At 38.1% G+C, this 72,089-nt stretch overlaps 2 protein-coding genes across 2 annotated transcripts; both read right to left on the bottom strand.

Annotated features, from left to right (window-relative positions):
• Positions 1 to 36,940: 36,940 nt before the first annotated feature.
• LOC149236659 (nascent polypeptide-associated complex subunit alpha-like protein 1) lies at positions 36,941 to 67,025 on the bottom strand. The gene is made up of 4 exons (XM_089372447.1): positions 66,834 to 67,025; positions 38,119 to 38,212; positions 37,851 to 37,981; positions 36,941 to 37,722 (listed from the first exon to the last, which is right to left on the bottom strand). The coding sequence occupies exons 1-4, from the start codon at positions 66,891 to 66,893 to the stop codon at positions 37,387 to 37,389; spliced, it is 621 nt and encodes a 206-aa protein (XP_089228573.1). The 5' UTR covers positions 66,894 to 67,025; the 3' UTR covers positions 36,941 to 37,386.
• On the bottom strand, positions 46,157 to 48,930 carry LOC149236660 (uncharacterized). The gene is made up of 2 exons (XM_089461595.1): positions 47,142 to 48,930; positions 46,157 to 46,981 (listed from the first exon to the last, which is right to left on the bottom strand). The coding sequence occupies exons 1-2, from the start codon at positions 48,904 to 48,906 to the stop codon at positions 46,329 to 46,331; spliced, it is 2,418 nt and encodes an 805-aa protein (XP_089317721.1). The 5' UTR covers positions 48,907 to 48,930; the 3' UTR covers positions 46,157 to 46,328.
• Positions 67,026 to 72,089: the final 5,064 nt, after the last annotated feature.

Genomic DNA, 72,089 nt, shown 5'->3' with positions numbered 1-72,089 from the left:
AACCATACCGATCCCATCACACTTGATACCAAGCATGCGACCAACGAAAAATCAAGCTCAAACTTCGAGGCTAAGGCCTCTCCTGCTGCAGATCCAGCAGCTTGCTTATTTTTCTTCTTCTGTGGACAATTTGTGGCATAGTGTCCATGCTGGTGACAGTGAAAGCACTTCACCTTGGACATGTCCTGCTTCTTTCCTTTCGCACCGGAATGAGAAGCTTTCTTGTTCTTCCCCTTCTTTGCTTTGGCAGCCAAAGCGCAATTTTCTTCATCAGTTGCCTTTGATGAAGATCCGTCCCTGGTATTCCGCCTGATCTCCTCCTACACAAGATCTGACCAAAGTCTCTCCCATCCTGGCAATTTCTCCCGACCATTGACAGAGTCCTAATAGGAATTCCAAATCTTCGGAAGACCAAGAAGAGCCAAGCTCACCAAGTCCTCATCATCGACAGTCACCCCCACACTTCCCAGCTCATCCCTGCACTGAGTGAACTTCGTGAGATACTTGGGCATACTGTCTCCTTTCTCACACTTAATGTTTCTAAGTTTATCCTTGAGCACCAAATTCCTCTGGTCGCTCTTGCTTTGGAATAAATCTGTCAACGCTTTCCACATCAAGTATGGAGAAGCCTTTCCATGCAGGCTGGACACAATGTGATCCTTCACGCCCTCCAACAGAATCCTTTGACACTTTGTTGTCTTCTTTTTCCAAGCATCAACTTGAGCAGTATCAGTAGGCTTTGGGACCTCAACCTCTATGAACTCCTTCAGCCCATTATCATCTAACACCGCCTCCATCCTGTCTTTCCATGCAATATAATTCGAGCTGCCCTCAAGAGCATACTCCAATCGCAAACCGTTGAAAGACATTTCAACTTTGACACCAAGAAAACACTGCTGCAAATTCGAATTCCACCAGCTCAAAACTCAACCACTTCTGATCTAAAATTCGTGCGAACAAAGTATTTCTCGTTCAGAGATTGACTGTATGGGATTTTACCGGATATCTCACCTTCCAAAGGAAGGATGAATCCAGAGGCTACCTGGCCCGATTACAGACTCTTCCTGAAGAAATAAAATGTAAACACTTTCTGAATAATAGATCTGATGATCAACAGCTCCGATACCATGTAGAAATTTTGAATAATATGACACTTATTCACAGAGATTATTCCGATTATACACTATTGCGGAATACATGCATAATACATAACCTCCTCTACGTTCATCATCAATTTTGCGGAATTAAAAACAATGAAACATCAATCGCATGCGCACATTAACATAGTATGTAACCCAGGGAAAGCATGCAGATGAAAACCCCACACTATTTGTATAGTATAATGATTGAGAACATGTAACAATACATAGTACAATACTCCTCACAAGTACTCAGTACTATCTCCACCTGTTACACACAAAACTAGCTCAGATCTGAATCAATCACAGGTTCAAATCTCCTCCACTGCGCAATCCTGCATGAGAATAGATGATTATGGCTGATCCAAACTCGTATTTCCCTTGGTTGAACCACACAATCCTCATTGGAAATAATCAACCCATTGATTGTGAAAATCTCATGCACAACTATAGTCACAACTGATAGCAATCTCAACCTCTAACACCTGTCTCCACTGAACTGTCCATGCACTGAGTTAATTGATGTATTCTTTAGTTGCTTTATGAGTTAATAATTAGTGAATTAATTCACATCACTCATCACTAGTGTATTTGCAGTTAAACTAAATACAACTAGTTCAACCAAATCAAACTGAACACAACTCCATCAACTCCTCAATCAACTCCACCAAACTCAACCACGTGAGTTCTAACTGAAGTCCATCATGCAATAGCTCAACTGACTCATAAGAAAAGTGTATTTCCTTCTGACAGCTGCATGTGCCACATCTGTAGCTCAAACTGAAGTGCTCCAAGAGGATAAGATAATGTTTATAGTCCAAATATTATTATGAGCTAATAATATTCGACTGTTCTATTTTTAGCCTGGCAATCTAAAAATAGAAACCGCCCATATGTCTAAAAATAGAAGTCCATCTATTTTTACCAACATGACCAATCATCCACAAATAGTTTCTTGCAACTCATAGACCATGATCCATATGTCTAAAAATAGACTTTGCGTCAAAAATAACCTGCGGGCCCACTTAGTGAAGGCGACTCCTTTCCACTAATCTCCATCATCTTGTTGCATTCTCAACAGAATTGTCATGAATTAAAAAAAATCGGGATGATAGACTACAAGCGGTCTGGGCGCTCACGTTGATGGATTTGTCTATGAAAATCTTCCCTTTGTTCTCCAACTCAATGTCTAGGGAGATAATGGCCCACTTCCTTGCACACTCCTCATTAGAGGTTGAATTTTGAGAATGAAATCAAGTAAGGAATGGGTGATGTTTGTTTGATCACGAATCCAAAATTCAAGATTGGGTTGTTCCAGAGATTGAATAGCCGTAGATTAATCAAGATTTGAAAGAGGTTGAAGGAATGAATCTTTCCCCAGTATGGTCACCAAAATATGTTGATGATTGTTTAAGTTTGTTAAAAGCTCTAACAATTCAACTCCTCCAATCTCATTATCACAACGAGATAATGAGACAAGGTGTTCAGAATTTATAACTACAGGTTGATGGTTTTCTTTGATTTTGTGCTTTATAATCCAAAAATATAGATAAAGAATTTACATTGGAAAATAAACAAAAATGTATACATCATAAATTCACCATTTACAGTAGGTTCATGATAAACAAGAAGAAAAGGAAACAAAAAATATAAATCAGATTTTGTTGGAGCAACGGGCTAGTCAAAATTTTGGCTTGGAGGCCCTAAATTTTGCAGAGCATAAGTTGTGATAGATAACAGGAAACGATTAATATTATAAAATGTATAATAAGCAAAGATACGCGATATAACAAAGTTGTAGAAAATGGTTTATTCTATTAATGATGAAAGGTAAATCCAAATACTGAAAAGTCAAGCTTTTGCGAAAGCTTTTGATCTTTCTTATCGCAAACTACTAAAATGTAAATTGAATCATATACAATAGCTTAGGAAATAAACAAGAATGGAAGTAGATCGAAATCCTTGATACAAGTGTAAATATGGATAGCTTGTTTCTGCAAAAAGATAGTTGTTACCACTGGTAAAGGGTTACCATATCTTCAAACAACAATGAATAAATCAGAAAGACAAAATTTGGAAATATTAATGGACTGGCTCTTATCTGTCTCCCCTTGGAGAAATAGGATTGTGCTCACCATTAGGATTAGTTTCTAACTTATAAGAAATTAAAATCAGAGGAAAAACGACAACCAAAAATTCTATAGCATACCTCTCTTCACAGTTCTCTTTGTCTACCTTCACATATCCTTCCTCCTTTTAAAGGAATCCAAAATAGTTTGGGAAGCTTCTTTACTTAAAATATTGTATTTAACATCATTTCTAATCTTTGTTATTATAAAGAATGAGGAGGGACGTTACAAAGGCTCTAAGTTTATAAAATATTTTTAATTTTGACTCTAGTAGGTGGGACCCTTGGTCTTCTATGATTTGATTTTATAATTTATTTTTCTTCAAATACATAAATAAAGAAGCTAAGTGACCAAGAATTTTACTTCATACAATTCCCAATCGAAACCATAGTAGTAAAACACATCATATAAAATAACATATCTATGTTTAATCAATCAAAACATGTGCCACATCACCAAGATTTTCTCCACATATAATATTAAAAACAAATCAGCACATAAAAAATTAAACCCTTGTGCCTCCCATTACCCCTTGTTCATCCATAATCACAATTGTCACCATAATAAATAAAGTGTAGTGTATAAACAGAGTTTTCTATGTATAGCCATGAGTCATTCCCTCCAAACAAAACCAACACCAAAATAGATCATCATAAATATCTATAAGTATATGCAATGTAAAGTATCTAACCAAAACGGAAGAAATCATCATCATCATGAATAAGTATGTCAACATTCATGACTTAGAAAGACCCAAAAACATACCAAAATATGTGTTAAATACCATAACTGATGTCCCTACCTGTGAGATGAAGTAGATTCTGCCTGATGTTCTTCTTCGCGAGGATGAGACATGACAGAACGTTATGAGCCATGCGAAGAATCGAAAAGAGTTACCTATGCTTTCTACCTTTTGTTACTCACAACAGGTTGGGGAATGATCGCTTGTTTGGAAGACTAACCAATGGGACCAGGAAGCAGAGTGAGTTGTTTAGAAACTTGTTGAATAGAATAAGGATGTTGACTAGCATGTGTAGAAGGTTGTGGTGTTGCAGGAGGGGAGTGGACTATACGTGAAGCAGCAGAATTTAAATGAGAAACATGTGTTGTGGTACAAGAAGGCATTGATACAGTGGGCCAACCTTGGGCTGAACGAAGTGGTTGTGCAGGGATGGAAAATTCCCAACCATCATTATTTGGGACAATGAGAGGAGCAAATGCATGTGGTAGGACAGGAATACCAATTCTAGGTGGATGTGGAATGGGGGGAGCTATGGTTGAGGTTGCACCATAGGCTGAGGCTTTCGTTGACCTAAATTTTCACCGCACCAATGCATACCAATTGTCTCAACTCCTGTGAATCAGCATCAAAATGTACTAAGACTCTTGTTCTTTTGTACCTTCTCACACCCAATTTCATATCTCTATTTCCTCCTTCTCTACCTCTGCCCCTGCCCCTATTTCTAATGAAAAACTCATACTAGAAATAAATTCACATAAGTTATTAACAAGTAAATGAAAGCATGGAATTCATTGCTAACCAGATTAGTAAATCGTCTAAGAATACAACAAAAGAGAATACATGTAAGAGGGGAAGGGTAGCGTATATGCAGGTTGCTAAGCATGTGAAAACACCCAAAGGAAAATTAAATACTATTTGACCTTTCATAATTCGATAAAGGACGTACATGAATAGTTTAGAGGTAAGGTAAGTCCATGAAGATTGATTTCCCTTTAAAATTTACAGAGGAAGTGTCGATTTATTCGTGTTATAGACAAACAGTTCATTTCTGGAAGCAGACATTAACAAAGAAATGAAAACATTTGATATAATCTTCCAGTATATCGAATATAAGAATGTGGACGATGTATACTAGGGACTGCAATGCCAAAATCATAATATATAACTAGAGGCCTGATTGTTAAATTGTGAACCAATGGAACAGATTTATGTGCATTCATAGGAGACTTTGATGAAGGTTTCTATTTTATTTAAAACAAAGACAAATTTCTTGGTTAGACCGAGCAAGTGAATGAAATGCCTTGCACACAAAAACAACCAAAGTTTTTTTTCCCAAGACTTAGTTGTCTCGTAGGCTCCAATGGGTGGGAAGGTTACAGTAACTGAACAATAGATTAGGGTTTTAGTTAATGAATTATGTTTTTGATCATAAAATTTCACAACACTCAAAATCGTTCAATATTAAAAGGAACTAACGAACTAAAACAATATCCGTACAGATTTAATTAACTCTCAATGAATTTGTCATTGGAAACCATGCACATTATGAGACATGGTTTTGAACATGAGTAATGTCGACCTTAGAATGTACAAAGTTTGAGACTTGTAATGCAAGCTTAAAAGACTCATATGTAAGGCATATTCACTTGGACGAAAAAGCATAGATTTCTAGGTGCAATGTGCCCAAGGAAATTCTTAAGGGAGATGCACCTAAAGTGTGCAAGGCTTAAAGCCAAAGCCAATCAAAAAATGACTCATGCAGAGCAATCAAAGAGAAACAAACTTGTAATCAATAACATAAAATTTTCTTTCTTTACGTAAACCATCCAAGAGTTTTAAAACAAATGAGCATTCAAGGTTGAAAAGTAATTGTGTTGGACTATTATAACCAAGAAATGGGGAACGGGTTAGAAAACAGAAGACTCGGGATGATTCCTACTCTGATAAAACAAGAAAACCAGTGGAATCAAAATACCTATCAATCTGGCGAGCTTGAAACCAAAATCTCTAGTTACTGCCCACTATGATCACCTTTGTTCTGCTGAAAATATAGCAAGGAATGGCTTCTTTGACTTGTGCCTTAGTCAAATATGCTAGTTCGAATTCAGTCTCATAGATATTTGAGTTAGTTGTAAGTTAACGTGTGCGATGTTGCCTATCACTGAGTCATTGTCATTTAATTCGAGTTAGATGAATTTCATTGAGTTATGTACTAGTTGATAGCTAAAATCTAGCTATCTAGTGGAGTTAAATGTAGTGTTTGTCAGATAACTGATCTCTAGTTCTAGAATAGAGATAGACTTGAGTTCTTGAGCTTAGTTGAATAGTCTGACTTTTGTTAACTCAACTTACTCTCAGTTAACTAGCTGCAGCTACTAAATTTAGACCTAGTAGGTCATGCAATTCGAATTGCCTATTGAGATTGAATGAAGACACGGAGCTATTTATTCATTTAAAACAAGTTTTTGTGCTAAGATATTGAGGATCAAGAACAAAAATTTACCTTGGGAATTGCATAAAGAAATAGGATAAATTCTTGTTTTTTAGGGGCATAATTGCACTAGAAAACAAGAGCTCCTAACAAGCCATATTTGCCTAAGTGTTGGGCAAGTCTTGTGTAGAGTTGATCAGTATTGCAAGGAGCTTCAGGCTTGAAGCAAATTCTACGTAATAGATCATATTGTTAAGTTGATTTAATACAAGAAAGAGAGGGTTTTCCTAGTAAGGTTCCCTGATAAATTTTGTGTTCTATGTGTGATTTTGTTTCTATTCATTGTTTTCTTTCCGCTGAATTTTGGTAGAAAGATCTTGTATCTTTTGCAGATCAATTTGCTCTCATTAGAAGTTACAAACTTTCAAGGATTTTCTACATGTTCGTCTCCTAGTTCAGAACTAGGTTTTGTTCACTTTTTTTTTTACATAGTGATAAAATTGCATAAATGAGAAATGATAGACTCTCTGAAAGTTTCATAGAAGAGCGTAAATGGAGGCGAAAGTCGAGGTAGGAATAGTAGTGGAAACTAAATGCAGCAATAAAAGTTGAAATGGAAGGTGGTACAGCATATAACGAGTCAACATATAGAACGTCAGGTTTTGCATGCCATGTCGTTAAACCAATTAAGTATGAGCCAGTAACAATATGCAAAGGTGATAAAAATTAGTGTGGAGGGAGGATGAGTTGGCATTACGAAGGGTGAACAATGCATAGCACCATCAAGGAGGACGAGCATATTTAAGAGGAATTTATGTTATGACCAGTACAAGATGTGGATGATGAATCATTGCAAAACGACATGTAATGAATTGCAATCAAACCAATCATGTTATTCAACAGAGCTATGTGTATCCCCAAGTCATTCGACCGCTCAGATTAATCCCATTATCAATCGAAATCAATGTTAAATTAAATAGTGTGTTGAATCTTGTTATTAATGTCAACCTGAGAACATATCATCGGTAATCATATCATGTAACTATTATCAAAGTTTTTCATTCAATCACTTTGACACGTAGCAGTGGCGTTATCAATATATATGTTTAAAATGAACTTTGTAAATATAGCATATCGAACTGAAAACCCCCATACTTTGAACCATATATGTTAGAAAGTATTGTTTATGACCATGATTCCCATACTTCCCAATAGCACTAATATATCGGATCGTTCATATCTGTATATATATAGATATCTTTTATTTTGGCCCATATAGTTTGTGAATCATTTCGATAATTTTTGTCACTAAGTTATACCCTTGATATTTCCAAGGGCGTTAATATGTTTTCTCTTTTACATATAGTTCTCGTGTACCATATGAAACCACCGATAATCATTTTATAAATATATAATTCTTCAATTCTGTGAGTATACATGGAGTGCTTCATCATCAATTTATAAAATTTCCCCATTGTCACTTATTGTATATACATGTATATATATTTCCTCATGACCTAGATAATTATGAAATGAAAGAAGTCTCTTAAATCATATTGGTGCATGAAGTATTTACACAATTAATTCACTATGTTCTCATTAAAAAAAAAAATCAAGTTCACCAGGATGCAAATTGACTTTATGCTTGACAAAGGCTTTTCTCTTTATGAGGGGTCCCACCTACTAGGTCAATTTCATTAAAATTTTGAGTCATTAGTGGAGTATTTGTCAAGGATAATCGTAATGGTTTGTGGAATTTAACTAACGTTGACAAGTTTCAACACAAACCACAAAAGGAAGTCATATTTTAAGGGTATGAACCCTCATTATTATGCACAAAAATTAGGTTGCATAGGGATAGATGTTTGGTGGATGATCATGTGAAGAAGAATGCCTAAAATAGGGCACAAACAATGTTAATTTTCCACTATTCTATGTTGTTACAATCACTTTAGCCAAATTATTCTCTTTTAATTAGCAATCTCTCAACACAATTTAATATTTGAATGATCAATAGAAATTGTAGATATAATATTAAATGCAATAGACAGTAGAAGGAAATCAAGACCAATAAGAGACACGAGGATTTGGTTAAAGACCAGGGAAAAACCCACAACAATGAAAACCCTTTCAAAATCGTTTTCTTATTAGATTGTCCTAAAATGTTCAGCAAAGAGAGAGTACAGTGTTTCAGTTCACCAATCAAATGACAATACAGCAAATCCAACCAAACAATATCCAAGATATGAGCCAAATAGATAGATCTGATTCAAATCAATGTGTCCAAGCCTGCGGTCAACTTTTAAAAGTATCTTAGGTCACAGTTGCACGGAGCTATTAACCATCGGTGTGTTGTATCTTTCTAGCTGTAGGGAGCACCCTATCGAGAGAGTAGCTACAATCAAGAATTCTTTATTCCGACCCTGTGGCTCCAAATCAATTTCTTCTTTTCGCCCGTGTGAGCTCGAACTGTGCGATTTCGGACATGTACAAGCCAATCTCAAACATATGCGAACCAATCCAAATAAAGGGAGAAGAATATGCTTGATGATGATGTCCAAATTAGGTCAAATTTTATTGTATTTATATGCTTCTAAGGGTATCCAATTTCTCTTTGAAGTTGACATGTCCCTTTGTGCACATGTGGGTTTCCTCCTTAAAAATACAATTTTCCTTAACCAAATTAAATTATTCCAAGGGCTAGGAGGGGTCTTTCTTGATGAGGAAGATTTTCCAAAGGAGGTAATTTGTCCTTGAGCTACCAAATTAACACTCCCTCTCAGTTAGAGAGAAATGACTGACTACAATATATGTCCCATCTCAAATATCTCGTTATCATGAAATCAAATGTCATCATTGCTCATCTTTTCTCATCTCTGCTCATCTCTACTTAACACTCACGAATCTAAAAGAATAAGAATTTGAAATCATAGGGGATCTCAAGCTACCACCCTTTATCCATTTGGGATCCTTTTCTACCACCCGGAAACGTCATGAGGGAGCCTATGCACCACCCAGAATCGTCATCATCGAGGAGCTTATGCTACCACCCGGAATCGTCATCATCAAGGATCCTATGCTACCACCCGGAATCCATAGACAATAAGAGTGATTACACTTACCTAATGAGGTAAGGATGATGCCTATTCCATTGTTTGGTGATAATAGGAAGGATACCACTTACCATAAATGGTAAAGATCGCACATATCATATTGTTTATTGATCTTCCCAACTTGACCCTCAAGAGTTAGTGGTAGAATGCTTACATATCTACCTTGATCGGGATGCCACTTACCATAAATGGTAAAGATCGTGCCTAACTCAAGCAGCCAACACCCATTGGCCAGATGGGTGGGAAACCAGATGCCAACTGGGATATACTCGGCAAGGGGAAATACACACTTACCGTGAGGTAAGGATCAATCACAACCGTTAGATGAAAATAAGGGAGATACACACTTACTATGAGGTAAGGATCAGAAACACCTATTGTCCATGAATTTCCTCAAACCTAGGAGCTCTCCAACTCAATTCATCACCCTGCGAGCTCAAACAGGGGGGGAAGATCATAGCTCAATGTCCTATATCAGTCAAGACCCTACCTGGGAGGGTTACATCCATCAATCCAAGCCACTATCTGAAGACCAAGAACTTCCCTTTTGGAAAATGATTGGTGAGTATATCTTCTATCTACTCATTGATCCAAATGTGATGGTGTCTCATGGCTCCTCTCTGCACCATGTCTCGAATGTAGTGATATATAATCTCAATATTCTTATACTTGTCATGAAATACGGGATTCTCTACTAATCAGATCCCACTCTTGTTGGCACAGTATATGTTTGTCATATCTAGAACCTACTCAAATTTCTCTCCAAAGAGATTCCTCAACCAAACTGCCTCGGAGTTAGCCATGCTAGCAGCAATGTATTTTGCCTCAGCCGTGCTTAAAGCCACAAATTTTTCTTTCCTGCTCATCTAAGATATCATTATAGACCCCAAACTAAAGTAGCACCCAGATGTGATTTTCTTGTTAATAACATTTCCAACCCAGCCAACATCAGTGTAACCATGAATTTGTGCATCACTGGAAGAATATCTCAAACCAAGGTTAATCATCCCATGCAAATATCTCAATACGTGTTTGGCAGAAACCCAATGTACATGAAGGGGCTCGGTCATGAATTGACTCAAACTGTTCACTACAAAGCATATATTCGGACGTGTGTTCTCCAGGAACATCAATTCCCCAATCAACTATCGATACTTAGAGGGGTCTATCAAGTCAAGTCCAGCAGTGTCTCCACATAACTTCTTAAAATTCATCTCCATCAATGTGGCCAAATATTTGCATTCAGTCATTCTAAATATTTCTAATAGCTTCACAACGTATTTTCCTTGAGAAAGGAAAATATCTTCAGGTCTCTACCACACCTCTAGTTCCATAAAGTAATTTTTCATACCAAGATCCTTCATTTCAAATTCGAAGGCCAACTCCCTCTTACAATCGAGCATCAGGGGCTCACTACCTTTCAAGAATATATCGTCAACATATAAAACTAAAATCAAAGGCATACCTTGGACCACTTTGAAGTAGAGGTTTGGATCGACACTGCTTCTTGTGAATCCAAGCTTCACCAAGTAACTATCAATATGGGAATGCCAAGCTTAAGGAACTTTCTTCAAACCTTATATTTCTTTCTTCAACCAGCAAATGTGAGTCTTCTGGTCCTTCACTTTTTAAAGCCTGAGGTTGCTCAACATATACTTCTTCATGTAGTATGTCATGAAGAAATGTCATCTTTACGTCCATTTGGTGAAGTGTCCATCCTTAACTAGCAATAAGGGAAATAATCAATCAAATGGTAGTGTAGCGGGAAATGGGAGAAAATATATCATCATATTCTTCTCCCTCTCTCTCGTAGAAACCTCGGCCACAAACCTTACTCTGTACTTCTCAATGCTTCCATCAGCTCTATGATTTATCTTATATAGCCATTTTGAAGTTACAACAAACTTTCCCTTACATTTCAGCACATCATCCCATACATAATTTTTCATGATCGATTCATATTCTTCAGCCATGGCATCCTTCCAAACTTGTTCTTTCATAGCTTTTTCAAAGGTAGAAGGCTCATCCTAGATCATAATGCTCATAGCTACAATGTATCCCTGGTAGCGACATGGATTCTTGCTTTCTCTAAAGTCCTTTTGGTAGGGAAATATCTCTTAGCACCCTGTAAAGTATCACGAAGCCATAATGGTCTCTTCCTGGTAGGGGGGTCACTTGGAGGAGGATCCAAGGGGTCCATAGGATCCATGGGATCATCAACTATTTCCTTCTCAGATTCTGGCACAAAAGGACCTTCTAGTATGTCATCATCACCTTTCTTCTCAGTAGGAGGAGGCGAAGGAAGGTCCCTTGCTTTTCCAAAGGCGACATCTTCATCAAAAGTTACATCCCTGATAAAATCGATCTTCCTTTGACCAGATATGTATATTATAAATGTTTTAGAATTTTCACAATAACCAACAAATGTACCTTTCTTTCTGGTGGCTTCCAGCTTGTTCCTCTTGTCCTTCAGCACATGGAAATATATGGGGCAACCAAATATCCTGAGATGTCCAATGTTGAGCTTCACACCTATGAATACTTCTTCGGGAGTCTTGTTGTCCAATGCTTGATGAGGAACCCAGTTTTGTACATAGATCATTGTATTTGTAACTTCTCCCTAGAGGAACTTCAGCAACTTTTGATCATGGAGCATGGCTCGGGCAGCTTCTATGATAGACCTATTCTTTATTTCAGCCACTCCATTTTGCTTGGGATTGTAAGGTACAATGGTTTCCTTCTTGATACCCTCCTTCTTATAGAAGTCAATGAACTCATTTGAAATGTACTCACCACCATTGTCAGACCTAAATATTTTGATTTTCTTCCTTGATTTATTTTCTATCAGCAACTTGAAGTCCTTTAACATGTCAAAATACTCATCCTTATGCTTCAAATAGTATATCCATGTCTTCTTGGATAAGTCATCAACAAAAATTATATAGTAGAGGCCTCTCCTTCTTCATGCTTTTGAATTCTTACTCTGGAAATCATCCTGGCCTCTTCTTGAGTGCATTTACTAACGATCTCATCAAATGATGGAAGAACACTATTGTTGCTTAAAGTAGTAATGAAGGTTTCCAAAATAGGAGGAACACCTTGAAGAGTCACCACTGCCAACTCTCTGTCAAATATTTTTTCACCAGCAAATTGCAATTGATCCCTTAGGTAGGATAGTCATGATATAAGATTGCACAGATTCCCCTTTGTTCATCTTCATTTTTTTGAGTTGATTTTTCAAAGATAGGATGTTATTTAATTTATTTACTTCATACATCCCAACCATCTTGTCATAAATATCCTCAAACTTCTTCAAGCTACAAATATAAACAAGTAAATGGTATTGAAAACCATCAATAATAATTTTCTTGGATTTGTGATCACCTTTCTTGTATTTGGATTTGACAGCAACATAAGCATTTGACTGAGACTCGGGTACATTTCCTTGCATATATTCCAAAACATCATTGTCATCTAGTATAACTTCCAACCTGATCTTCTAAGCAGCAAAGTTAGATGAGTCACCCAGATTTTCATTATCATTGAATTAATAGGTAGACATCTTGACCAAATCAAATAGGCTCCTTCAGCTTCTTTCAAAAATTATTACTCTTGTCTCTTGTCTCCTTGGGCTTGTCCTCACCTTAGCTCTAATTCCATGTTAATTTTCCACTGTTATGTGTTGTTACAATCACTTTATCCCAATTATTCTCTTTTAATTAGCAGTCTCTCAACACAATCTAATATTCCAATGATTAATAGCAATTGTAGATGGAACAATCAATGCAATACACAGTAGAAGACAACCAAGAGCAAGCAAAGTAACAAGGATTTATTCAAAGACTAGGGGAAAACCCACAATGAGGAAAGCACTTTCAAATTATTCTTCTTATTATATTGTGATAAAATGTTCAGCAAAGAGAGAGTACAATGTTCCAATTCACCAATCAAAATACTATCTAGAAAAACCAACCAAACAATATCCAAGAGATGAGCCCAATACACAGATCTGATTGAAATCAGAGTTTCCAAGCCTGTAGTCAACGATCAAAATCTGTGGTCAATTGTCAAAAGTATCTTAGGTCATAGCCACATGGACCTAGTAACCATCAGTGCAGTTGTAGCATTCCATCTATAGGGATCACCCTATCAAGCGAGCGGCTATAGCCGAGAATTCCCTATTCCAACCCTGCAACTACAAATCAATTTCTTCTTTTCACACGTGTGAGATCAGACCCTGCAATTTGGGACTTGTATGAATCTATTTTTCGAACCAATCTCAAACCTGTGCGAGCCAATCCAGATAAAAGAGAGAAGAAGATGCTTGATGAAGATGTCCAAATGAGGTCAACTTGTATTTGTATGCTTTTAAGGGTGTCTAATTTCTCTTTAAATCTGACATGTCCTTTTGTGCACATGTGGATTTCCTCCTTAAAAATACATTTTTCCTTAACCAAATTAAATTCTTCCAAGGACTAGGATGGGTCTTTCTTGATGAGGAAGACTGTCTAAATTAGGGAAATTGTCCCTGAGCTACCAAATTAACAAACAAGACATAAATATACCTCTAAAACATGCACAAAACAAACCTACTTGAGGGTCAAGTATCACAACGATACACCTCCATGAACCTGAGCAAACTCAGCCACTATCACAGACTTGAACTAGACAACATATGCTCCAACTTGTCCTCCTTAAGGCTTTATGTCTCCCTCAGGTATTCAACCTCTTCCTTGGACAGAAATCACATGAGAATTGTGCTTGCTTGGATGGTTTGAATGAGCTCAATCTCTCCTCTACTTATAGTTTCTTTACTGGTCTCACATTTCACCAAGGGGAATGACCTTTAGCCCAAGCTGGCTGGAGTTTAACTTGTCAAAACCCAACTAACTTAAGAAATGAGATTTATGTTGTTCATCTTTCGACACATCATTGAAGCCCTAGGTGCTCCTTAGCCCTTCAAGGGTTCCCATGTTGATTTTTTTAGCTTGGGAGGTACTCCCACACCTAAGGGTATTATGTTTGGGAGAAGTTGACCCACAAAGGCTTTGTGTGCAGTGTACCCAAGTTGTGGGTGAAAAACAAAGTGGAGAATTTGATGGTTTGATCATTGAGATCATGTGAAGCACCCTTGAAGGGCTAAGGGGCACCAAAGGCTTCGATGATATGGTGAAAGAATCAAAGAAAAAATTGTATCTCTTATGTTAGTTGGGTTTTGGAAATTTAACTCACGTCCACTTGGATTAAAGGTCAACACCCTTGGTGAGAGATGACACCACCATAGAAGGTTATTAAAAGAGGTGAAGATGGATTCATTAGAGGGCATCCAAGCTAGCATGTAGTATACCTACGGGGGATAGTATGGGGTACAGAGGGAGGTACCCAAGGGAATAATGTAATAATGGGATGGTCCATAGTAATAAATAAGGTGGTTAACCCGTATCATGTAAGGGACCACAAGTAGTTAGCAATAATGTAATAATCCCATGGTATTAGATAGATGGTGTTGAGGGAACCATGGTAATGACCCATGGTATTGTATGTATGATGTCTATATAGAGGCTAGAGACTCCTCATTGAGAGATGTCAAGGAATATTGTATGAACATGGATATGGCTTGTGGAGTGTTCTCCTTCCTGAAGGAGTGAATGTATGGTGTTGCCCTACCTTAAGGGTTTGATTAATAAAGTGAAGTGTTTCTATATTCAGATCTTGTTGTTTATGGGTTTATTTCTATTATCTTATACTATCAGATCATATTTATAACATAGCATATCTTATGTGAATCTTCCCTAGAAGGAGGTTTGAGTACATCTAGAAGCCCTAGCACCTAATGAAGGACGAATTTGGGGCAAGTGAGGTCTTCTCTAGTCTGTAGTAAGGCCAAGTTCTACTCAAGTTTGAGGATGGATTCCTCATGTGATTTTTCTCCTTGTGTAGGTGTGTTGAGGGATGGTTTTGGAGGATGTTCTTATGTGAATTTGTGCCCTAGTTAGGGCTTCTTCCTAAGTACATGCTACCCCTGTTTTGGTCTATCCAAGAGTTTGAAACAACTAACTCAATATATGGTCATGGTTTGGAAGGGTTGAGACCCTAAGATGGTGTTGACAATTCTGGTGTATCCTTGAAATGAGGACTGAAAACCTAAGTGTAAATGTGTTAGGGTATCCGAGTGTCAAAAGAACCTAAAGAGGATCATATATGCTCTAGGTTGTGAACAGAAGTGTGAGCAAGTTCAACAGAAGTGAGGGATGTTGTTGGCATGGAGGAAGAGGGATTGAAGAAGGTAGATTCATTGAAGATTGGATGGTTGGAAGGTTTGTTCATAAGTATTCGTGAACAGAAGTTTTGGAAGCCTAAGAATAGGTCTATTTGTGGAAGAAGGCAAGGCCTAGTGAGAGACGAGTGCCCTCAAGGAACAACATAAGTTTTACCTAGTTTGGAAGGGAGGTTTACGCATTGTTTTGTCGATTGTTAGTTGTTGTGTATGAAATCCCTAAGAACTAATATGCTTCAAGAAGCCAAGGTCAGTTAGTCGGTTTTATTTTCAAGCCCTAAGTTCTATGGAATTTACATATGTGTGGGTTGGTAATAAGCCTTAAGTTTTGTCATGTTGGTGCATCAAAGTGATGGATAGAAGGAAAATTTATGATGCCCTAGATCAGTTATTTTGGTGAAGCAAGAGAATTGTGTGTGTGCTGCTACAAACACCCAAAGTTGTGTGACAAGGAATGAGCCTTGTCACTGTGTAAGGGCGGCCATAGAATACCATATGAACAATATCTTCTGGAGCAATAGAAGTATTATTACAGGGAATATTATAAATCCCTAAGTTACGTCATCGTATGAGCAGCAAGGAGATGGTTAGTGGGCAGATCCTCGAAGCCATAGTTCAGTGATTTGATGTGTGAAAAATCATTGATAAAAGGGTTGAGTATGAAGACCCTAAGAGCATCAATGATGGAGCAGCCTTGTCATTGCTAGAGGGTGGTTTGTTGAAGACTCAATGAGTTGGTTATCTTGAAGGAGCAAGAGAGCAGCGAGAGGGCAGTTTGACGAGCCTATGTTCAGTCACTCTTGGAGCGAGCAGGAGGATTGATAATGGTAGTATTCATAGCTGAAGATGAAATCATTTTGAAAGTTGCAAGAGTCTTGTGAGCAACCGAAGAGGTGGAAAAGGACCTGTCAGATGTGTTCAAGGTACGTGGACTAAAAGGGTTGTGGAGTGCTACATTAGCAAGTAAGTCAAGTGTACTTTGTTCAGAGAAGTATTGGTAGTCATAGGTTGCTTACTCCAAGCCCTAGTCATTTTTGTATAAGGTTTGTATGTGAGGGCCATGACCCCTGGTACGGGAGCCCTACATTTGTTGTATTAATATTTGTAATATAACAAGTTTTGGGTTAAAAATTGTCTTGTGCACTAATTTGATTCATTGTTATATGTTTTTCGTTGTACAAAGTGCTTGCGTTGTGGAATTTGAGTGCGTTTGTGATCTTCATCTTAGGCTCAAACCTAATTCTCAAGTGTCATGGAAAAATCAACATGGTATCAGAGCTACTTTGAAGCAGCATTGGATCAAAGTGTGCACATCAAAGAAGCTCAAAGGGAGCTAAGAAATTGTCTAGATCATGGAGAAAATGGTTTAGCTGAGGACATGTAATTGTGGTCTCGATTGGCTAGGTGGAAAGATGGGCTGCGAGTTCTGGTGGATCGGTGGAGAACTTGGTGAAAATCATTTTTTTGTAGGGCATGTTGAAAATCATGGAATTTTGATGACTTGACATGGATCATTGGGGCTGATTAACAGTTGCTTTAGCATGGACGAGCTGGCTCGGTGTGAAGGAAAAGAAGATAGCAAGCTAGTATCTTCATTGGGTCGTGATGTTGCGCTTCTGAGATCGGGGTCATGTGCACGTATGGTGTTTTACCCGGGAGGATTAGATTTCTTATTGAGTTGGGTAATGTGTGTGATGAGGCCCATTGTTTGACCGCAACTCAAACTAACCTTGGAAGGACACAAGTTCAATAGCAGTGTGAGTCATTGGAAGTTGTGTAGACTCTGAGGGAGTTTAGCTTCAAAGGGATATGCCCTATGGAAGTTCAAATCTTCAGGCTTTGACGAGATGAGGCAGAGACACTACCAAGATGAGTGTGGTTCATTCTACAAGGTATGTTGCAGTGGTGAACGCCAAAGATTGGGATAATGTTGTTGATGACGATGACGAAATGCTTCCAAGTGGTGGAAGTACCTCCATCGCTAAGAGGGAGTGTTGATTTGTGTATCTTGGGAAGTACTCCCACACCCTAGGGTAGTGGATTTGGGATAAATTGACCCACCAAGGCTTTGTGGGTAGTGTACCCAAGCTGTGGGTTTTGCACCCAAAGTTGTGGGAGCAAAACCAAGTGGAGAATTTGATGGTTTGATCATTGAGAGCATGTGGGGCACCCTTGAAGGGCTAAGGGGCACCAAGGGATTCGATGATGTGGTGAAATAACTAGCGAAATAATTTTATTCTTATGTTAGTTGGGTTTTGGCAAGTTAACTCACGTCGGATTGGGCTAAAGGTCACCATCCTTAGCGAGAAATGATACCACCATAGAAGGCTATAAAAATAGGTGAAGATTGATTCCTCGAAGGGCATACAAGCTAGCATATATTATGTGAATCTTCCCTAGAAGGAGGTCTAATTACCTGAGGATTTCGTTGCACCTAATGAAGGCCGAATTTGGAGCAAGTGGGTCTTCTCTAGTCTGTGGGAAGGCCGAGTTCTACTTAGGTTTGAGGACAAATTCCTCATGTGATTTTTGTCCTTGTGTAGGTTATTGAGTGAGGGTTTTGGAGGATGTTATTATGTACATTTGTGCCCTAGTTATGGCTTCCTCCTAAGTAAATATTTCCCCTATTTTGGTCTTTCCAACAGTCTAAAACAACTCGCTCAAGATTCGGTCATGGTTTGGAAGGGTCAAGACCTTAAGATGGTGTTGACAAGTCTAGTGTATCCTTGAAATGAAGGTCGCAAACCTAAGTGTAAATGCGCAAGGGAATCCAAGTGTTGACATAACCTAAAGAGGGTTGTATATGCTCTAAGTTGTCAATAGAAGTGTGAGAAGGTTGGACACAAGTGAGGGTTGTTGTTGGCATGGAGGAAGAGGGGTTGAAGAAGGAAGATTCATTAGAGATTTGTTGGTTGGAAGGTTTGTTCATAAGTATTTTTGAAAAAAAGTTTTGGTAGCCTAAGAACAGTCATATTTGTGGAAGAAGAGAAGGCCTAGTGAGAGCCAAGTCCCCTCAAGGAACAGTGCAGGTGTTAGTTGGTCGAAAGGGAGGTTTACGCACTATTTTGTGGATTATTAGTGGTTGTGTACGAAAGCCCTAAGAACTAATATGTTTGGAGCATCCAAGGTTAGTTAGTGGATTGTATATTCAAGCCCTAAGTTCTATGGAATTTGGAGATGTGTGGGTTGGTCATAAGCCTTAAGTTTTGTCATGTTTGATGCATCAAAGTGATGAATAGAAGGTAGATTTATGACGCCCTAGATCAGTTATTTTGATGAAGCAATAGAACTGTGTGTGGGTTGCTAAAGAAGCCCTAATTTGTGTGACAAAGGAGCAGCCTTGTCATTGTGTAAGGGTAGCCCTAGAAGACCCTATGAACAATATCTTGTGGAGCAACAGAAGTATTGTTGGAGGGCAAATTGTAAAGCCCTAAGTTTTGTCATCCTATGAGAAACAAGGAGATGGTTAGTGGGCAGATCCTTGAAGCCCTAGTTCAATGATTTGATGTTTAACAAATCATTGATAAGAGGGTTGAGTATGAAGACCCTAAGAGCAGTGATGATGGAGTGGCCTTTTCATTGCTAGAGGGTAGTTTGTTAAAGACTCAATGAGTTGGATATCTTGGAGGAGCAGGGGAGTAGATAGAGGGAAGTTTGATGAGCCTATGTTTAGTCACTCTTGGAGCAAGCAGGAGAATTGATAGTGGCAGTATTGACAGCGAAAGATGCAAGCATCTTTAAGTTGCAAAAGTCTTGTGAGCAGTAGAAGGAGTAGCAAAGGACCTGCCAAATATGTTCAAGGTACATGAAAGGGCTATGGAGAGCTACATTAGCAAGTAAATCAAGTGTACTTTGTTCAGGGAAAGTTTAGTAGTCATAGGTTGTTGACTCCAAGTCCCAGTCATTCTTGTATCAAGGTTGTAAGGGCCATAATCCCTAGTACAGGAGCCCTATGTTTGTTGTATTAGGATTTTTAATATAACAAATTTCGGTTAAAAATTGTCTTATGCACTGAGTTGATTCACTGTTATATGTTTTTTGTTATGCAAAGTGCTTGTGTTGTGGCATTTGAATGTGTTTGTGAACTTGATCTTAGACTCAAACCTGATTCTTAAGTGCCATGGAAAAATCAACAGCCCCACATGCTTTCAATGATTAAACAATCGATTTTCTCATTAGTCTTGCGCCCACAACTTTGGGTACAAAACCCATCACTTGATTACATTTCCCACAAAACTCCTTTTTTGTGGGTCAACTCCTCACAAACCTAGTACGCCAAGGGTTGTGGGAGTACCTCCCAAGATACACATTCAACAACAGCTACCACTATAACACCAAGAGTATATACGACAACCTATAAGCCAGATATACTAAGAATTTATGACTTGGCAAAGAGTCGAGACTCCACAAGGGTGGGAGAACCTATTCCTTGAGACTTATCACATCGAGAAAAAGATATATCGAGGGTTATTAATAATAATAGTAATAATTTATTTTTAAGGTCAAGTGAAAACAAAACACCAAATTGGTGTATGAGACCCCTCTTGTTTGTGGGACAAGGGACTAGCCTCTGCACAACAATTTGAATGCTAAAGTCTACAGAGGTGTACATACTCTACCCCCTCTAGATTTGAATGTATGACCTCTTCTGAGGAAACACATGCTCTTAACCATTAGGCCCCCTCAAAAACTAATTCATCAATTATGGTTGGGGTTTTATGACTTTCTTCTTAAACTGATCTAACACCCTGCAACTCCCCACAATATACCCAAAGAAACCCACTCTGCTACCAATATGATCCATAAATTGTTGTGGATATTCCACTAAACAATTCATCACAATAGATATAGTAAAAATATATTGAAATCCGAAAGCTATACTCTTAGGGTCGATTTCCTTTTATTTTATGGATTTATTAAATTAATGTTTTATGTTTATGCATGCAATATATGACATGCAGAAAACATAGAACATACAAAGCAATCACACACTAACCACAATAACACCAAAATATGACGCGAGAAACCCTTTTAGAAAAAAACCAGCGAGAAGTCGAGATCGCTCTAGACTCTCTTAATGGAATTGGTGCAAATACAAAGGAGTAGGACATGTGGCCCGTGAGCTACTACAAAAGGGTTTATGTTTCGCCCTCTCTCTATCCAATCTTGAATTCACTAGAACAAAATTGAACCGCTTTTTGTCTTAGTGACTCGATTATAACACAACCAAATAACAAACTAGGGGTTAAATTTGACCCATTCAACCCTCAATGTGTTACAATTCAACCCTTCTAGGCTCTTGTTCGTAGTGCCCACATGGCTAGCCCCTTTTTCATTAGTAACAAGGGCTAACGTGTCATCCTCTAAAATTATATTGGTCAGTCATAATAGGCCATTCCAAGAGGCATAACTTTTGCATGTGCACTCTAGTTGATGTGATTCTTGCACCATTAGAGATCTTTGAGTACAGAATATTGCTAGGGGGTGTGTCGTGCGGAAAGAGTCGTTTGTGCAGACACAACTGACCTCCCTAGGAGTCTAAACTCTCTAGCGACAAACAAGACAAAATGGAGTGATCTTTCTCTAAATATACCTTTTAAAACATGAAAACTACAAGTGTTTAGGCTTACCTTATTCCAAAACGCTGTTGTTGTAGTCCGTCCTTGCCGATCCGGATGAGCTCCTCCTTCAAGTCAATTCCTGCAACCACAAACAATCAAACAATTACCAAGCACTTGCATTTCATATAATAAAACGTATATTCAACATGCAGACCAAGGAACACATGAAATAACTCATTAACACAAGCTATTGAGAAAAATAAACCAGTTTGTATTAATAACGAAACAAAGAAACTCTTACAACCTGGCCTTGGTGTTGTGCAAGTTCCTCCCAGGGTCCATCAAGGGTTTTCCTCTACTTTGACAAAGCTCACCCACTTCCAAGTAGAATCAAGCAAAGACAATCTCTCCTCACAAGGTTCTAAATGGGAGTCCTAATTCCTGCAGCATTTACCCAAAGAAAATGTATAGCTCCAACCTCTCCTCCCTCTGGCTCAATGTCTTTATTTATAGTGCTGTAAAGAGGTTATTCAGGTCCACCATCAATGGGATAATCCCCCTCTTTGGGTGGGATAGCTCCCTTATTGATGGGATAAGTTCCTCCTTAATAGAGATACATGAACCAACTGGAGGCGCATCCAATTCATCAAACCGACCTCTAGAAAGTTCTAGAAGTAACCACAAGTAACTTTTTTAAGATGAAACTCACGCATTTTGCCTTTTACAGAAGGACGCACCTGTCCCTTAACCTACAGAGCGTCCAAGGACACAGCCTTTGTGAACATTGTGAGCGTCCCCGCAGGTAAGGCTTGAGAGAATCTGCGTCCCCAGAGATAAACACATTTTTTACAAGACTTTCTCTCTTCTTTGAGTTTGAGATGGATAGCAGAGGCATAAGACTTGCCTAAGAGGGTAGCATGACTGTTGATTGAGCCATACTAACTGTAAATAGTCATGGTGACATTTTTTAGTGTAACAGATTGCCCCCTAAAGTGCGAAGCCTGGAATAGATTAGGGTTTTGTAATTCTAGGAAGGGTGAAGCGCTTTATCATTTCAAGGATTGTCTTGTGGATGACCTGGTTGAAACCTGCAATTTTCAACACAAAATACATGTATAATATTATATCATCACTGAGGTAGGCATTCCCATACTCAGATTCAAAACTTTAACTAATGGACTAACTACTCTGATACAGGAATGATCTTGCAGTACATCATTTTTATAGACTTTTGTAGACACAGTATGGACGCAGCCATCTGTTTATGATTAGTCTACATAGATAATGAATACAAAACTCCTCGCAGCCTGGATGGTAGAAACTAGATCCAGGGTCTTCACTTCTACTTCCCGAATTGGTACGATTCTAGCCATGTGATTAAATGATTTGATGTCGAACATGTTAGAAACCACTTGATTACCAGTCGATGATGTAAACTGTTAACAAGCGTGAGAGAGACCACCAGTAATGTCAATGGTTCTCAAAGTACCAAGCACAACCCGTGAAATGTGAATAGATGTTTTGATGTCGAACACTTCACGGAATCCTTTGATCGAAAGTCAATGATGTAAACTGACGTCAAAGGCGAGAAACCTGCCATTGATGCATGCAGACTTCAAGGTACTGTCGATTCCTAAGTCATCTTTCTAGATAATGTGTCAATGTCGATAGAAAGCGACCCGTTGCAGGCAAGCCCGCAACACGAAATCATTGTTCAAGTTGAAGAAATGTTGCTGTAAGGACTGACTCAGGGATGGTCAAATGGATGACAAGTATTTTGCAGATGAAAGTTTTGCTTGCAGACCTCTTGAACACATAACGACACGACAGATGGCTTGGTGACGAATAACTCAAAGTTAATCCCCGGAACCCGGTTAAAGACTTTCAAAGTGGTTTGATCAATTGTGAGGTAAAAGATTTCCCAACCCAGGTGAATGAAAAAGTGTCGTGTTCAAGAGTGGTAATAAAGTTTCTTTTGAGACAAAAGGTAACAAACAGGTTCATTCTTCTCTCTTTTCCCCCACCATTTCTGGCAAGTACCTCTTTATTTTTAACAAGCTTGAGGAGGATAACATATGCTTGATTATAAGCTCATCCTTCGGACGAGTCCAACCTAGTTTAAATTCGAACCCTAGGAAGGAGTGGTTCATTCCTGTTTGTAATTGAACAGGTCCTTTACTGTAAAAGTTTAACGAGCCCAGTATAGGAGAAACTCGGCGTTTTTCATTTTTAGAGAGTCTGAAAAAACAAAAGGAGACTCCACGTTGAACTTTTTCGTATATTTGTGTCCCTCAAGCCCGAAAAAGTATAAAATAATACCTGGGGGAACCGCTTGATCTTGCGACCAAGGAGTAGTTTCATAATAGTGTCGTTGACCTGAAAAGTAAAAAGCGATCAAGGACACGTCGTTTTATTTCCTTATCGAGTTTGAAACGACAAAAACCCGGCAATCTTTTCCTGATTTTGCGGTCAGAAAAGAGCTAAAAGGGGACCGTCTTTTAATTCCGTTTTAACGAGTGTAAAAGAAACGCTCGGCGATCTTTTCATGTTTTAGGAGTCAGAAAAGGGCTTAAAAGATGACTCTGAGGTTTCACTTTTTCGTAAGTTTTAACGAGTTCGAAAAAATGATAAAAATGTACTCATGGTTTTCACTTTTTCGTAAGTTTTAACGAGTTCGAAAAAAATGATAAAAATGTACTCATATGGCCGACTTTCAATTTAATTTACGAGTAGGAAAAGACGGAAAGAACTCGGCATTTTCATTTGTTTTACGAGAATGAAAGATAGCAAAATAATCTCGGTATTTTCATGAGTTTAACGTGTCTTGAAAATAACTAAAATTGACTCGAGATAGGTTTCATTTTTACAAAAGCTTGAAACAAAGAAAAACTATGCTTCAGAGTAGTTTCATTTTTACACAAGCTTGAAACAGAGATAAAACTGTGCTTGATGCCCCCTAAGCATAACTGCTAGAGTGCATGCCCCCCTACTTCATTTCATTCAACTAAGTACAAGTTGGATGGAATGAAGATTCATGAACGAGATCATTTGAAAGACTCGACCTAAAACTTTAAGAAAATTATGCAAAAACTGAAATAACTAACCTAAAAATACAACTTAACATTTACGAGATCTAGTCAATCTCTCGACTCAAGTAGAGGAGGATTTGTTTCATTTTTTAACGAGCTTGACACAGGAAAAGAACTATGCTCGGATTCGGTTTCATGTTTACACAAGCTTGAAACGAGAAACTATGCTTGTTATAAGTTCACATGCCCCCAGCATAATGATGCAAATCAAGGTACATGCCCCCCAAGCTTCATTGCATTCAACCGGCTGGATGAAATGAAGCTTTACTCTCAAGATCTTGGAAAGACTTGCGGGAGATGTTTCATTTTTAAGTGAGCTTGACACAAGACGAGGAACTATGCTCATAACTACTTTCTACAATCTACCTAACAAAAAACTATACTCTAAAAAACCTTGATTCGTTTTTTAACGAGCTTGACACAAGACAAGGAACTGTGCTCTAAAAACCTTGATTCATGTTTTAATGAGCTTGACACAAGACAAAGAACTATGCTCATAAAATCCTTGTTTCATTTTTTAACGAGCTTGACACAAGACAAAGAACTATGCTCATGACTACTCTCTACAATCTACCTACTTAACCTACCCTTGTTTCATTTTTTAACGAGCTTGACACAAGACAAGGAACGATGCTCAAAAAGTTCGCATGCCCCCAGCATAATGATGCGAAATGAGGTACATGCCCCCCAGGCTTCATTGCATTCAACCGGCTGGATGAAATGAAGGTTTACTTTCAATATTTAACTTGAAAAGGGAGTTGTTTCATTTTTAAGGAGGTTGACACAAGAAAAGAACTATCCTCAAACCTGATTCATTTTTTAAAGAGGTCGACTCAGTAACAGGAACTATCCTCAAACCTGATTCATTTTTTAACGAGGTCGACTCAGTAACAGGAACTATCCTCAAACCTGATTCATTTTTTAACGAGGTCGACTCAGTAACAGGAACTATCCTCAAACCTGATTCATTTTTTAATGAGGTTGACTCAGTAAAAGAACTATCATCATCAACTGATTCATTTTTTAACGAGGTTGACACAGTAAAAGGAACTTTCCTCGGACACCCTATTTCATTTTTTAACGAGGTTGACATAGGAACAAAACTGTCCTCGCACACACTTACTTTCTACAATCTACCTACATATCCTAAAACCTACCTGATTCATTTTTTAATGAGGTTGACTCAGTAAAAGAACTATCCTCATGCTAGCCTATTTCATTTTTTAACGAGGTTGATACAGGAAAAATCTATCCTCGTACTAACCTGTTTCATTTTTTAACGAGGTTGATACAGGAAAAAACTATCCTCGTGACAGCCTGTTTCATTTTTTAACGAGGTTGATACAGGAAAAAACTATCCTCGCACACACTGATTCATTTTTTAACGAGGTTGACACAGTAAAAGGAACTTTCCTCGGTTGGCCTGTTTCATTTTTTAACGAGGTTGATACAGGAAAAAACTCTCCTCGTCGCATCCTGTTTCATATTTTAACGAGGTTGACCCAGGAACAAAACTATCCTCGCCAGCCTATTTCATTTTTTAACGAGGTTGATATAGGAAAAAACTATCCTCGCCAACTGATTCATTTTTTAACGAGGTTGACACAGTAAAAGGAACTTTCCTCGGACACACTGAGCATGGCTTCTAACTGGAAGAAAGACATGTCAATGGACACACCTTGATCATGGCTTCCAAGAGATCTTCATCAGAAGGAAGAACAGTTCTTTGGAAGGAACACATGTCAAGGGACTCAAAAGGGATAAGAACATCGTGTTCAAGTAATCCCATAGAGTTTTCCATGTCAATTACCGGATCTAAATCAACAGTGAGAGGCTCACTTACATTGGTAACTGAAAACATGGGATCAGTTGCCACATAATTAACCCGTGGCAGGGTAGATACCACTTTAGAATCAGGAACATTTAGGGGTGTCATATTATTGGTAGTTGAAACAAGACTAGGGAACGAAAGCTGGTCTACAGTCACAATACTGCCATTGTGAGGGAAAGACATCACGCGAAAGAGTGTCGATACGACAGCTTTCATTGCATAAGCATAGTCTCGCCCAAGGAGTAAATTGAAATCCAAGGGACCTCGAACTACCATAAGATCAATACAGACAGTTTTACCTTCCAAGGTAATAGAAAACTTAGGAAGGATCCCTAAGGGTTCACTAATGGTTCTATTAAAAGCTTTCAGATTCTGCGTAATAGGCGCACGCTGAGGGGAACCCAAAGCTTTCCAAACAGTTGAGGATAAAATACTAACAGAAGCACCCTCATCTACCTGAGTACGATGTATGTCCCTACCACCAGCCTTGACAATGATTTGGAAAGGGATGGAGGAAGGAAGACGAGGTTCTGTCAGTCTATTCCAGTCAAAGGAAAAGACCTCAGTACTTGGAGGGGGTTCTGTAGTAACAGGTGAAATGCCCCCTGGCATAGAAGAATCTGATGTAACAAGAAGAACCTGAGCGGTATGAAGTTCACTCTCTAAATGGAAAGTGGGATCGACCGAATGTGAAATTGAATCGACCACTTGATCAACTAATGGATCATCAACTTGAGTGACATGAGTTTCACTCTCCAATGGGAGAGTGTGATCGACTATACTTGAATTTAAATCAATCACTCTGTTAGATGACGGTAGGTTGGGAGAAAGTTTACGGTAACCCGTCGGAAATTCTTGCTGTGGAACAGTAAGGTTTTCCAACAACATTGAGGCTTCATCCATGTGAGGGCAAATGTGAGTTTGATGACTCCCTTTGCATAACTTACAAGGAAACCTAACTTTACCCTTTTCCCCAGGAACCTGACTATCACTGGTTGATGGATCAACAGAAAGTTGATGAGATTTTTCTGACCATACTTCCAAGACCTTTGGAATACCAGGACAATTGACAAGGAAGTGGTCACCCTTACAAAGCCTGCAAGGGTATTTGGGTTTACGGTGCATGTCGGAATTTTCCTCAACACAACTAACACTTACAGCCATGGTTGGTTGGTTGACTTCTTTCTTATCTTGCTTCTTCTTCTTCTTCTTCTTCTTCCCTTTCTTCTTCTTCTTAGCCTCCTGGTTACTAGCATCAAGGCTTTTACCAGGCGAAGAGGAAGAAATGGAGGAAGAAAAATTAGGCGAAGAAGGTAAAGGGTCAACAGAAGGTTGGTGATGTTGAGATGGTGAACTCTGTTGAGGTGAAGCATCCCGTTGAGGTGGAACAATTGGAGTACTTTGGGCCAACGAAGTTGAAAATAACCATATCGGTAAACCTATTGTAAATCCAGGTAATGACAAAGTAGCCATATAAGGAGGACCAACATTTCCAAAGTAAGGAAAAGTACTAGGATTCTCGTTAGGAGGGGTTCCTAGGTTGATAAATTCCGGAACATTTGCCATTATATCCAACTTCAGTGAATTTTATTAACAATTTTTAAAACTAAAATTAACAATTCACAATTCACACTTAACAACTAAAATTCACAATTCACACCTATGGTCTCTAAAAGTAAAAACAAACAAATTAACACGCGCTATCAAATCTAGGAGTCAAACCACACACAAACAGTAAGCTTTCCGGACCGAAAACACTAGTTGGTGATGAAGCCCAACCTCGCCGAATTCAGTACAGAAGTGGTGGGTGGAACAGTTACCCCGGCAACCTGCTTAATGAATAGACCGGCACAAGTTCCTCCACTTTAACCGTCTCGAAGTGAAGTGAACCCCCCGGAAAATCCAAGTGAGTATAACCGACGTCTGCTCCAGGTACAGTGGGACCTTCCCTCCACCGTCACCTCGGTAGAACCCTAAAGATTATGGTCACTAAGGTCACCAACAGTAACAAATACACCTGGGGGAACAGTCTAAACTCCGACAGCACGCAAGGGCAGAGTAGCAAGCTCAATCCCCTTACCGGCTCCTTGACAACAATCCAAGGTTTACCGATAAGTGACCCCTGGCTCCTCGACAATGGTTAATCCGAGGTTTACCGTTTGTAATACGTACTGTCTGGCGTCGTTCCCAACGAGGGGGGAATGATCCCCTCACTGGTTCGGACACGAGCTCGTGCTTCTCCTTTAAGAGGAGCTTTCCCAGAGTGCAATTGAAACAATTGGATTTATTCTACTCAAGATAAACTATATGTTTGGTTTTGTAGTCTTGGAGAGTTAAGTACTTACCTACTCCAAGACCCTAGCCTAAGCTATGTTGGTGTTTCAGAGCCCTAGAAATGTAAAAATTACTAGATGAATTTTAATTAAGCGCTGTGTTATTAAGGCTGTTATTACTCAAATGGGTAAATGGAGATGAAACCAATGGTGTTATGACCCGACTCAACTGAATGCAATCGAATATGATAATGCAATCCTTTCAATTCGATGAATCCTAACTAGAGTAAGGAGAGAGTTTTCATTCACTTCCAACAATGCAAAAAATTGATCATTAAGAGAAAATTTAACAAATTCTCTAATGCACTAATTTCATCAAGAAAAACTAATGCAAATCAATTCCAAACCAATTTTTATTTTTATTTTTGTGTAAATTCAAATCAAAGAAAGCTGATCTAAAACTACGATTGATTTTTCGGAATGTAAACTATGCAATTGTAATCTATGCACAATTCACATGAAAAGTATGCAAATGTAATCTATGCACATTTTTCATTCATATTCTGAAACTGAGAACTCTAATTATGCAAATGTGATCTATGCAAGAGAATTCTCAAACACAAGATGATTCTAATGTAATCTAAGAACCAATCAAGTGCAAGTCGAGAAAATTGGGTGAGAGTTCCAAAGATCAAAACATAAAAACACTCAAAGGCGATTAACACTCATACACAATTTAGCCCCCCCCCGGCGAATGAGGGGGAATTTTTTTTTGCAAAAACAAAAGCAAAAAGATGCAAAATTGTGAAAAGACTGAGAGAAACCTCCAAGTAATGACCAAAGGAAATCAAATTAAGAATTTCTCAAAAAAGAGACTCAAAACACCCAATTGATGAAAGCTAAAAGCAGGAATGCTAATGAAACAAGTTCAGGTGAAAATTTTTGACAGGGTACTAAAGGATCTGGGCAGAAAACATTAAGAAAAACCAAAATCTAAAACCAATTAAAGCAAAAAATGGAGTTTTCCTAAATTTTTACAGGAAGACGCAGGCAACCCGTTAGTACAGGCGCGGGCCCGCTCTGTGCAAACGGCAACAGCGCGTCCAAAGACGCACTGTGCAGTACTCAGAGGGTGCGTCCTTCTGGAAAAGTTAAGAAAAACCAAATCTAACTAAATCTAAAGCTAAGCCACCCAAATACTAATTCTCACAGTCAAAAACCAGAAAATAAAAGTGATTTTCACAGAGCAAAGTTCACACAAAGGAAAAGACTCTCTCATTAATGGATTCCCCAGCGGAGTCGCCAATTTGTCGTGGCGGAAAAAGTCGTTTGTGCGGACACAACTGACCTCCCTAGGAGTCTAAACTCTCTAGCGACAAACAAGACAAAATGGAGTGATCTTTCTCTAAATACACCTTTTAAAACATGAAAACTACAAGTGTTTAGGCTTACCTTATTCCAAAACGCTGTTGTTGTAGTCCGTCCTTGCCGATCCGGATGAGCTCCTCCTTCAAGTCAATTCCTGCAACCACAAACAATCAAACAATTACCAAGCACTTGCATTTCATATAATAAAACATATATTCAACATGCAGACCAAGGAACACATGAAATAACTCATTAACACAAGCTATTGAGAAAAATAAACCAGTTTGTATTAATAACGAAACAAAGAAACTCTTACAACCTGGCCTTGGTGTTGTGCAAGTTCCTCTCAGGGTCCATCAAGGGTTTTCCTCTACTTTGACAAAGCTCACCCACTTCCAAGTAGAATCAAGCAAAGACAATCTCTCCTCACAAGGTTCTAAATGGGAGTCCTAATTCCTGCAGCATTTACCCAAAGAAAATGTATAGCTCCAACCTCCCCTCCCTCTGGCTCAATGTCTTTATTTATAGTGTTGTAAAGAGGTTATTCAGGTCCACCATCAATGGGATAATCCCCCTCTTTGGGTGGGATAGCTCCCTTATTGATAGGATAAGTTCCCCCTTAATAGAAATACATGAACCAACTGGAGGCGCATCCAATTCATCAAACCGACCTCTAGAAAGTTCTAGAAGTAACCACAAGTAACTTTTTTAAGATGAAACTCGCGCATTTTGCCTTTTACAGAAGGACGCACCTGTCCCTTAACATACAGAGCGTCCAAGGACGCACCCTTTGTGAACAATGTGAGCGTCCCCGCAGGTAAGGCTAGAGAGAACCTGCGACCCCAGAGATAAACACATTTTTTACAAGACTTTCTCTCTTCTTTGAGTTTGAGATGGATAGCAGAGGCATAAGACTTGCCTAAGAGGGTAGCATGACTGTTGATTTGAGCCATACTAACTGTAAGTAGTCATGGTGACATTTTTTAGTGTAACAGATTGCCCCCTAAAGTGCGAAGCCTGGAATAGATTAGGGTTTTGTAATTCTAGGAAGGGTGAAGCGCTTTATCATTTCAAGGATTGTCTTGTGGATGACCTGGTTGGAACCTGCAATTTTCAACACAAAATACATTTATAAGATTATATCATCACTGAGGTAGGCATTCCCATACTCAGATTCAAAACTTTAACTAATGGACTAACTACTCTGATACAGGAATGATCTTGCAGTACATCATTTTTATAGACTTTTGTAGACACAGTGTGGACGCAGCCATCTGTTTATGATTAGTCTACATAGATAATGAATACAAAACTCCTCGCAGCCTGGATGGAAGAAACTAGATCCAGGGTCTTCACTTCTATTTCCCGAATTGGTACGATTCTAGCCATGTGATTAAATGATTTGATGTCGAACACGGTAGAAACCACTTGATTACCAGTCGATGATGTAAACTGTTAACAAGCGTGAGAGAGACCACCAGTAATGTCAATGGTTCTCAAAGTACCAAGCACAACCCGTGAAATGTGAATAAATGTTTTGATGTCGAACACTTCACGGAATCCTTTGATCGAAAGTCAATGATGTAAACTGACGTCAAAGGCGAGAAACCTGCCATTGATGCATGCAGACTTCAAGGTACTGTCGATTCCTAAGTCATCTTTCTAGATAATGTGTCGATGTCGATAGAAAGCGACCCGTTGCAGGCAAGCCCGCAACACGAAATCATTGTTCAAGTTGAAGAAATGTTGCTGTAAGGACTAACTCAGGGATGGTCAAATGGATGACAAGTATTTTGCAGATGAAAGTTTTGCTTGCAGACCTCTTGAACACATAACGACACGACAGATGGCTTGGTGACGAATAACTCAAAGTTAATCCCCGGAACCCGGTTAAAGACTTTCAAAGTGGTTTGATCAATTGTGAGGTAAAAGATTTCCCAACCCAGGTGAATGAAAAAGTGTCGTGTTCAAGAGTGGTAATAAAGTTTCTTTTGAGACAAAAGGTAACAAACAGGTTCATTCTTCTCTCTTTTCCCCCACCATTTCTGGCAAGTACCTCTTTATTTTTAACAAGCTTGAGGAGGATAACATATGCTTGATTATAAGCTCATCCTTCGGACGAGTCCAACCTAAACAAAACAAAGAAACAAAGAAACTCTTACAAACTGGCCTTGGTGTTGTGCAAGTTCCTCCCAGGGTCCATCAAGGGTTTTCCTCTACTTTGACAAAGCTCACCCACTTCCAAGTAGAATCAAGCAAAGACAATCTCTCCTCACAAGGTTCTAAATGGGAGTCCTAATTCCTGCAGCATTTACCCAAAGAAAATGTATAGCTCCAACCTCTCCTCCCTCTGGCTCAATGTCTTTATTTATAGTGCTGTAAAGAGGTTATTCAGGTCCACCATCAATGGGATAATCCCCCTCTTTGGGTGGGATAGCTCCCTTATTGATGGGATAAGTTCCTCCTTAATAGAGATACATGAACCAACTGGAGGCGCATCCAATTCATCAAACCGACCTCTAGAAAGTTCTAGAAGTAACCACAAGTAACTTTTTTAAGATGAAACTCGCGCATTTTGCCTTTTACAGAAGGACGCACCTGTCCCTTAACCTACAGAGCGTCCAAGGACGCAGCCTTTGTGAACATTGTGAGCGTCCCCGCAGGTTAGGCTTGAGAGAATCTGCGTCCCCAGAGATAAACACATTTTTTACAAGACTTTCTCTCTTCTTTGAGTTTGAGATGGATAGCAGAGACATAAGACTTGCCTAAGAGGGTAGCATGACTGTTGATTGAGCCATACTAACTGTAAATAGTCATGGTGACATTTTTTAGTGTAACAGGGTGCGGCACTTAAGCACAAAAGTTTTACCTCCAAAAAGTGTCATTTAAGGCATCAAACTGGTCTCGAATGGTTTTTAACCCCAATTCTCCAAACTAGGTCTCACTACTAAATCAACACTTGTAAGTTAATTTTCTTATTTTCCACCCTTAAACCATTGAGATGGATGACAAACAATATAATGATCCAATCTAGATCAATATGATAGACTAAGCTCCTTTTATAGTAAGTTATATGAAGTGTTTGTTAATATAATTCAATGAACCCTTCATAGTTATCACTACACTCATTTCACTTGATTGAGTATTTTCACTTGGTTATTTCTCCTTGTTGAGATCTTAGTTGAGGATTTCCATTAGCATATTGCATATTTAGCTTTAGAAGGCCATCTTTCATTTTAACATTTTTCATTTAATTAAATTATTAACGACAACTAGGCTAAAATTGAAGAAGTTTTTCGTTTAATCAAAACAACCATTGCATTAGATTGTTAAGAGTTCACTATTCAAAAATAGAAGTCTAATTAGGCCATTTCTTCAAGATGAACTCTTTGTACTTGATGGTGGTCATTCCTTACATCAACAAAGCAAACATTTCACAAAGTGGGAAGAGTAACAACTTTTCCTCGAAACCACCTAAACTACACCCAATTGAATTTTATGATTCAACTTATACCCATTTTTCTCCATTATCTTAGGTCTAACATTTCCATAACTTAAAATTATAATTAGTAATTGGGTTTAGGTCCACAGTGACCTAAACATAACTTGAAGTTGTGTTTAAATTGATGTTTCAACCAACATGGACCTAAATATAACTTCAAATATATTTATTAATTCCCATTTCTTCATTTGAAGCTCTTCTTACCATAATTGAGCTCCACGTAACTTAATTGCAATTCCCAAATGCATGTATAAAGTGTATTTGACCTTTCTTGCTTCAAATCCCCTTGTGAGTAGGACAACCTTGCTTTAGAGGGCAAAGTTATGTTTTTAGGCAAGAACAACATTCTTTTTAACCATGTAGTGAAGCATTAGAGGGACCACCATCAACGACACAAGTGCATCCATCACCACATGGCGTTATCCCCAATCAAAAGCATTCTTCCTCTATAGCCTCCTCCTTTGCCCCATGTCATAAGCAACCTTCAAGATAGGGTGTTTTCTCCTCTTACCATCTTTCAATTTCAGAAGCTCCCATGTGATGGTGTTTCTATCTTTTGGTTGTTCTAACCCTTGCCATATATCATGCTGTAGGCCCCAACAGACTAGGACATTACTCTTGTACAACCCCCTAATCCTATTAGTGCCCACTATAGTCACATCCTTGGAGGTTGGGTTCACCACCATTGGAATAAGGCTCTCCATTAACGAATCACAATGGTAATACAAACCCTATAATCATCCCTTTAAAAAACCTCCAAGTGTCCTATAATCCGCAATTCCAATGAACTCCAAATGGTCCTACATTGTGCTCAGAAAGAGAAAATCCTGTGGAACTGCAAAATAACCCATGCTTTTTCAAAAGGTAAGATCAACCTTGATATGTCTGATAATGTTTTCCATTTCAATTCCAAACATTAAGATATTTTCAACTTCCCACACTTTTTTGCTGCAGGTAATTACTTTATTTGTTATATATGAACATTCCAGTTATAATTTATAAGTTGGTCATGACGTTTTTAAGACCTTATACGTTAAGAAAAAGGGTCCTAGATAAGTTTGGAATGAGGTTCTACATCAATTACATTTTCTCACATTTGTATGTTTCACATGCCCCAACAAATGGTCAATGATACTTTCATATTTAATTCATCATTTCCTTTAGTGTAACTGGTATGAATGATATTCTCATATTTAATTCACCATTTTCTTTTAGTGTAACTAGTACGATTGCTTAATTTTTCAGTTTGTCTTGGCACACCCCAAACACATTTTCTATACATAAAATGAAGCCGGCCGGGATTTCTGATAAAATCTATAAAGCAAAATATCTGAGAAGATAAACAGACAACCAATCCACATATATAAGGTACTAATAGTTGAGAGATGATTGTGCCAGAAAATTTGCATTTTGAGGAAAGGTTGTCTATAAAGCTTGGAAGAGGTCGCTCTTTAACCAATAGTATTGTTCAATTTATCTGGATGCAAAAAAAATATTCACCACTTATAAAATAGTAATTAAAATTTTTAAATGAAGTATAAACAGTGCTGAATGTATGTCACATGGAAAGAGAATTTCCTACGCGCCACTTTGTGTGGCCAACGTATATCATAATTTTTACAACGGGCATAGTTTTGCTTTGATCTCCTCACTCCCTGAAAGCAAAGTTCTATGATCAAAATGAAATTATAACTTGTAAGCAAAATTTCTACCAAATTTATAGGAATTAAAAAAAAAAAAAACAATAATAATAAAAATAAATTTATCCACAAATTAGCCTGCTCCATAGTCTACGAATAGTAATTGTTCCAAAAATTTTGCAATTTTGAAAAGATGAAAGATTGCCCATAAAGCTTGGGTCAAGTTGCACTCATTAACAGCGGGGCTATGCTTTGATAAGATGAAGATTGTAGCGGGGTTATGCTTGAAAAGATGAAGATTGTCCCTGAAGCTTGTGACAAATCCCACTCATACACAAGGGGACTATGCTTCTCCAATTGTGCAGGTAATGCATTTATATAGATTTGTTATGAATGTTGCTCTATTATCTGAATGTAGACAAAGAATACTCCGCGAAAAAAAGTATTCAAAAAAAATTGATTCGTGTACATCAGCCCTGTGTGTCTCGTGGAATTTTGCGTGGCCAGTGTATTGTCAGGATATCATAATTGTTCGCTCTGAAGCAGTATTGCGCGTATTTTCCAATCTTCATGAAACTATTGATGGATTCTCCAAAAGTTTGTGGGCAATATGTTATCATGAAAAGATGCATAAAGTCGGCATTAATTTGGGATCAACTGGTGAGTGTCATGGTACACAGTGAAGAACAGATAGTCATATACTCTTGCAGGTTGTTCATGTTCGGACTGAGCTTTAAGACTTATCTAACATGGATGTAAGGACCAACCCACTGCCTGAAATATCGAAATTTTCCAGGTAATGTAATACACACTAACATGATTGTTTCTTGCAAACAAAGGATGATAGACATGGATGTCAACCAAGAATAAACTTTACCTATATTCAAGAATGATAAACATACGTAGTATATACCTGAAACGCCTCATTTCCATTGGGCATTGAAATGGACCCCAATCCATAATAGACAACAAAGGAACAGATTACCCAGCCTTGGATGCATATTTATCACATTGCAGCATTTCCACCTTGTTGAAGAGAGCTCCCACAGTGAGGTGTATATCAAACATAAGCTGGATAATATCTTCCATTGCTAATCTAACTCATAAGCACTGACCTGGGTAACAGGACGTAGAGTTCCCGAACAATGGAAAAGTGCCCTAGACCAATGCTCCATGATTTAATCCTTATTAGAAATTAACCCCTCGTTATTCCTACAAAGTTTCAAGTATTATGTTGATGCTAATCTAACAATGCTCCGATGAGGGCCAGCGGAATGATTGAGCATCTATGACATGAGGTTAACGTGTGATCAAGGGATTACGCATAGATGATGTTTTGCTTTAAGGATACAACAAATTATAATGGCAAGATTAAAGGAAAGTTGCTGCCTTGATCGTTAGGGAACACCTTTCCTGCCAGCAAGCCTGACATAGGCTGGTCGTCTAACAGCATGTGAAAAGTTGAAGACCGTTTTTTAATTTTAAACAATAGATTAAACATAATAGAGATGGCCTGCATCAAATTTGTAATTGCTTTGTCCATCGAGATCTTGGAATTTATCCCGAGACTTTTACCATTTATTGCCCCTTCTTAAATTAAATAAATGTTTCATCTCCAATCACAAAGAACGATCCAATATTCCATAAATCCAGATTGAAAAACCTAGACCTGTGGATAAACCAACAGAAACACCCCTGCTGAAGCTTCATAGAGAAGCCTGAAATCATTATTGAACAGCCGGAGACGTAATCTGTCTATATTATTGACTATGAGATCCGATAAAGTTGCATGTAGGAGGTTTAGTTGCAATCTATCATATATAACATTTCTGGGAAATTCGAATATAATGCAGAACAAAATCTATCAGAATTATAATTTAAAAAAGAAAGACCATACACAAGTAACAGTAACACCTTTAGCTAGTTTTTCCACGAGTATCATGAGGGCATAACATCTTCACTCATAATTACTAAAATGGTTCTTTGCCCGAATGCTTGCAGGAAAACAAGACTCCTTGAGCTCAAAAAGTAGGTAGTCTCTCAAACAACATTTGATTACCTTTCAACATAAATGTAAGCACAACCTCCCAAACAGAATCTAGGTTACATTGCAAGTCAAGGCAAACATTTAGGCTAACTAATGTTTACAAACACCAAACAACAGGAAGTGACTGAAAAATTAACTCTCCTAAATAATCATGTCTGTTGAGTACGGGAAAGTGCACTATTATTGGCAATTTGCTTGCTCATTTATGTCTCCTTGAAAAAAATATCATAGTAGTTGCTGTCATCTAAGTTGTAAGATCCATGATGGCAGTGACAATATCTCCTTCGGCAGCCTTCAAAGCTCTAACAGCCCTAGCTCTTGAGACGCCTGCCTGGGTCATCACTAGTTCAATATCCTTTGGCTCCACACCAGTATCATCTATATCTTCTTCTTCCTCCTGGGCAGCAGCAGATGACTCTGGTTTAGCCATTACATGGCTCAAGTCAGGAGCCTTGAACTGCTCAGCTGCTTGTGTCTGCAGCTGAGAACTCAGATCCTCGATCTTAGCCTCACCAAAGACTATATATGTGTCTGATGCTGGACTTTTGAAAACATCGGGTTTTGAGATGACAAATAAGATCTGCAAAATTATACCAATAATATTACAATGGTTCCTTAAAGAGAACAGGCTAAAAATGATCCCAATTTGCTAAAAACATCTTATACACATGAGAAATACTTTGGACAAGTAGTAGGAGGTAAACCAACATTTTTGCTTTTCTTTATAGCAACCCTGGTTACACCAGTGACAGGCTTCATCCCTAGCTTTAGCATTGCTTTCCTACTCTTCTTCTCACTTCTACTTTGCTTTGACTTTCCATTTGCATCACCACCTTGCTCTGCTCATCACAAATTACAGGTCAGAATATGGAATTTATACGTAACAGAACAAAAAGCACTGAAATAATGATCCCTAAAAAATGCATATTACAGAATAGATAACAAATCCGTACAAAAAATTGGAACGAAACACTACCTTGACCATCATCATCCTCTTTATCATCATCATCCTCTTCATCATCATCTTCATCATCATCATCTTTATCATCTTCTAGAATGGGCTCATCAGACTAAAAAAGGAAGTACAATCTTTTATTAAAAACTCTTAATGACAAAAAGTTTATAAGCAAAAGAAAGTCAAGAGGCCATATTATAGTAAATTCATTCTTTCACCTGGTTTTATCCAAATAAATGGAAAACCAGTTGGCAGTGCCAGAAAAAGACAGACACCACCATAACCATCACCAATGACATTGTATGGCATCCAGTACAGATACAGCAAAAAAAAAGTTAGAAAATCCTGGACACGATCCTTGTTTACTTATCATGTTTGAAGGTTAATATTAATGAGAATTCTTTGTTTTGGCCTCATTTCCAAATTCATGAATCGTATTCTGAATTTTTTTTCTCGTGTTTACATATACAATTCCAACTTTTGGCCTTATTTCCAAATTCATGTATGGCATCCAGTAAAGATACAGCAAAAAAAATTTAGAAAATCCTGGATACTATTCTTGTTTACATATCATGTTTGAAGGTTAATATTAATGAGAATTCCTCCTTTTGGCCTCATTTCCTCATTTCCAAATTCATGAATCGTATTTCTGAATTTTTTTCTCATGTTTATATATACAATTCCTACTTTTGGCCTTATTTCCAAATTCATGAATGGTATTCTGAATTTTTTTCTCATGTTTATATATACAATTCCTCCTTTTGGCCTTATTTCCAAATTCATGAATGGTATTCTGAATTTTTTTATCATGTTTATATATAGAATTCCTCCATTTGGCCTTATTTCCAAATTCATGAATGGTATTCTGAATTTTGTTCTCATGTTTATATATACAATTCCTCCTTTTAGCTTTATTTCCAAATTCATGAATGGTATTCTGAATTTTGTTCTCATGTTTATGTGTCTATATATATATATATATATACACACGAGAAAAAAATTCAGAATACCATTCATGAATTTGGAAATAAGGCCTTCCAAAAGGAGGAATTCTCATTAATATTAGCCCTCAAACATGATATGTAAACCAGAATTCCACAGGATGCGCATCTTCCAGAGTGGGGGGCACAACCCCCGTGTTCCCCTCACTCCACGAGTGGGGGGCTCCTGGGGAAATGTTTCTCCATATCTCCCTTTTGGGGGAACTCAGGGAAACACATGGAAAAATATTTTCGCAAAGTAGGGGACACGTTTCCTCAAAAGGGGGCCATCTGATGTTAACGATGTATCCCAGGCTCTGCACAGGCATATCTGGTATCACAGAATTTACTGTTTGTTCAATTAACCCATCATGGAGGCTCCATTTAACAATTTTGTTGCACTCAGACAACCTATGACAATGTTTTAAAACTCCGACTCCGACTCCAACTCGGCCGAGGGTCGACTCCAACTCGGCCTCCGACTTGGTATCAACTCAGTCGGCTCGATTTCAATGACTCGGTCATTGTAAAAAATACATTAAATATTTAATTTTTTTATAAACATAATTTTAAAGATTTTCATTCATGTTTCAAAACATGGAGGTAGCTATAGCCTATAACATCTATTGGCATTAGGTAATGAGTCTATCAAGGAACAAACTGAAGCTCCATATGCAGAAGATTCTGGTCATATATTCACTCAAGAGAACAAGAGTCAAAGTCTGGTTGAAGATTGAATTATGAACTAATAGCACATTAAGTTGGGACTTGGCAAAGTAATGAAATGCAAAAGGCAAAGACGACAACCTGAAGGACCTGTTGTCTTTACTACAATCATTGACATAAGTCATATAAATTCATAAATCTCAGAAATAAGACCATAATTAGGAAGAAAATTCCTCTAATGATCAGAACATACATAATCTCATTTGAGAACATACATAATCCGAGGGTGGTACAGTGATTTGACATGCGATCTCAAGATATGACCTTAGAGTACACAGATGCGGTCTGTGCTAAAACTTAAGAATGGTATGACGATTATTCTTCATTTATACATTACAACAATTGTTGTCTGCCATCAGAAATGCTGGCCTCTTTGAAACACTTGATGTTAACGGGCCGCAGTTTCCAGTCTGGCCGAGTAGGCTCGGACTCGGCCGAACCGGCCGGGTTAAAAACTTAAAACCTAGCCGGCTGAGTTGTTAGACAACCTGGCCGGCTCAGTATTAACCCGGCCGGCCGAACCATTTCATAGGCCAGGTTGCCCAGGGAGGCTCTGGCTCAAACCAACTTGGCCGAGTCGGTTCCGAACCGGCCGTTTCTGAAAACACTGATCTATGATGCTTTCCTTTCCACGATTCCATTTATTCACATTCTATTCAATTGAATATACCAGATGCAAAACAAAATACCAGGGAGATTGATAACCTGCCACGTGTGAGTGACTATAATATCTTTTAGATTAATGATACTCACAGAAGTCCTATAAATACTGATGCAAGTGCCCAAGAAGTAGACTTGGTAAAAAAGAAATCTAGAAATCCCAATGTTAAGGGTGTGAATAATAAATATTAAGCTGCATTACTAAAGTGCTACTGTAAGTATGGTGCACAAAAAGAGTTTACAAAACAGCAAAAATACATACACAAAAGAGGGACATAAGTACCCAAAGGAAGACATCTCATGTAAATGCTCGACTCTTATATCACAATTGCCTGATTAATTACATATGCATACAATAAATGCTCTGTAACTAAGTGTTCCATGGGGGTGTATCCCCCAAGGTGGGGAGCATGCACCCCTCATTTCCTATGCTCCAGGGGTGGGAGGTGCCTGGGAAACATCCCCACATCCCCCTTTTGGGAACTTGGTGAAACATTTCCCCAGTGTAGGGAATGTGTTTCCCAAAAAGGAGGGTGTCTGGGCATTCAGCAGTGCCCCCCTCCCCAGCCAAATACAAGGAAAGGGGGGATTCACCTCCACTTATTTTTTGTCTCACAACCATCTAAGGCAAAACAAAGATTGGGGGTAGAGATTTGAGGAGATTGTGACCTTGGTAATTAATGGTAATATTAATTTCTTAAAATAACTTAAATTTTTAACATTAACATTAATTGTTTCAGGATGTTTGAGAGTGGTTCCAACCTCATCAAACTTCACATATGGAGAAAGTAAAATTTCATATTCTATTCAGAATTCAGCAGTCTTAACAGTTATCAAGATTTTTGGATTGCCATGATTATAGCATTTTCACTAGATTGCACATTTTTGTGGGATGATGAATTTGGGTGGGATGAACTGTTATTATTCGAAATTTATTATTAATATTATTACTTTTATGAATTTAGAGATCGGAACCCCTATGCTAGGGACCCTGATGTCCCCCTACCCCCCCTGAATTCCCATAAAATTTGGGGGTTGCTCCTACAAGTCCCTAATGTGATTCTACCTGTTCCTGCACTCCCCCATCCCAGAAACTTGGTGGAATACAATGTTCCACAGGGACACTCCCCCCAGGTTCGGGTGCACGCACCCCTCGCACCCAGGACGGGGAGTCTCGTGGGGGTGCGTTTCCCAGTGTGGGAGTCTAGACTCCCCAAACAGGGTGCGTCTGGGCATCCCCCTTCAGTGTGGGAGTCTAGACTCCCCAAAAAGGGTGCATCTGGGCATCCCCCTTCAGTGTGGGAGTCTAGACGCCCCAAAAAGGGTGCGTCTGGGTGTCCCCCTTCAAAAAGGGTGCTTCTGGGCGCCCCCCTTTAAATTTGTCTAGTAAGACCCAAATTAAAAATTAAAATACCAAAAATAAAAAATCAAATCAATGTATTTGAATATTTCATAATTGATTTTTAAATTTTTTTTATCGAAACTCATGGTATGTACGAATAATTCAATAATGAGACTTGAGAATGTCGCATGATTCATGAATGATGCATGTATCAAAATGAATGATGAGGATGGATCAATGATTCAATTGTCTATTCAATATCTTTATACTTTCATTATTGAACAGTGAACAATGAATATGAATTTGAATTATTATTATTATATATATATATATATCAACGTCTCCCCGCACCCCCGTCTCCCCCTTGTGCATCTCCCCGCACCCGTGTCTCCCCGCACCGGAGTCTTGGTGGAATATTGGTATAACATATAAAATCTGCTAGACATGAACCTCTATATGCCATGAACCTCTATATGCCATGAAATTGGCATATAGACATGAACCTCTATATGCCATGTTCTTTAAAGGGCAGTGAGAAACAAATCATTTGCAAAAGCTTCTAGAGTGTGTATTCCACCCCAAGTACCCAAAGAACTCCACAGTGATTGAATTACAAAATAAAACTTCAATTTTTAGGCACTATTGGTGATTCAGAACTGCCGTAACTGAAGTGAGATGTCAATGAGGATTCAACTACCTATGTCAACAGCTGACCCAAGTCAGCTATCAGAAGCCACCGGTGATGTCGAGAATTTACGTTGAGTTGATATCCAAGTTGGCTATACTCCAAGTAAATGTCAATGAATGAATGCCAGCCTGCCTGTGAAGGTCAATCAATTTTTACTCAAACAACACGATGCAAGGGCCCAAGCGTAAACTCCAGAACCAGCGAACCTGGAAATCCCAAGGTTATTTACGAGAATGCTAAGCAAGGTGAATGTAATTGTGGTGCAGATTAAACAGTTAAAAAAACAGAAAACGTAAATACAGGGAAGAGCTACACAAGTGCAAGAGAGATTTCTCCTCTACTGTTTGATTCTTATATCAGAACTAATTTGGTAAAATGCATATGCAAACAAAATGTTTGGTACAACCTATAATGGAGCAAATAACAGAGATGGTCTATGCCAAGATCTGTGAAATGCTTTGAGGTAAATCCCATGCAAGAGCTGCTAGAATGTTCAGAGAAGTCTAGAGAAAGTTTGATACTGAAACCTATAGATACTACTGGTGATTAGGAATTGTTGTAGCTGAAGTCAGCTGTCAATGATGGCCAACCACCCATATCAAATGTTCAAGGCAAATTGACTATCAGTAGCCACTGGCAATATTAGGTATTGATATTGGGGCAGAGTCAAAAGTTGGTTAGACTCCAAGTTAATGTCTATCAATGAATGAAGGTCGACTTGTAAAGGTAGGTCAGTGTCACTTCAAGCAATCTAATCAATATCGAACCAAGGGATCTGGAAAGCCAAAGGTTATGTAAATATTAAGCCAGGTGACTAAGTGTGAATCCAAGTGTAATGCAGATAAATGAGATAACAGACTGTAAACATGCATACACAAAAGAGGGACACAATTGCCAAAGGAGGATATCACATCTATATGCTCAACTTATATTGCAATATGAACTGTCTGATTGCATACACAATATGTAGTGGCCCATCTTTTGAGCACCAAATATATGTAGCCATTTGTCCTCAGTTTTGTTGAAAATAATGGTACCAAGGAGGTGTTTCCTAGTGCATTTATCATTTTCACCTAGGAAGACACATGAATGACTTTTTTGTCTTGGGACATTATAAGTTTTATTAATGTCATGGAGCAAAGTACTTTTAAGAGATATACCATGTACTTGAATTTATTGATGTCACTTGAGTCATAAAGTGACTTTATGAAAAAAGTACAAAATACACTTCATAAAAGTGACTTTTATGTTTTAAAAGTGACTTTATGAGAGAAAAATGCACATGGTACAAAAACATTAAAAAAATGTCTAGGAGACTCATTAATTGATGGGGACCACATTAGAGAGAGGTCAAGAGAGGGAATGATCTCCACCCTTGATCTAATGAGTTGATATTTAATCTCAGCCATTAGATATCAAGGGTTAGGGTTCTCATCTTTTGAAAAGACAACGAAAAAGAAAAAGGAAGAGAGGCTTATATTCATTTATTCTCATGACCTATTGAGTAGAGAAGGGGAGCTAGAAAGGAGGAGAAGAAGGCAGCTTCAGCCATTAATTGCAGGCCGAAACTACAGCAACCAAGAGGCTCGAATCCCAAGAATCAGCTAGCTTGAATTCCAGAGAGCAGACCCGATTTTCTAGGCACAGAAATAGAGGAGTGGATTTCGAGGCAGTTTCTGGAGTTAATCAGGCTCAAAATTCAAGGGCTCATTCTGTTGACTGAGCACGCATTTCGAGGCAGGTAGCCTGGCACAGAAAGCTAGGCCTGTCTCTGCTAAAATTCATGGTACAGTCAGCACATTTTTAGGGGTCCTGTAGTGAGTTTTTCGAGGCTGTTTTTGGTCACAGTCGAGGCATAAATTTCAGAGAAGATTCCTGCTATTCCTGGCACAAAAATCAAGGCACTGTAAGGTAACATCATGCACAGATTTCAAGGCAAATCACAGCTGGGTTGTATGACTCTGGCACGAAATTCTATGTAACCTGGGCAGTGATATCAGCAAGCATAAAAAGGAGATACATTGTTTTTATCTCTGCTGTGTATTTATTTCCTAAGAAGCAATTAAATCCTCCTTGAGAACTGGTTTTCCCCCTGTGAGTTTTTCCAGGGTCATTAGACCAAATCACTGTAAAAATTGTGTGTGTGTTGCTTGCATTTAATTCTTGTAGCAGCTGCTAAAGTTAAAAAGAAGTAGAGTAGTCCTATGTTTTAAGTTGAATGCAAGTCTAACATTCATATCAGCTATATGTCATGTTGGGATTTGGGAATTAAACCTTGTGCAAAAACTTGAAACTGGGTTGGGGCTACAGCATATGAAATTTCTATCATTGTTGATAATATCGGCGATATTCGAAAATATCGCGATATTTTCGGCAAAACGATATATCGCCAAGAAAATATAGCGATATTTTCTGTTTTGAAAATATCGCGATATTTTCAAAATATCGCGATATTTTCAAAATATCGGCAACATATTTGCTATGTTTAAAAATTTGAAAAAAAATATTTTTTATGCTTGCCGATATTTGCTGATATTTTGCCGATATTTTCGCCGATATTGCCAATAAGATGTTTTCTGGACCCTTGCCGATACTGATATTATCAACACTGGTTTCTACAAGTTTACCAGCTACCTGAGTAGACCAGAAATTATTATATACTTGTTTTGGATATCTGAACAGTAGCACAACTTACGATGCTAATATAATTGTGAAGAACACTCCACACATTTGCCAAAAAGCAAGGCTTTGAGCAGCAGACAGAATTTTGGATATCCTTGTATTTTCATGAGCAAGTCTGGGCAGGAAGCATGGGAAGAGCAACCAGGAGCTCAGAGCATGAGAGGAAGGAAGCCAGTGGACACAAGGATGATGGTTCGTTTTTGAGATTTGACAGTGAAAATCCAATTTTACTTGTCCATTTAAATTTCTGCTTTCCCTAAGTTTTAATCTTCTACCAGACTGCTTTATCTCGCCATTGTTGTGACTGGGCAAATTCTGAACTGTTCTCTTTCTTTGTATTTACTTGGATAGCTGGCCTGGGTGAGATTGATCCATTGTGTGGAAACCAGTGTTGTGAAAAATCGCGCTTTTTTCCCCGCGCCGATTTAATCGCGCTTTTTACACGAAAAAATCGGCTTTTTTTTGCCGATTTTTTTTCGAAAAAAAACGCGATTTTTTCTGAAAAAAAGTGTGGGGTTGCCGGGAGACAACATGATTTTATACATTTTTTTTTGTTTTCCATTTGGTCATTTGGGTTTTTTCATGCAAATTTTTTTGAAAAAAACAAATAATTTTTTAGTGGGGTAGCTTAATGATCAAGTCTAGGCCCTAGTATGGATATGCTATTCATGGTAATGTTAAATTCTTAAAGTAAAAGTGACATTCTCCTTAATCTTCATTTTCATCCTTTTACTTAAATTTTTAACATTACCATGAAATGACTCGGGATGTTTGAGAGTGGTTCCAGCCAATGTTTTACAACTCGGACTCGGCCGAGGATCGACTCCGACTCGGACTCCGACTCGGTAATGACTCGGCCGGCTCGATTTCAATGACTCGGTCGTTGTAAAAAATACATTAAATATTTATTTTTTTTATAAAAAAAAAAAAATTTAAATATTTTAAACATAATTTTAAAGATTTTCATTCAAGTTTCCAAACACACAACATTATAATATACATGGAAGACAACATATGATCAAAGTAGGCTCATGAACCAATCCATTATATCAAAATGGTACCCAATGGCAATAGTAAATACATAGTCAACTGTAGTCTGTCATACATGATCAAAGACTCAAGAGTCAAAACAAAATACAAATAACCAAGGAGGCTAGTAGCTACTGCCAGAGGAGCCAAGATCATCTCGACCAATCTCTGGATCATCATCATCAGAGTCAGACAAGGGGCCCCATGGCTCCTCCTCATCATCATCGTCTCCAACTGCAACTGTAGAAGTGGTGCCAGTACCACTAGGCTGTGCAGCAGATGCAAGCTGAGATAGAGTACAAATGCGGCTGCGCTTCTGTCGTGGCTGAGCAGAGGAAGGCGAAGCACCTACAACTGGAGTCCTACTAGCTGGTTGTGAGACTGAGGCTGGTGGATCGGGATCTGCATTCAACTGAACAGGCTGCAGTGCATGTTCAACATCAAGTTGATCAATCTCAAGATCCTCATCAGGATCAAACTCTGGTAGACGACTCTCCACTACCCAATCTGATGTTGGATCAATGTCTTCCAACACAATGGGATCTGAATCAGGTCTTTTGTTCAGCAATTGGTTCCGTCTGAGCCGAAGGTTGTATTGGACAAAAACTAGATCATTCAACCGTTTTTGCTCCAAACGGTTTCTCTTCTTTGTGTGAATCCTCTCAAAGACAGACCAATTGCACTCACACCCAGATGCACTGCAAGTTTGACTCAAAATACGAATTGCAAACCTTTGCAATTCAGGGCACTGGCCACCAAAGGCCTCCCACCATTGTGCTGCAAAAAACATAGGAGTGTAATGAATTATGAGTTAGATGAAGGCTGAAGCTCAACAAAATTACAAATTATATCTAACTTTCAAATTATAAATGATTTAACAAACTTTAATAAAAAAAGTAAAACCATTAAGAAATTGAAAATTGAAATTTTTGTTTACCTGGCTCATCTGCTTCTCTTGCAATCTTTGCTAGGTTCTTCCCAAAGGTACCTGTTGCATTGCTGAAGGATGTGACCTGCTGATGTATCAGCAGCTGATCAGACTCCGATGGGACCATGCGCTCAATGCAATCAACCAGTCCATCTCTGACCTCCCCCCTCAAAGCTCCTGACTCCTTAGCTTTATAATGATACCGTGGGTTCAAAAAATACCCAGCTGCATGTATAGGGCGATGGAGTTGATTGTTCCATCTTTCATCAATGATTGCCCAAATGGGCCCATACTTTGCCACTCTATCCTTGTATGTTGTCTTTATTTGCTCCTTTGCTTGATCCATAGCCTCATAAATGAAGCCCATAGCCAACATTTCCCCATCCAACAACCGCAACACCTTAACTAGTGGCTCAGCAAGCTTCACAATCTCTGCTGCCTTTCTCCAAAAAGTTTCATCATGGACTTTCCTTTTCAATTCTCTGCCTTCTGGTTTGTTAGACCAACTGCTTTGATTCCAATCATCACTGGAAAACATCTTTTGCAAGTTTCTATGTTGGGAAAGCATAGATTGCAATGTCAAAAAATGTGTAGCAAATCTAGTGATGGCAGGCCTAATAATATCCTTGCCTCCAGTGTGTTTCCTCATGAGACTCAAAACCAGTGTATGATTGTAGATAAATTTTGTTATGCTTTTGGCATTATCTACAGTGTTTCTGACCCAATCTAATTTTCCAATATCCTCAAGCATGAGGTCTATGCAATGTGCAGCGCATGGGGTCCAAAAGATGGTCTTGTGTTTTTCCTCTAACAGTCTACCAGCAAGAACATAGTTAGAGGCATTGTCTGTGATGATTTGAACAACATTAGCCACCCCCACATCCTGAATAACCTCATCCAATAGCTGAAACAACAAGTGGCCATCTTTTACCTTATCAGATGCATCAACTGATTTTAAAAACATGGTTCCCTGTGGGCAGAAGACAAGAAAGTTTATGATGGTACGGTTTCTTTGATCAGTCCATCCATCTGACATGATGGTACACCCTGTTCTTGCCCATGATTCCTTGAAATCTTGCAAATACTCATTAATTGATTTAATTTCTTTCTGCAAACGAAACCCCCTTAGCTCTTGCATAGTAGGGCCTTTGAAGCCTTTTCCAGCAGCATGTATGGCCTCAAACATAGGCTCATAATATGGTGAACGAGCAGCATTAAAGGGGATATCAGCATCATACCACCATCTAGCTATGTAGTCACAAGCAGTCTCCCTCAATTCTTTCTTCCAATGGTCATCTAAAGTGGGCTGAGCAAGACCTTTACTAATACTAACTTCAGGACCATGTGCATCTGATGGAGAGGAGCCTGAGTGAGTGAAAAAACTTTTGATAGTCCCATCACCCTTCATTCTACCCTTTCCCTTATCTTGAACAGAAGCAAAAGAGGGAGGAACATAACGGAAAGGGTTTGATGCATCAGTTTGAGGGATAGAGGAAGAACCCTCAAACTCATAGTGGGGGTTGGCAGCCATCATTCTTTGTATCTCCCTCTTCCTCCCAATTTCAGCCTGTATCTCTTTTTGCCTAGTCTTTTCTTCTTTAAATTTTTCAAAGCTTTCCAACAAATTCTTTCTAATCTCCCCAATTTGATCAGAGGGACATGGAGTAATATTGCCTTTAATCCCTGCCAAGTGTTGTTTCAGCCTATGAATCCCCCCAGGACCTGACTTAATTTTCCTATGGCAAAACTTGCAACACATCTCATTATCAACCATTTCAACATATGCCCAAGCAGGATCTTTTGCTCTAGGTGCCATTTTTTGACTAGGAAAACAATCTGAAAAATGAAAAAAAAAAAAAAAAAAAATTGATTCAATGTTCATTTATTTGACTAAAAACACTCTCTAAGCTATCTTGATATGCACCTAAAATTTACTAAGTAAAAACAGATTTATAGAGGTGGAAAAAAATACCTCCAGGCACAAACTGCCTCCTCAAGCTTGCTCCAAGAATCAGCTCCTCAATGCTGCTCCAAATGGCTGCCCAAGAAGCTCCTCACTCCAGCTACAATGCTCCTCCAAGACTCCTCACTGCTGCTCCAAAACAAGCTCAAGAACTGCTCACTAACTCTCAAAGAAGACTCTCACTCAAATGCATAAGACTGTTGTGAGTGAAATGAGAGCATTTGGCTGTCTTAAATAGAGTTTGGGAGGGGGAAATGGACCCCAAAAGCATTTAACAATATTCCATTACCCTTTGGAATCCACAAACCCTACTTAACTTTACCAAATATCAGCAAAAAAATGAATTTTTTTTATAAAAACCGCTGCCCAGCCGTCCTTTCCATGACTCGGCCGAGTCAATACGGACCCGGCCGGGTTGACAGAGTCATAGCTGACTCGGTCAGCCGAGCCGGGTCATGGGCCGGGTCATTGGGCTGGCTATTGAAACGGTCCGAAACGGCCGTTTCGGTTTCAACTCGGCTGTTTCGTAAAACACTGGTTCCAGCCTCATTGGATTTCATATGGAGAAAGTAGAATTTTAGATTTCATTTAAAATCCAGCAGACTTATCAGTTTTTCAGGATTTCAAGATTGGGAGATTGTAATGTTTCCAGGTGACACCACCTGCTCGGGCTACCCCTGCCACCAGTAGAGGACGTGGTCTACCTCCTATAGCTCCTACTTCTAGTTCTTCAGCTTCTAGAGCACATCAGACTCCACTGCGATCTCCACCAGCACAGGCACCAGCATCTACATCTAGAGGGAAAGGGAAAGCTGTGGCATTTTCTCGCAAGAGGGGCAGAGGAAATCAATAGGATTAGACCTCATTTTATTGTATATGACATTATGACATGATGAGATACATTATCATATTTTTTGTTGATATTTTGAGGCTGAGTTGGGACTCAGGAGTCAGGACTTACTATTCAGGACATGATTCAATGTTATGTGTGATTTTAGCGCTAGAAATGATATTAAACATCTTATATATTAGTTTTTTTTATCATATTTATGTGTCAATGTATTTATTTTATGTTGTAGATGGTTTAGATATTAAAAAAATTGAAAAAAAATGAAAAAAAAAAAAATGAATATTTTTGTACCAAACGATTTTTTCCCGCTTTTTTCCACTTTTTTCGTGATTTTTCCGATTTTTTCCGATTCGTTCCCCGTGCCGATTTAATCCTGCTCGCGCTTTTCACAACATTGGTGGAAACCCCAGTTTTGCCTATTATAGCATTGTTACATTGGAAGCTGTTAGAGCAGAATTTTTGTGGAAAGGACGAGGAACAATGGTGAAGCTTTATTTTATGTTGTAGATGGTTTAGATATTAAAAAAATTGAAAAAAAATGAAAAAAAAATGAATATTTTTGTACCAAACGATTTGTTCCCGCTTTTTTCCGCCTTTTTCGTGATTTTTCCGATTTTTTCCGATTCGTTCCCCGTGCCGATTTAATCCTACTCGCGCTTTTCACAACGTTGGTGGAAACCCCAGTTTTGCCTATTATAGCATTGTTACATTGGAAGCTGTTAGAGCAGAATTTCTGTGGAAAGGACGAGGAACAATGGTGAAGCTTTAAACTTAACTATTTTTCTTCCTTAAGTTCGGCTGAAATCTACATTTTTTTTTGAAGTAATACTTTTACTTCACTCAGAGTGAGCTATACATGTGGTTATTTTGAATTTTTGAGTACCATCAGCATACCCATTGTCACTTTGCTTGCTCGTTTTCATCAATTCTTCTCATTGACTCTGGCAAATGGTGGTGCAATTGGTAAGTGGAGGAAGTATAGTATTGGCAGTAGAAAAATCACTGGCTGAGTAACCTACAATAGCAAATTCCTCGCACCCTTATAGGCAATTCTACACAATAAAATGGGTTTCATGTTAATTTTTGAGTTAACATGTTCTTTGCTTAGGTCAGTTACTTCATTAATCCATTAGCCCATTATTAATTCCATTAATCCATTAGCAATCACATTAACCATTATCATAGATAGTAACTAATGAAAGAACATCAAACATAGATGCAGAAGACAAGCCAAGACAAGAGGACACCAGTTTTGGCGAATACCAGGGAAAAACCCCAAGATTGGAAAAACCCTTTGATCAATTCTTTATTATTATATCAAATGTTCAGCACAGAGAGTACAATAAAGTCAAAATTGACTTGCCAAATGATGATCAAAGCAGCCTGTCAAATCTGTAATTTTCTGCAGCAGATAATACCAGTCAAATTCTGCCCTAACCAGAAAGTCAACGATGGTCAACACAGCAGCAAACCAGTCCTCTTTGAAGCTTGGTCAAAGGTAGTCAAACTCAGCCTTCTGAAGTGGGCAAAGACAGCCCAAAACAGTCACTAAATCAATAGTCAAACTTGATCAAATTCTGCACTTGAAGTTTACAGTCAACTCCGCAGTCAACTCTATGGTCAGCCCTGCGGTCAGCCTCAGTCGATGTGCCCAGAGTACCTTGGTTACTATGCCAATCAATGTAGCTTTCCAAAAACGAAATTCTAGCATGAAAACCGCAGTCAAATGTGGTCAAAACACCCCTGGTCAATGCTGGTTAAAACTTAAACCTGCAATAGACTCTGAAATTTCGGCACTATAATTCATTAGGCAATTCGTCCTTCTACTGCCACACGTGAGGAAAAGATATGCCCAATAAACTGTACAAACCAATCAGAGAAGGAGAGAGATGATTGTGTGAGAGAGTGAAATACCAAATGAGGTTGGAGGTCTCTCTTATTTATAAAAATTAAGCAAAGAGGGCACATGTGAGGGCATAAATTCAAAAACACATTTCCGCTTATCCAAATTTGATGATCTTTATGTCGATTTTGGTCCTCTCGAAAAGGGGAATTCAATGCAATAATCATCTCCATCAAATGAGTTGTCCAACATGGAATTTGGCCCTAGTTTCCAATTTTAACACTCCCTCTCAACTAGGGAGAATTCCACTTACCAATCCATCATGCCATCCTATCATCATGAACCATCTATGCATCTCATCTCAACTCTGTTGAACAATGATGTAATAATGAAGAAGAATATATCGAGAGTGAGTCACAAGACCTTGCCACTCTCCACTGACAAAAGTCAGTCCAGGGGTAGAACCCCAATCAGACTTGGTCCCAGATCAAGTTGTTGAACACCATGCATCCTAGACATAGGGAGTATAGTAGTATACGATGTGTCCATCTGTAGTGGTATGGTCCCTATCTACTTTTCCAACTCAATGGCTAGAGGACAGGTACTTCCCAATCCCATGTGTCCTAGATTACATGGGTAGGATGACATTGGGGCAACAACAAGTAAAGAATAAATCACATCCTGCTCACAACCACACACAAGTAAAGGATAAACCACATCTTAAAGTCACATGTCACAACCATTGTAGGGAAAGGATAAACCACATCCTACGTGCATGCAAACCAACGAGGGTAGGGAAAGGTTGAACCACATCCTACATGCATGCCAACCAACAATCGTAGGAAGGATCCTACACGTAGGGAAAGGAAGAACCATGTCCCACTGACATGTCAACCATCGATTGTAGGGAATGAGTAACCTACATGTGGGGAAGGGATGAACTACGTCCCACTGACATGTCCACGTGTGACAACCGACAGATGCCTTTATGCATCTCTCACTGGGGTATCCGCCGGAGAAGGTGAATCACTCATCCTATGCATATATCATCAGTTATAAGAGAAGGCAAACCACTCACCCTATGCTCTCATATATCATCATAGAGTATCATAGGGGAAGGTGGACCACTCACCCTATGCTGTCGTATATCATCATGGAGTATCGCAAGGAAGGTGGACCACTCACCTTGTACATAGTGTACCTATAGGGGAAGGTGAACCACTCACCCTATGGTCGCACATAGCTCCAAGAAGTACCCATGCCCCCAGGAGCTCCCAAAGCTCAATGTTCAACCGAGACCCTCATAGTAGGGTCTATCCATGACCTCCTAACCTCTCTCTGAAGAAAGATAATCTTGACTTTACCAAGAGACCATGTAAGGATGATAGTAATATGCTCATCCAACCAACAATGATGGAGCTTGGTAGCTCTCCAATGTACAATATCAAAATAAAGTGGTACCCAATACTTGTAGCTGTCGTGGAAGATGCATTCTCTGAAAAATGAATCCCACTCAAGTATATCGCAATATACAACGATGGTTACCAACGCGTGCTCAAATAACTCACTAAAGGGTTGTCCTCGACCAACTAGCTTCATAAGTTCATAATAAGCCATACTTCTTGTTATATACACATTTGGCCTCAATAGTGCTTCCAAAGCAACTGAATCAAGAGATATAGCACTAGATGTGCTCTTTCCATCCATCACACTGCCAACCGAGCCAGCATCAGAATATTCATGTAATCTTAGATTCCAGCAATGTACCTTAGATTATAGATAATAGAATCACAAAGATATCTCAATAAGTAGTTATCCAATATATGAGGCTCATCCATAAATCGACTTAGAGTCTTCATAGCAAGGCATATGACTGATGGGGTGTTTATCAACAACACCAGGATCCCACAAGATATACATATGCAAACCAACAATTTGTCCATCTCATTAGGCCTTTAAGTGCAGGGAATAGTGCATCAAGGCTAGGTCTTCCATCTTGACTTTAAAAGCCAACTCGCTCTTACATTGATAAACGAGAGGGTCATCAATCAGACATCATCAATAGTTGCATCTTTACAATCCAATACTCCCTCTAGATATAGAGAGAGTGACCTTGCCAAAACATAATCATTGAGCCACCTGTAACATGTCCCTTTTCCTGCTATAGACCCTTAGGCCCATGTGCCAAAGTCATCAATCATAATCATGCAGCCTCCCAAGTAACAGGGATATATCAAGGCATCATCAGAGTCATCATTATCATAATCAACTGCCATGACTTACCTTCATCAATAAACATTGGGCAAGAAGAGGTCATATTGCTAGGAATTCTATAGCTCCCTCTGAAGGCTTGCTTTGGTTGGACATTTAGCCTTTATCAATCCACTCCTTATCTTTTGAGATGAGACATTATCATGCTTTAACTGAATCAGCAAACTTTCAAATTCATGCACAGATAATCTTTCTCGCATGCTCTGCTCAATCAACAACTCTCAACATTTTCAACTAAGAGTCCTCAACAATAATGATATACTTGCATCAATAGTACCTCAATATTATTGATTGAATGAGGATACCAAGGGACTTGCTATGAATTTAGCCTTGAAATATTCTGATCCTTTTAAACTGCATGCTTTAAGTCTGACTATGCCAAGGTATCTTATGCAACATTGATTTAGGGTCCTAGCACTTATTAGCACAGATCTTAATATCTTTCATCACATTATAGATAGTCCAAAAAGAACCCTAGTAATAGATCAAATCAAGTTATGCCAAATTACTTCTCAGCGATAAATTTAGAATTTAGAGCATGTTATCATGGGCTAGATTCATGAGGTCATCAATATGTTTGGAATATATATAACTACTAATGTACTAGATTTCTTCAAAAATTCAATGTTGCTGCAAAAGAATGCACTTTGAACTATTGACAAAAAACTAACTTCTTCCCTCAACATTCTAATTCTGGCCATTGGTTGTTTGATGAACACTAGCTGAAGCCAGGAATCAGTAACACGGAGTTCATCACATATTGCAATACAATTTTGACTTTATTTCTCAAGCCAATTTAGGTTATCTATATGATGAGCAAGAGAAAAGATCTTAACCTTATAAAATATTAGAGCCATCTTAAGCTCATAATCAGTAATGATGCAAAGTTATCCAACTTCTCATCAAGTCCTCAAGACAGGTGATGTGCTACTGTAATCCCTGACGATGACTATTGATAGAAAATGTACCACTGGTGTCTCTGAAGATGCCTGCCAAGTATATCGCAAGTTTGTTGATCCATATTTCATTGTTAACCAGTACACATTCTTGCCACAGTTTTACAAGCTTGAGATGATCCACAATTCTTTTGAAGAGCCCTCAAGGTCTTTTCACACTTGATTGAGAGGATATACTTTAATCAAAAATTAGCCTCAATCTCATACAGAGTTTCTATGCCACAAACCTTAATATGATTTTGCAATATAAATCGACCTTCAACTTTAATGCCTGTCATACCTTGAGAGATGAGACGTGTATCTGTCAATAGGAGTGCCTGAAGTTTCTTTTGATAACTTGCCTCCTTGTGATGAGGATTCATGCTTAACATTGTCCATGGTCCTAATGTGTTGATATTGAGCCAAGTATGAATGCCCTAAGTTACCAAGATTCGGATACAGATACGGATACGGATCCAGATCCGCTAGTTATTTGAAAATCTAAGATCCGGATACGACAAGGATACGTCACGTACAATATATATATATATAAAATTTTAAAAAACACCTTAAAGCTAAAAAATCAAATACTCCATGAAACCATCAAACATTTTTAGAACATTGAATGATAAAATCATAAATATGAAGATTAAAACATTGAAATGGTGCATCATCCCTCATACAAAGTAACAAAAAGGATCATGATTCATAATATCATGAATGATAATAGTAAATACATTTACATATCCTCAAATGGATCTATATCTTCTGTGTATTGCAACTCTACATCATGAATAGATGATGGGGGTCCTGGAATGTAGGAAGTTGCATCAGTAGGCTGGACTGGTGGTGGAACAATATCCTCAAGCAGGTTGAGGTGAGTCATGGCATTCAGTGTCAGGTTCAAGTCAGAGATCTCAGGTTCCACATCCCACATCCTGCTCGAACCCTTTTTATATTCTGGTTCAACATGTGATAGAAGACGAAGGTTGGAATGAACATAAACAAGGTCCTCAGCCTTTGTCGCTCCCAACCTGTTTCACTTCACTGAATGGATGAAGCCATATGTACTCTGATTCCTCTCAACTGATGAGGAACTAGCAACCTATGATAACAACCTAGTGGCTAGAGTAGAGAGATGAATGCTATCCCCACCATGGAAGCCCCACCAAGTAATAGGATCAAGATGTCCTCGCCCATCCATAGCGCTACTGGATCTAAAAAGCTACCAGTCGACTGTACAAACCCTCCAAATTCTTGGTGGACTTCCATTGCAACTCCCATATCTCTATAAATTTTCTTCAAGGTTGTCTTGTATCCTTGTACCACTTCAGAATCTTTGTTTGGTGTTGTTCTACCAAGTAAAGACAAAATTTTAGAATGATAGTATTTAGGGTGCAATGCATATGCCAGAAGGTGTAATGGCGTGGTCATTTTGTTCCACCTTTCTGTAACTATGTCCTTCACTAAAATAATAGAATGTTTCATGAGGGTCATTTTCACTTGCCCTGATAATTTCCCTTATCCTCTCCAACATACTATCAATGTTTTCATAAACTTCCCCCAAGCAAGGTGTATCTGTATCAAATGCCCTGATCAAGGTCAAGATTGGTTCAGTGAACCGTAGAAAATATTGAACGTTGTCCCACCATGCATCATCAAGAATGATGGACTTGATTTTTTGCCCTTTATCAGAAGTGGAAGTCCTCCATGATTCCCAAAGAGGGTCAATGACCATTGCTTGTAGTGCTTGTCTCACCTCCACAATCTCTTTATGACAAGTGTGGGAGGCAAAATGAGTTTCAGCAACCTACAAGTTTCAAAAGGCCAAATCTCAAATGAGAAACCATATATAAATTTGTAATTAAAAATAAGAATTTCTAATACAAATAGTATTGATTAAAAAAATTACCTTAAGTAGCTCCAACTTTGCAAAACCCCGATAAATGGCTTGGGACATTGAATGATTCGTTATGAACATTTCGATTTCTTTTGATGCTACATATATTTCATTAATCCATTCAATCTCACCAATCTTGGCAAGCCTAAGGTTCAATGAATGGACTGCACATGGAGTCCAAAAGATGTGATCATATCGACCCTCCACAATCGAACCTGTAGCATTACAAACCTGTGCGTTGTCCGTAATGACTTAGGCAACATTATGTGGCCCCACACTTTCTATTGCATCAATAAGAATTGTGGATATGAAATATGCATCTTTCTCTATTCCACTGCAATCAACAGCCTTCAAAAACATTGCCCCTTGGGGACATACTGCAACAACATTAATTAATGGGCGGTTTTTTTGGTCTCTCCATCCATCAGAAATGATGGACACCCCTGTTTCTGCCCATGTATCCCGGATTGCCTGTAGATGTCTATCCACATATTGTCTCTCTGATGCCAACAAGGTAGTGTGGACCTTTTCATATCCAGGGCTTTTGTATCCTTTTGGCGCTTCATTAACCGCCCTAATCATTTGTTGCCAGTAAGGGGAATGCACCAAATTGAATGCTAGCCCATTTGCATAGATGCAACGAGCTACATGTTCATCAGCTATGTCTCTACCTTGATTATTGAAACACGCTTCAAGAGGGCCTAGAGTGGCCCTTTTATTAGATGTAGCAGCAGGCCTAGATGGCAATGGAGGCCTAGTTGTAGAACTTTTCACAGGGTGTTTTCCCTTAGCAAGTTTCCTATCAACAACTTCTTGCAAAGATGCATAGAATTTCATTTTTCCAGGACTCAAACCTTGGCCAGGTTTGCCATTTGCATCTTTTGGCCCGATGCATACTTGCACCCTTGTGTTAGTTTGACTGGTGAGATGGGCCTTCACTCTAGTATATGAGCCATTTTTTACATCTTGGCATTCATTGCACTTCCGTTTAAATGAACCACGTCTGGGATTTTTTCCAATAATCTCCACATATTGCCATAGAGGAGATTTTGGGTCTGTTTTGATGATTTCCCCTATCTCATCAAAACAGACCCAAAATCTCCTCTATGGCAATATGTGGAGATTATTGGAAAAAATCCCGGACGTGGTTCATTTAAATGGAAGTGCAATGAATGCCAAGATATAAAAATGGGCTCATATACTAGAGTGAAGGCCCATCTCACCGATCAAACTAACACAGGGGTGCAAGTATGCAGCGGGCCAAAAATGCAAATGGCAAACCTGGCCAAGGTTTGAGTTCTGGAAAAATAAAATTCTATGCATCTTTGCAAGAAGTTGCTGATAGGAAACTTGCTAAGGGAAAACACCCTATGCAAAGTTCTACAACTATGCCTCCATTGCCATCTAGGCCTGCTGCTACATCTAATAAAAGGGCCACTCTAGGCCCTCTTGAAGCGTGTTTCAATAATCAAGGTAGAGACATAGCTGATGAACATGTAGCTCGTTGCATCTATGCAAATGGGCTAGCATTCAATTTGGTGCGTTCCCCTTACTGGCAACAAATGATTAAGGCGGTTAATGAAGCGCCAAAAGAATACAAAAGCCCTGGATATGAAAAGGTCCGCACTACCTTGTTGGCATCAAAGAGACAATCCGTGGATAGACAGCTACAGGCAATCTGGGATACATGGGCAGAAACAGGGGTGTCCATCATTTCTGATGGATGGAGAGACCAAAAAAACCGCCCATTAATTAATGTTATTGCAGTATGCCCCCAAGGGGCAATGTTTTTGAAGGCTATTGATTGCAGTGGAATAGAGAAAGATGCATCTTTCATATCCACAATTCTTATTGATGCAATAGAAAGTGTGGGGCCACATAATGTTGTCCAAGTCATTACGGACAATGCACAAGTTTGTAAAGCTGCAGGTTTGATTGTGGAGGGTCAATATGATCACATCTTTTGGACTCCATGTGCAGTCCATTCATTGAACCTTAGGCTTGCCAAGATTGGTGAGATTGAATGGATTAATGAAATATATGTAGCATCAAAAGAAATCCAAATGTTCATAACAAATCATTCATTGTCCCAAGCCATTTATCGGGGTTTTGCAAAGTTGGAGCTACTAAAGGTAATTTTTTTAATCAATACTATTTGTATTAGAAATTCTTATTTTTAATTACAAATTTATATATGGTTTCTCATTTGAGATTTGGCCTTTTGAAACTTGTAAGTTGCTGAAACTCATTTTGCCTCCCACACTCTTGTCATAAAGAGACTTGTGGAGGTGAGACAAGCACTACAAGCAATGGTCATTGACCCTCTTTGGGAATCATGGAGGACTTACACTTCTGATAAAGGGCAAAAAATCAAGTCAATCATTCTTGATGATGCATGGTGGGACAAGGTTCAATATCTTCTACGGTTCACTGAACCAATCTTGACCTTGAGCAGGGCATTTGATACAGATACACCTGGTTTGGGGGAAGTTTATGAAAACATTGATAGTATGTTGGAGAGGATAAGGGAAATTATCAAGGCAAGTGAAAATGACCCTCATGAAACATTCTATTATTTAGTGAAGGACATAGTTAGAGAAAGGTGGAACAAAATGACCACGCCATTACACCTTCTGGCATATGCATTGCATCCTAAATACTATCATTCTAAAATTCTGTCTTTACCTGGTAGAACAGCACCAAACAAAAATTCTGAAGTGGTACAAGGATACAAGACAACCTTGAAGAAAATTTATAGAGATATGGGAGTTGCAATGGAAGTCCGGCAAGAATTTGGAGGGTTTGTACAGTCGACTGGTAGCTTTTCAGATCCAGTAGCTATGGATGATCAAAGACATCTTGATCCTATTACTTGGTGGGGCTTCCATGGTGGGGATAGCATTCATCTCTCTACTCTAGCCACTAGGTTGTTATCACAGGTTGCTAGTTCCTCATCAGCTGAGAGGAATTGGAGTACATATGGCTTCATCCATTCAGTGAAGCGAAACAGGTTGGGAGCAACAAAGGCTGAGGACCTTGTTTATGTTCATTCCAACCTCCGTCTTCTATCACATGTTGAACCAAAGTATAAAAAGGGTCCGAGCAGGATGTGGGATGTGGAGCCTGAGATCTCTGACTTGAACCTGACAATAACCTCAACCTACTTGAGGATATTGTTCCACCACCAGTCCATCCTACTGATGCAACTTCCAACATTCCAGGACCCCCATCATCTATTCATGATGTAGAGTTGCAATACACAGAAGATATAGATCCATTTGAGGATATGTAAATGTATTTACTATTATCATTCATGATATTATGAATCATGATCCTTTTTGTTACTTTGTATGAGGGACAATGCACCATTTCAATGTTTTAATCTTCATATTTATGATTTTATCATTCAATGTTCTAAAAATGTTTGATGGTTTCATGGAGTATTTGATTTTTTAGCTTTAAGGTGTTTTTTAAAAATTTATATATATATATATATATATATATATATATATATATATATATTGTACGTGACGTATCCTTGCCGTATCCGGACCTTAGATTTTCAAATTACTAGCAAATCCGGATCCGGATCCGTATCCGTATCCATATCTGAATCCTGGTAACTTAGGTTTATATGCCCCTCACCTTTCTTTGCTTTTCTTGATTAGGTTTTCAACATAGAGACTATGGCTTAAAATCACGCCCAGAATTTGACTTTCTGCCACAAGGAGATTGGTCTAGGGTTGCCTTTGTCCTTTAATGTGATGAAGCCTTAATGATTGCTTTCTCTCTTACTTGGGCTTGTCCTCACCTGAGCTTTGATACCATGTTAATTTTTTAGTTAACATGTTCTTTGCTTAGGTCAGTTACTTCATTAATCCATTAGCCCATTATTAATTCCATTAATCCATTAGCAATCACATTAACCATTATCATAGGATAGAACATCAAACATAAATGCAGAAGACAAGCCAAGACAAGAGGACAGCAATTTTGGCGGATGCCAAGAAAACCCCAAGATGGGGAAAACCCTTTTTTTATTATTATATCAAATGTTCAGAAGAGAGAGAGTACAATAAAGTCAAAATTGACTTGCCAAATGATGATCAAAGCAGCCTTGTCAAATCTGTAATTTTCTGCAATAGACAACAACAGTCAAATTTAGCCCTAACAAGAAAGTCAACAATGGTCAACACAGCAGCAAACAGTCCTCTTTGGAGCTCAGTCAAAGGTAGTCAAACTCGACCTTCTAAAGTGGTCAAAGACAGCCCAAAACAGTCACTAAATCAGCGGTCAAACTTGGTCAAATTCTGCACTTGAAGTTTGTGGTCAATTCAGTGGTCAACTCTGCAGTCAGCCCTACAGTCAACCTCAGTAAATGTGCCCAAAATACCTCAGTTCCTGTGCCAATCAATGTGGCCTTCTAAAAACAATATTCTGGCATGAAAACCGCAGTCAAATGTGGTCAAAAGACTCCTGGTCAACATTGGTCAAACCTGCAACGAACTGAGAAATTTTGGCCCTGTAATTTTTCCTGCAATTGTCCTTTTTCTGCCACACGTGTGAGGAAAAGATATGCCCAATAAGTTGTACGAACCAACCAGATAAGGAGAGAGATGGTCGTATGAGAGTGAAGTACCAAATGAGGTTGGAAGTCTCTCTTTTTTATATACAAATCATTGAGGGTAAAGTGATGTCTCTTGGGCTTCATGAGCCTACATGATGATGTGACCGACCTTGACAATTTGCACATGTGAAGGCATAAATTCAAAAACACATTTTTACTTATCCAAATTTGACGATCTTTAAGTCGATTTTGGTCCTCTCAAAAAGAGAAATTCAACGCAATAATCATCTCCATCAAATGAGCTATCCAAAGTGGAATTTGGCCCTAGTTGCCAATTTTAACATTTCAGGGTAAGAAGATTATCATGGAAAAGGCTGGGAGGAAAATATGTAGTCTAGATTGCTTAGAAATAGCATCTCCAGAGCTAACTTGCACAGAGCAATCTTTTTTCCTGGTTCTTCTCTAAAAACTTTTTTATTATTTTACACTTGTATTTAACAAGAAAGTGAGTGGAAAGGAGTTATTTCTCATATAACAAACTTGTCAAAAGGGAATGTAGTAATGACTATGTAATTGCATGTTCGGCAGGAATTTTATGAATCACTTGGATCTGGCTCACAACTAGTCTTAGAAGACCCTCCCATGAGTCAATTGTCTAATGTTTTCATGTATTTTATGCCAGGTATATGGTCACTTGTTCAAAGTATTTTGATAAAAATTTGTAATGTCTATATGCCCTTGAGGCAGCGTTGTGCATGACCATGCAACAGCCCTTGACCCTGTCGTCTTAAGGCAGTTATGCCTTCAAATATTTTTCTTTAATGTTACCTTGACTCTAAAATTTCATGCCTATAATTATAATTCTTTAGTGTGCCATTTCATAATGGTTATATATAGTATTGACCTTAATCTGGAAATCTTAATGGCTTTTAACCAGAGTTAAAAGATTTGATATTAGATGACAATCTTGGTAACATTCAGAAAAATAGACATTCCTCATTGGAATGGAATTTAAGTTTGTTTAAAATTACATTTAGAGCTCACCCAACTAAATCAGGACTCCATAGAAGACTTGCAAAATATTCAAAAACAAAAAATCAGTAGAACTTTTATGTAAATCACATAAATGTGATCCTGTTTTGTTAAAAATCATTCAAGGACCATCCGAGCCTGTAAACCTTGGGGTTACGCCTTCAATTATTCTGAGTTCATGGATGTGAAAGGTTACATTATAAGCTCTCAAAATTAGTTCTCTGGCAGTGTGTTGACTCTAAAAACAGACCTAGGAATTCATACACAAACTTGGAACACTTGAAACTTGAAATGTATTGGCGTTTGCGAAGTTGAATAGGCTTCAAACGGCCATTTAAGCTCTCACAACTGTGCATTATTCCCATTCAATAAAACCTTTCCTTCAAAACCTCAGCTACTTTTCCTCTGGACAACTCAAAAGCATGGTCCTGTATCCACTGCTCAAATCACGTCAAGCTAAGACACATACCCTGTCATCGTCGTTAAGGGAACATAAATGTTCCTACAGGAACAAGTCAAATCCCCTTGTCACACCAACCGACCTCCCCTGTCATGATCGACCAATGGACCTCCGTTCTCAAACTTAATGATATTTACCTTTATTTTATATTTATTTTGATCTAACTTAAATTTTAGCAATAAAGGTCAAAGTGGGACCAACATTCCAAGCTGTTTGGTGGTGGACACTGGAAACAGACCCATCAGAGTCTCAGACATCACATAGAGAATATAGAGTTAGATGTTTTCAACTTCAAGCACACTGAAACAGATTTTTAGCTTTCTAAGTATATGTAAAATAGAACCCTGTACACCATACTCTTGCACATAAAAGTTCTGAATATTGGAATTCTTGGATTGAAACATAGTAATTTAACTTTTGTAAAGATGGATTTATGAATACCCAAAGAAGCATGCACTAGTAAATAGCTTTGCCTACTCATTATCACATTATTTTCAAGCTGGTAAGTGCCTTACCTGGTTGGCCACTCAATGTTGTACACTAAATGACTTAATAGAAAATTTTCAAGCCTTGGAAATCAGCTAAGTAAATCAAAGTTAATAGGTGGTTCGGGGTAATTAATCACCTAAAGAAGTAAAAAAATGATATAAAGTTATAACTTATGAACTTACACCTATATTACTGTGCTAGGAATCTAGGATCATGCCCTACACAACACAAGGTGTGTAGTACAATATAAAATGGATTTAAGAGCATAAGTGTTTTATATTTTAATTTCTGTAAAGGACTTCACGAGGCAAGTCTCGTGCAAGAACCGCTGGTGTGTGTATAACTTCGTATGTGTACATATAAATCGACAGATAGTTTGATTAACACTCAAAAAACTTCAATCAATCACTGATAGTTTGATTAACAATACCAAAAAAATTGTGTATGGTGCTACCCTACAAAATACAATTAAGTGTAATACAACATATAATGGAGTTAAGAGCAGGAGTGCTTTGTATGCCAAGTTTTGTAAAGGGCTTCGAGAGGCAAGTACTTTGCAAGAACCACTGGCATGTGTACTCTTCCCTATGTCTACATATAAATCCAGAGATAAGGGATTAGTGAACTGACATCAGCTGTCTATGATGGTCCAACTAGCCATATCAAACAATCGAGTTGAATTAGCAATCAAGATCCGCTATCAATGTTGTGGAAGTGATATTGGTCCAATGTCAAATTTGTCCAAAGTTCAAATCAATGTCAACAATTAATGCCAGGTATTGATGTTGTCAATTCAAAGTCGGCTAGACTTAAATTCAATGTCAACCAACGAATGTTGGTGCCCCTATGAAGGTCAATCAACCCAAGACTTAATACTTTATGGTTGATAGAATTAAAACTTAATTAATTTTGCTGATGAGACTTGGCCCAGTAAAAATGTATGAATGTATTATATTTGTATTTAAGACTTAATTAATGTTGGTTATTATTGATGAGACTTGGTCTAGTAAACATGTATGAATATGTATTATACTATTATATTTGTATTTCATACTGTAGTAGATTTTATACTTTATCTCTTTTGGGTTACTGTCTAAAATAATCACTCATCCACTTTATTGTATTATATTGGGGACTTGGTCAACTTTCCTCACTCCTTTCCTCACTCTCCCCTTAATTTTGTATTCTATTGGTAGTAATAAAAATGAGTGCACAGTTCCAGCAAATGACTTTACAGTTCCAGCAAATTTCTCTCATACTCGCATACTTACTCTCTTGTGCTTTCTTGTGTGGGAGTATCGTCTTGCATTTTTTATATGTGCTCCATATCAATTGGTATCAGAGCTTTAACATTTAGACCTCCTTAGAACTCCTGGGAAGATTGATATTCTGGAAAGTTTGGTTCAATTCAGTGTTACCTCATTCGGTTTAGTTCAGTTCAATGTTGTTCATGGCAAAAGAGGGTACTCCATCTAAGGTTTAGTCTAAGTTACCTTATCCATCCTTCATGCATTTATTCAAGGGAGACTTATATCATACCACTTAAGCACTATGTTTAGGCAAATTCCACCAGTTTATTTCAGGTAGACTCCATCTTCTTCAATTGAATATTGCACCCTAATCATAGGATATTCATACAACAGTTGCAATGTTAGTTCAAAAGGTTATTCTCCTGTCTTTCCTTTTGTATTCCATAGCATGGAGGGTGCATCCCTCATGAGATAGAGATCCATTTAATTTAATTTCAAAGATTAGAGAGGAGTTCCATCATTTTCGAGCTTTGATATCTGCATTCAATCTTCTTTCTCATTTCAATATTCACCTTCCACAACACTTACTTTCTGGATTTAAGATAACACATGAACCTAATATTCCAAATATCTAAACAGCTATTGCACAATAGAGGTCTCCAACAGTGACTGCATCTAATTGCACAAGAGCATGTTTACACCTCTTTTGGTTTTCTCAAATCAATTTTGTAATTTTTTGCTGTGAACTAGACATTGTAAAATTGAATCTTTTGGAGGTGAACTTATATTTGTTTGTATGAAAATGTATTCTTCAATCGTGCTCATTATTTCTAGGTTGGAATCAAATGTGTTACTTAATGCTATAATACTTTAAAAAATGACCTTATTGGGTTCTCATTTCTTGACTTCATTTCCCAATGCAGTGCATCCGATTTTATAAGATGATCTGTACCTCGAAAATTCAACTTTATTAATTATTACTTGATTTTAAAGCTAAATTTTGTAAATTTCAACGCACAAAAGCTTGTTGCTCTGTGTTGATTCTTGCAGAAACCGAGGAAGACTATAGTGGATTTATTGTATTCTGAGCTGACTTGAACATCTATATCACAATCCGTACTTTGAGTTTGCTGGTTTTAAGGAAACTAGTTAGAGATCTGAATAAATTTAAAACAGCAAAATATATTGCAGGTTTGAGGGACTTCCTTCTAAGCATTAAAAATTCCAGCTACATACCATTCAGGGACCCACGTTAGCAAGAAACAGACTAGAAAAGGGGCAGGACTGTAATTAAGAGACAAGACACACCCCCTAGCGGTTATCCAGACATCTTCGATTACACTCTGTCCAAGGGTTTTTCCAGGGGATAACAGGGGGCATAGATTACCCCTACTCGCGGCTTCATAGCCGAAGGATTCTAATTTCAGTGTGGTTAGCCAGCTACACTGATTGTAATATTTCCAGATTGGTGAAGGACATGCTTGTCATGCGAGGATGAGATGAAATTAGTCAAAATAAGACAAAAAACATTTTCAAAGCAAGTTATTCACAAGCGACGAACATTAGAGAAATTATAAATATAATGTTTCCTACTCACGGCAGTAAAAGCGAGCTAATAGTTTTATTTATTTCAATATGAAAATAGCCAGAAATAAAAATATCGGGTGCGGCTTTATGTTGTAAATCCATGTGTTAAAAGTTGCAATTTGCATCGCAAATTTTATACATTGATATATGCATGATCTTTTGGAAGCCAGAGCAGTGTACAATGGGTCTCCTGCTACAAGCCCACTGGCATTATTAGGGCAAATCAGTGTCTGTGTTCACAGTGACTTGAATGAGGATTGCAACCAGTGACCAAAGATTGCCAAATAAAACCCACTAACAATTACTTAACCCGCTTCATTTCAACCGAAAAATATACTCTCAGAAACGCCTTATGAGGTCAACACTGCATAATAACTGATAAAAGGCGTATTCCTATATGGAACCCACAAAATCTTAACCTAGACCCGCTTCATTTCAAAGCCTAAAACCCTGGCAACACCAAAGAAGAGCAAGGTCCGCATACTATATAATACTTAAAGCTGTTGAAGCTTTTTTAATGGTGAAATCTTTTGGGTAGATGGTTGGACAGTTACCTCAATCTTCTGCTCCTCGAGGTGAGCAGCCAAGAGATCGGCCTGGGTTGCAGCTGTCATGGCGAAGATGCTAAGTATATCTGCACAGGCGCCTTCGGAAGCTTCGATCTAAAGAAAATATGGAAATTTTTTCGTTCAGACAGAGGGCATAGGGTTTTAAGTATCCGCCCAGACGGTGTTAGGGCTCCGCTAACTACGTGAGGACGGGGTGCGCCCACCCGTTCAATACAACAGGTATTTTCTTTCCAAATGTACGTATGGCTAAATATGGAATACACTTCTGTAGCGTATGTTGTGGGTTTCGCGGACGTATAACTGAAAAATGTGTATTTTCTTTCCAAATGTACGTATGGCTAAATATGGAATACACTTCTGTAGCGTATGTTGTGGGTTTCGCGGACGTATAACTGAAAAATGTGTAACAAAAACTTTATATGCCAGTTTTGGTATTTCTATAATTTATAGTAAAAACGAGTATAAGAATATATTTAATTACAGGACAGTTAAGTTGTTTAGAGCCAATCTTTTAAAAAGTTAGTTGGACAACGTTGATTTTTTTTTTTTTATTACAATGCTTAAATATAAGAATATAAGAGGCGTTTATTTTGGATGATGGGTGAATAATTAAGAAAAAGTAATAATAGATTTATTTCACAATTTTATTTGTTATTTTTTTTTTAATTATTTATTTATGGGTTGATTTACTCGAAGGGATCTACCCATTGGTCGCTTCTCGGTCATCTGGTCAGGCCTAATCTTAAGGGCATCGAGGAGATTTGACCATATGACTTCCCAATTGGGAAGGTACTTAGCAATGGGAACTCGACCAATTGAATTATTCTTTGGAGCTTTCAATTGCATTTGTTTCTTATTAATTCATATTTATTCATTGATTGTAGTTATGTCTAGTGCCTCAAAAAATAAGATTTAACATGTTAATCATAAAATAGATGTATGTTGGGACAAATATTGAATTAAAAGAGAATTAAGGATGATTGGTGTGGATTGGGGTGTTTTCATTGGTAACCGCTACAACTTCATTGGAGAGTGCAAAAAAATGGGTGAGATGAGATCAATAGGCTAGAGTCCACAAACATCAAAGAAAATGTTGCTCACTCAAACATGTACTCTAATTAATGGTCTTTTGAGCTGCCCCATCTTGAATGACAAATTAACCTCTCCACAAGTTATAAACATAATAATGTTACTTGTAAACATTAAACGACAATGTTCTAATATCTCTAATTAATGGTCTTTTGAGTTGTCCCATCTTGAATGACAAATTAACCTCTCCACAAGTTATAAACATAATAATGTCACTTGTAAACATTCAAAGACAATGTTCTAATATCTCAAGTTTGAATTGACATTAAAATGTATGCTCGCCCAAAAATTCATTTAATACTAATGCAATTGTTAATGCAATTGTTAGATGATTCTCCTTTAATTAAATATAATTTAATATCCTTAACTCTTCCATGGAAGATAGAGTCCAAGCATCTTTGACTAATCCTAATGCCATAAAGCAACAAATCTACATCATTTTAAAGTCATCTTCTTCTAATATGTAGAATATTGATAACATGATTTATAGGGAAAATATAAAACTTGCTCTATCTACATCTATGTATCCATGATCAAGTTATCAAAAAATATTGACATTTAAGAAATGTACAATTTAAAGTACTCGTTAGTTTCATTCTAATGGTTCAATCTCATTATCTTTTAACAATGATGTGTTTATGGTCATACATTTACCAATGACATATTTCCATGTAGTTTAGATTGTTGAAGAGTTTGCACATGCCTGAAATAAATTAATTGAAAGTGATTTGCAAATATTGAGATCATGTTTAATATTACCCACATTTAACATATGATGTTTAATATAGTAAGTCTTAAAAACCACATTGAAGAAAGAAATAAAAATATGGGGAAAGTCTTAAAGGGCTTGCGTTAATTATTGATATAATTATGGGTGCAAAATCAACATTTGATGTTGTAAATGAACTTTTTCATTGACATTGTTGGGGAAAATCAACAAGTCATGTGTCATCTAGTTAGTTGCTCAAAGGTAGAATGTGAACAAAGATTATTAACCTAACCAAATAAGAAGAAATCGTATGTTGTGGAATATTCTATTTAATCCAGTGGCCTTGGTGCACATAACCATCAATGTTGATCCTTTAGTTATGAGAATAGGAAAATTACCAAGGTTATAGATGATTAGTGAGTCTTCCAATATTCTTATTTTACATATATACTTTAAATGGTAATGTTGTGGGTAGTAGTACATGTATGAGATTTTGATTAATGTTCAAGAATCAAACCTTGATTAAAATTACATATTATACTAATGTTTTATAATCTCTCAAAAATGGAGTTCCATCCCACTGCAACAAGTTGGTGGACAAAGGCAAGAAAGTCTTCCATTGAAGAGGAAATCATGGGTAGAGATAGGAAGGTAGGTAGATATGTATAAGTGGCAGGGGGTTTAAAAACCACATTTTACATAACTAATTGGAAAACAAATATTGACTTACAACCCTAGGGAAACCAACCTAGTTTAAGGTTATTAAATTTCTATAAACCACAAGAAATAACCTATTTATATGTCAACTCTCTTTTCATCATCAAGGCTTAGTAGACAATATTATAACACTATTTGTGTAACAAAAAAAATTACCTATGATACACCACTTAGCTTCTGTCATATTACATACTTCATATCAAACACCAAATATTCATTCAACTCAGTTCTACTTCTTTTGTCTCTTTGTATTTGTTTTTTTCTTTTTAATTTTACTACAAACTAAAATTGCAAAGAGGATAAGATATTTTGTGATAGGATGAAATCTTTCTTTACCATTTATATTTGTAGTATAGCTCTTTCATTTTGATACAATATAATACAATATACTTGTCAGTTTTACATGTACTAAAAAAGCCATTTCTAGGATTGAATCTCATATCACCTCTTGTTCAAATAACATCCAAAAAAAAGTCAATATTTTCTTAGTTTCTCATTTACATTACATAGTTTTTAAACAATAAACCTTCACCAATATTGTTGTCTTTGAGAAAACAAAATATATCCATTTAGTTTGTCAAGTTTATTTATTCAAATATGAGATCATATATGTTATGTGGTTTTATGTTTTGTAGCTAAGTAGAAACTACAAGTATACAACAAAAATAAATTTGTTCACTAAAAACATTCGCATTAACTTAAGTCATAAACAAGTATTCTCTTTAATTAAGCCACCCTCTAGACAAGAACAAGTCACCATGTCAACAATAAGATATACCAAAATGTTAAAGGACTTAATTTCATATAATCTTATCAATACCTTATTTTAGTAGAAACTCTCCACTTTTTTTTCTCTAGCAAAGTTGAGTCAATCTCCTAAAAATCAAACCTGAGCTATCCCTAAACCACAATCCAACCAAAATATTACAACATATTATAATACAACTAAAATTCATATAGATGCACCACTCAATCAGCACATGTTGCATTTTAAAAGACATAGTTTAAGTCTAGAATATTAGCAAAAACATGCATTAATAACCATGTCTTATTGAGAATCTTTAAAAGAGACAAACCCCTAAAATACACTTAGTATTTGGAACTCACCATTGCAGTGGGCCTAAATAATCCATGACCAGATACAAAATAACACCAATATATGTGGAATTTCCAACAAATTGATTAGCTACTCCAAAAATATGGGCCCAACCAAAATTGCTAAGTTGATTATGTAACAACCCTAGTTAAAAATCCATGTAAAAAAATATAAGACCAAGGTCATGTGACACATATTCCAAGTTGAATGGTGGGAAAAACATCATAGCAGGTGTTCACTTCAGTTATTATGGCTGAGGAAATTGGCAAAGGCAATGGCAAAGGCTTTGGAAAGGAATGAGGCGTTTATTGGCATTTTATTTATGAAAATAATGGAAATTAAGAGAAAAGGAAGGTGAAAGGTCACAAGTTGCATGTGCGGACGAAAATGAAGGAAAATAATGGAAATTGAAGAAAATAGAGGCCTCATTAATAAAAAGGTTGTTGAGGATCAGTGGGCAGGCTTGGTCAATGTAGCTTTTGTTAGCTCAGTTTTGGAGTTCTCATTCTATTCTCTCTCTCTCGTACTCTTGGACACTTAGAGTTTTCTTGGAGCACTCTTGGAGAGTGTGGCATACTTAGATTCTTGGAGCAAGAAGACAAAGGAAGGGTAGGAAAACACAAGAGGACATCGAGATCAGCAGCTACAACGGGCTTTGCTTGCAAGTACCGAGTTGCATGTATGTTCCCTCACCTGTTTTGGCATGCATGGTATATGCATGTGGTTTCTTGGTCATGATCTATCACTAGCATCGAGGATTGTGTAGATTGACAGTGGATTCGCCTAGCCTTCCATTTCCTGGATAGCCATGGTGTTGTGGGTTCAATTCTTTGTTTTTCTCGTTGGTTCTCACGTTTCCTTTAGCTTGGGTTGAGTTACTATTTCCTCGAAGCCTTGGTTGGACAAACGCTCTGGAAGCCCTGTAACAACTTGGGTTGAGTTACTAGTACTAGAAGCCTTGGTTGGACAAATACTCAGGAAGCCCTTGGTGGGTTGAATTAATAGTCCTGGAAGCCTTGGTTGGACAAATGCTCTAGAAGCCTAGCAACAGTTGTGGGTTGGGTTATTAGTCATGGAAGCCTTGGTTGGAACAAACGCTCCAGAGCCCTGGGAGGCTTGGGTAGAGACCAATCTGGTGATGGTTAGTGATGTCCAACCGTGGGGTGGAATTGTTGTTTGATGGGTTGAGGTGGTTTGGCCTCTGGAATCCCTTGATGGTTTTTGTTGATGTGTTTTATTAGATCCCACATTCATGCTTGGAATATGGCACGGGGGTGACTAGTTGAAGAGAGATTTGGCTTAGCCATGTCTACAGTCGGGTGGTACGTGGAAGTCCCAGACCTGGTTGCATTTTTCATATGTTAATAAGATATCTTTCCTCTTGTAAATGATGGGTAAGTGTACTTGTTATTATGTGATCTTGATGGTTGTATTATCATTATTATGATGGTGGTTATATGTTGGTTATGAGCATGTTCTATGACAGCGATGATGTATGGCTCTCATCATGTTTTGATTTATAAATGAATGAACAATGTATCTATGGCCTAATAGATGAAATTGCAGCTAATTCTATAAGGGAACAATGATTCTTAGCAATTCACGGATAAGGATGAAACCCCTATGCTCA

This window comes from Pinus tabuliformis, chromosome 8 (genome assembly GCF_031772625.1).
Source record: "Pinus tabuliformis cultivar Carrire ecotype Pingquan chromosome 8, CPIR1, whole genome shotgun sequence".
NCBI lineage: Eukaryota > Viridiplantae > Streptophyta > Pinopsida > Pinales > Pinaceae > Pinus > Pinus tabuliformis.
This window is presented reverse-complemented; position numbering and strand designations above follow the sequence as displayed.

What these genes read in the sequence shown, in the direction of transcription:
- LOC149236659 (XM_089372447.1), bottom strand. Translation starts at nt 66,893, where the DNA reads ATGACAGCTGCAACCCAGGCCGATCTCTTGGCTGCTCACCTCGAGGAG. An exon ending in TCGAGGAGCAGAAGATTGAG is followed by an intron (nt 38,213 to 66,833) that starts GTAACTGTCCAA and finishes TTCCTTTTTTAG; the next exon opens with TCTGATGAGCCCATTCTAGA. An exon ending in CTATAAAGAAAAGCAAAAAT is followed by an intron (nt 37,723 to 37,850) that starts GTTGGTTTACCT and finishes ATAATTTTGCAG; the next exon opens with ATCTTATTTGTCATCTCAAA.
- LOC149236660 (XM_089461595.1), bottom strand. Translation starts at nt 48,906, where the DNA reads ATGGTTGATAATGAGATGTGTTGCAAGTTTTGCCATAGGAAAATTAAG. An exon ending in AAGAGAAGCAGATGAGCCAG is followed by an intron (nt 46,982 to 47,141) that starts GTAAACAAAAAT and finishes TGTTTTTTGCAG; the next exon opens with CACAATGGTGGGAGGCCTTT.